Below are 72089 nucleotides of genomic sequence, written 5' to 3'. Positions count from 1 at the left end.
AACACAAATTAAAAGTAATTTCACACTACAATATACTACACAAATAGGTAAATAACTTAAGCTTAATTACGGATTTTTTACGGATTTTTTTTTATTTACGTATACATGATAACACCATGGTCTATAAATGGTTAATGGATAACATATCATATATTGCTCTGAATGATGAGCACATGAGTTGAAGAGTATGTGCTGATTTGTGTCCATGATATTTGCCTTGTGACGACGCCTCATAAGAAGAAAAAGAATTGTTGTAAAAGCTATCCAACGAAAGAGTAATTGGTAAATGAATAATATTTTCTTCTAGTATTTTTATAGTGGTAAAATAAAAACAGAAGGAATAAAATTTTGTATTTTTATATTAGAAATAAAATTTGATATTTATCCTAATAAAATTAAATAACTAATTAGCTATATTTAAATAAATAAAATAAATTAAATAAAAATATTTTTAAGAATTAACCAAATCAATTAGTCGATACAAATAATTAGTATAATTAATTTTATTTGATTTATTGAATTCAAAAAAATAAATTAGAAAATAATTGATTGAATTAATTAGTTGATATAATTAATTTATTATAATTGATTGGATTTAATGAATTAAAAAAATAAATAGAAAACATAGGAGACAATGATTTTTTTAACTAAATTAATATGTATTTATTGTATTTAATCAGTATAAGTAACAAATCATTTATGTTATTATGTACCTTATAAATTAATGAATTAAAATAATTGATATAATAAATTACAATTATTTGATTGATATAAATTATAATAAATCGTGTGATATTTAAATACCTAATCAAATCAATTAGTTGATATAATTAATTTATTGTAATAAATTGTATTCAATGAGTTATAAAAAATAAATTAAGAAACACGCTAAGAAGTATCCCACGCCCATCATGAAGTTCAAAAATTCAATTTTTATATAATAAAAATATACATTCTTATATATGTTATAAAAATATGATTTGATTCCATTAACTTGCTTATTTTTTTTAACTTGCCACCTATATTCAGCATGGAATTTTTATTTTTCTAAAATAAATTTAGAAGAGAGAATAGTACTTTTATTTTGGAGAGAAAATAAATTCATTAAAAATTGACACCTCGCTTTCATTAGTTGATAATGCATTAAATATTAATTTTATATAATCATACATTATTCATTAAATGTTAATTGTAATATAAATATAATAAAGATATTTTTCTAAAATAAATTTAGAAGAGAGAATAGTGCTTTCATTTTAGAAGAAAAATGAATTTATGAAAAATTGACATATCACTTCAATTAATTAGAAAAAAAATACAATTTTAGTATATTAAGTAGAAGTATATTATTATTATTATTATTATTATTATTATTATTATTATTATTATTATTATTATTATTATTATTATTATTATTATTATTATTAAAAATATTTTCGATTGATAATTGATAAGTAGTTTAATAATGTATTAGATATAGATTTTATGTAATTATAATAAAGATATTTTCCTAAATTAGTATAATTATGCATTATTCATTAAATGCATTCATTTTGGAGGAAAAATGAATTCATGAGAAATTCATATCTCACTCTCATTAGTTGAGAAAAAACCTAATTTTAATATATTAAGTAGATTATATAAATAGAAATACTTGCTACGTATATATAAAAGAGGAGATATATAATTATATATAATATAATTACTATATATGTAACAGATATAAATTGTTATAATCATAGAGACTTACTATAATTATATTAAATTTAATTATGAATGTAAATAAATAAAAGTGATAATAATTAATATTTTTTTTCTTTTCTATATTTAATATTTACCGTAAATATAAAAAATATTGAGAAAAAAAGTAGATACTGACTTTATTTTATTTTATTTTACGTCATGGCTTTACTAAAATTAATGGAAGAAAAAAAATCTTTGTTTATATATCAATCTCAATCACAATAAATAAGATGAATCGATTGAGTAACTAACAAATTTAACGGGTAAATGTTATTTTCCATTTATGGAAAAAAGGAGGTAATATGCATGCGTATATTAATATAGAAAGAATATATACTCACAACTTTAAAATCTTCAAGAATATTCGATTGTATTATCCTTCAAACTAAAAAATTTATCCTTTATTTTCATTAAATATTTATATTAATTCAATTAGATGAGTGTTTTAATTAAAAAAAAGATTATTATTATTATTATTATTATTATTATTATTATTATTATTGAATAATAACGATAATTATCGTTATTAATATTAAATTGGTTATATATATATATATTTTGTTACTTCTACAATCGTGCAATAATATTTCTTTTTATTTGTTAACTAATTAAACTTAGTTATTTATATTAAATATATTTAATGATTACTAAAAATTAATCATATAATTATTATTATTAATAACCAATTTATATTTTTCTAAAATATTATTTTCTATTTTTATTATTATTATTATTATATAGGTCACCATTAAGATAATAACTTGTCACTAATAAAATTTTAGGATAATGAATAAAAAATAGAATTATATCAATATAATTAAAATAGTTAAAAATATTTCTGATTGATAATTAGGTTAATAATGCATTAATTATTGATTTTATATAATTATAGTAGAGATATTTTTCTAAATTAGTATAATTATGAATTATTCATTAAATACTAAGTATAATATTGTTATATAATTGTAATTAAGATAATTTTTTGAAATAAATTTAAAAGAGATTAGTATAATTAATTATAATAAAGAGATTATCTTAAATTAGTATAATTATGTATCATTGATTAAATATTAATTATAATACAATTATATCAATTAAAGATAATTTTTAAAAATAAATTTGAAAGAGAGAAATAGTGCAATCATTTTGGAGAGAAAATGGATTCACGAGAAAATGACACCTCACCATCATAAGTTGGGAAAAAATTCAGTTTTAGTATATTAAGTAGATAGATTGGTATAAATTATAATAAATTATATAATATTTAAAAAGAAAATAAAATGAATAAGAAGAAAATAAAAATAAATAGAATAGATAGAAGACTACAATAAAATAAATTGAATGTGAGAGTTTTTTTTTTTGTATATTTCATATCACATCCGTTTCAATAATAATAATAAATAAAAATACGTCAACTTGATATCTAAGAAAAAATGATGAGATAAAATCATAATACAGTTCTAAAGTAAAAGTTTAAATTAGAACATAATAATATCGTTACACAACACATATTGAAAGTAATTTCACACTACAATATACTACAAACAGGTAAATGACTTAAATTTAAATACGAAACATTTTTTATTTATGCATACATGATAACACCATGGTCTATAAATACTTCATAGATAACATATCTTATATAGCTCCGAATGATGAGCACGAAAGTTGGAGAGTGTGGTAGTTTGTGTCCACGATAGTTGCCTTCTTGCAACGACGCCTCATAGGAAGAAAAATAATTGTTGTAAAAGCTATCAAATGAAAGATTTATTGGTAAACGAATGATATTTTCTTCTAGTATACATGGTCTTTTATAGTGGTAAAATAAAGATGGAAGGAATTAAATTTTATATTTTTATATTAGGAATAAAATTTGATATTTATTCTAATAAAGTTATTATTATTATCAATATAAATGGGTTAACAACTTGCCACTAATAAAATATATGTTCTCAAATTTAGATTCATGTATCATAGGAAAACACTATATATAGACTTTAGTAAAACAAAAATAAATATGTAAATTACCTATTATTAAGGTAATTTTTTAATAATGCATTAAATTTTGATTTGATACAATTATAATGAAGATATATTTCTAAATTAGTATAATTATATATTATTCATTAAATATTAATTACAATATAATTATATTAAAGATATTTTTTATAAAATAATTTAAAAAAATTATTTGATATACGTGAATCGGGTAACAACGATTTTTTATTATTATTATTACTATTATTGATATTATTATTATCATTAAAATTATTAAAAGTATTTTTAATTGATAATTGATAAGTAGTTTAATAGTGCATTTAGTATTAATTATAATGAAGATATGTTGTTAAATTAGTATAATTATATATTATTCATTTAGTATTAATTATAATATAATTACAATAAAATAATTTAGAATAGAAAAAAAAATTTATTCATTTTGGAGGGAAAACGGAGGTATGAGAGATCGACACGTTACCTTTAGTAGCCGGGAAAAAACCCAGTTTTAGTATATTAAGTAGATAATGCTCTTATGCTATAATAAGGGAGAAAATGCTTTTACGGAAGGAAAACGTAACCATTAAACTGTGAGTTAATTTTGCTTCAAATTGAATGGTTTATTTGCTCCGGCGTTTATTGTAAGGAATTACTTTAGTTAACAAAATAAATATATATTGTGATGATTTGATGATAGATCATTAAATCACCATAAAATTTTTAATTATATTTATTATATGACTCTGATAAAAAAAAAATCTGAAGGCAAATTAAATTCTAAATATTAAATAATCACAATAATTTTGGCCACATTAAATAATTATACTTTTCTCCACAATTTTTCACATAAAAAGTACCTGAGACGCAATAAAAAATAATCTAAAATAGACCAAAATTATTTTATTTTGTAAACGTTGTCTTATACATTTCGTAATTATTACCAAACATTTCGTAATTATTACTAAAATAATTGTGTAATTATATATATTATATACATCAAATTATGAATTTTTTTTTTTTTTATCAAAGTTAGAGAGACTCAAACTTGCAACCTCTTAAATGAGTATGGAAAAATTTTGCCATTTGATTTATAACTCATTGACATTAAATTATGAATGTTAAGTTAAACCAAATAAATTTAAATTATTGTCTCTCTAATATTATGGTTTTTTCATCATAACACAGTTGAAAGTTGATTACTATCACAATCACAATTAAAAACCATAATACATGCTGATAATGAGGTGGACAAAAAAGAAAGATTATGTAACAAGTAAATCTGTAAATGTGGGGGAGAGGGAGGATTTTGAATGGACAAGTCCTTCTTAACCATATTCAATTCTTTGCCCATATTATTGATGAGAATGAAGTGGAGAGTATGTAGTATATGTATAATGATTGACCTTTTCTTTAATTAGCACGAGGTTGTTAGCATATTATTTTCATGATGGCCACACATTAAAACGGTTGCTTGCCACATAACATGCCCAGCAATTGTGTGTCATAATCAGAAATGTTGCTGTCTCAAGTTTGGCGACACTTTGCATTGGTTCCTCAAGAAACTACCATACGCTTGAAGAATAGGCGTTCATCAGAATAAAAAGTAGTAATTAATAAACAGCTGAGCAATATAGAACTAGATCAATTAAAATCTGTGAACCCCAAATATTTTTAAAATGGGTAAAGTATATTTTTTTTTTTTGAAATTTATCAAAAATTCTAAATTTTATTTTGTTTTAATTTTACCTTTAAAGTTTAAGATTTACATTAAATATATTCGTGACAGCTAAATTTTAAAAAAAATTTAAGATTAATCTAATAATAATGTATGACAACTATTTACCTAGGTTAAAGTAAGGTTGTTTTTGTGAAACTGTTGTTAAATTGATTCTAAATTTTTTGAAAAATTAGCTACTAATGATCGATATATTTAATACAAATAGAAAACTTTTAGGATAAAATTAAAATAAAATAAAATTTAAAAATATTTTTAAAATTTTTAACAAATTTCAAACACAAAAAATATATTTTACCTCCTTTAAAATTGATGATGCAGTTATATATAATTACATATAAATAAATATATATATATATATATATATATATATATATATATATTTATTGATATTTCTTTTTAGTGTTTTTCTTTTTTTGGAATAAAAATTAATATGATATATGCTTCTGAATTCATATCTTTATTATAATTCTTATTTTTTTTGTTGGATATTTTGTACTTTTAAATTTCCTTTATTTTAAAAATTAAAATAAAAAATTTAACTTCGTTCTTATTAATTAATTCTATAGTTTTAATAATTGTTTCTGGTAATATTTATTTAATTACATAATTTTGTTATTTTCATGCTAAGAGTGTAAATGATATTTAACTGATATTTAATTAGATAATCATATTTTTAATTACATAATTATATTATTTTCTGTTAACATTTGTGCTCTAATCCTATTTTATTTATTTTTTTTATTTTTATCAAATTTGATATTGTATGCTATTGTATACAATATTTATTATTTTGGTTTTTTTTGTTTTTTTTTTCACCCATTTTTTCAGTTTTACAAGCCAAGAACTAATTCGATACAAATTGAAATTCCATTTAAAAGTTTGTCACAATCTATAAGTTAATACATAAATAAGGCGGAATTATATTCGTACTATACAACATAATTTTGCATATCAGAATTATTGTTCCACTCCGCTCATTGTGGAATTGAAGACAATTTTAGCACTATACAAGGAAATGCGGGGCATGATTTATGAACAATGAAATTAAATGACTTTATGATGCTTTCCAAATTCAGGATATCTTCAAATATATCTGATTTTATGTTTAATTTAATTGTATGGTGGAAATTTACTTTATTTGTTTTCAAAAGCTACTTGATAGTAGTCTTTTATTTTTTGGATGTGTGTACATTTTCCTTTCTATTCTTCCAAAATGCGGCTTCCAATCTTCAGAAGATTTCAATTCATACAACAAAATGGTGGGTCTATGTGACATGCATAACAAACAGCTGAGATACTATTAACCTTTCCTTTTAAGATTTATATGACATGATCAGATGCTTCCTACTATTATTAGGGTTGATGTGAACGTGCCAAGGTTTCAAAGCTTTAATGATTGATGATGATGATCATATACATATGCCGGATATATATATATGAGTACAGTAAATTATTTATATACTTTGTGCATTATCTCTTTCTACTTCAAACTCCTCATCATGGCCATATGTTACATACATGTGCTATATATAGCTTATCTTCTATAACCACTCATATCATTATTTTTTGTATTATATACTATGTAATAATTTTAATATGTTAATATAATAACTTAAATTCAAAAATAAATAAATAAAACAACAAGCAAGATAGTGCAATATATATAATATAAATGAGAATTCTTTTGTGTTAAAATGATAATTTAAAAATATTTAATGAAACTTTTCTTTATAGCTTAAAAATGAATAGCTTTTTCTCCTTTTGCCTATGAGATAGAGACATAAATAGAAACCAGCAATGTCTAACATGGAGCAACGTATATTATTCGATCTATGTGGAAAGCAAAAGTCCAAGAGAGATCATCAATAATATACATACATATACGTGCTTTCTGATTTCTTGGTCCCTTTGTATTTGTTGTATTGCTAATGGTTTGATGTAGAAAAGTATGTGCTATTTCCACAACTACATACATATAGTTATAAGATGGTGCCATTAATTTTGGCCACTGTATGTGTAAAAGTAACTATAGTGGGGTATGATTTTTCCCTCCATCAATTGCAGACCATGCCTTTTATATGTGAATATGCACAGTAGTGCGTTTCTGAAAATTTATTTCTTTTGCTCTATCATGAATTGGGTTATTTAAATTAGATGACTTGAAGTTGTCCAATAAGTCAAACTAAGAATAATAAAAGTGTGAATCTTACCCCCCCCCCCCTCTTTCTCTCTAAAGTTTACATACTATTTGTACAAATCACTAATCAAAATTGTCCAATATAAATAAATTACTTTTAAAATTATTGTAGACATAACATTTAATTTCTATTGGGGCACGTCATACCCATTGTGGATTTTTCTGTTTTTTTTTTTTTGGAACCAACCAAGGCATGACATTCGGTATATTAGACAATAATCAAAACACACTAGGAAAGTTGAGTGTCATCAATTGTTAATCATGGCCTAACCTAGCTATAGTATATTAAATTACTGATCATAGCTAACATAGCCACTATGTTAAGTATTTTGGTAGGATATTTTATAAGGATTTTTAGTTTGAAACTTGTTATACAATAAAGATTTTAAAATATTAAAAATTTTAATCATTTACTAAAAAAAATTATTTCTCATCACTATATCTCCTAATTTAATTGACCAATGATTAATTTGTCACGGATCTGAACTCCTTTTAAAAGTTTTTCATTAACTAATGAATTGCTGCATATATAATGCAAGATTTTAAATTCCGACACTTACTCAAGCAGACGTATGAATTAATCACTTGACCTATCTAAGTAGGTTAAAAAAATATATTTAATACTTTGACACCTGTTTGTCGTTAAATAGAACTTGTTAACTAAATTACTTATTTGGTTAATAATTGATCACATATATGTAACATATATACGTTTAATACATTTTCAGCTTGATACGGTCCTTGTTGCAATTTGCATAATGATATACTTATGTTGAATGCCTCATTGACCTGGCATTCCACTTCACTAAGACACTGATAAGGATGTGAGTAGTAGAAGACAATATAAACTTACATAGATATAAGATTATAAAATAGGAATATATGAAAAAGAAAGACACATTTTGGAAAGCCTATTTGTGATTTAGTATAAATATAATATCTCAGACACGTCAATTTTGTTAACTACACTTGACATCACATTCTAAAAGTAATAGTTATTAATTTATCAATCGATGAACTTAGTGGTGCATGCGGTGTTCATCAAGACAAAGGGATTGGATAATGAAGCAGGTAAGGTGCTTCCATTAGACTATAATTGGGTTTATTAATGGTGGGGAATGGGGATATCACTTGCAAGCACAATGACTAATAATGGATTAAAAGAATATGAATACAAATTTAAAATTAGTTTAATTAAGAAGTGGGAAATAATTTACATTTTTGTGGAAACACCTTTAATTTACTAAATAAAAAGTTAAAACATCATTTGAGATGTTTTATTACTCCCATCAAAGTCAAGGGACAAACATCAAGAGATTTGAGTCCACATTATTTCGAAATAAAGTCCAATAGGCTTTTCAAAATTTGAGATTTGAGTAATCATGCTCCTCTTTCGTTACTTTTGAGGGCCAATTAAATCCACCTAGTTATTATAATACTAAATTATTAACGTCGTGTGCCTCTTTGCTGTCATCAATTCTACAGCATTTTGTGTGTCGCCCCTGTTGTCGTTAATTTTGTAGCATTGCGCAACTCTCCTATTAGGGGGTGAGCATGGACAGTGAGTATTCGATTATTTATTTGAATTCGAATCGAACTAATTAAATTGATTTTAGAATTAACAGATAATTAGATTCAATTCGAACCAAACTAATAACTCTCTTTATTTAGTAATTGGTTTGGGTAACGATTTTAGGAATGCGGAATTCGAATCAACTCGTGGACCAGACCATATATTAATTAAATAAAAAATAAAAATTTTAAAAATATATATGCCTTTTAATGATTTTGAGTTTTTTTCTATTGCACTTTTGTATTTAGCTTTTAATGTATTTGGTGTTTAATATGTTTGAATTTTAATATGTTTAATTTTTAATGTGTTTGATGTTTAATATATTTGGATTTTGATGTCTTTAGTGTTTAATATGTTTAGTTTTTAATGTGTTTAGTTTTTTAATGTATTTAGTATTTAACATATTTGGATTATTTCTATTGATTTTATATGTGTATTGTACTTACATAATTTTTAAGATAAAAATTTTGTTTTTTTTCATGAATTTCTGTTTTATCGAGTATCTAATTATTCGAACCGAACCAATTTATTCTTAATCGGTTTGTTTTGGTTTAGGTACATACAGAAAAAAAACATAAATTCAAACCAAACCAAACTAATTACAATTCAATTGATTCGATTCTAATTTTATTCTAAACTTAGAAGTAACCCGACCCGTACTCACCCCTATCTACTATTATCCGTCCTTCCGACTGTAAACTTCGCGGCAACAACCACGGTAGCCTTGCGTATTAGATTTTGGATGATATTTTTTTATATTTTAGATATTTCTTTTATGAAATTTTAGATTTTTTTATTTTTTATTTTATAATTATAATCATTCACTTAATTAAACCCAAAATATGACGTGAGGAACATCTAAAATAGCATCCGTGAAAATTTAATTGATAAAAAACTATTAACAAAGCATCAACAATATAAGAAATCAATAGAATTAAATAAGGACAAAATAAACTCGCAAATAAGTAAAAATAAATAAAGAAAAAATTGACCAAAGTACACCCGAATTTTCACACTTCTTAATTTTTTAAATGAGTCATTTGCACATAAATATAAAATTTTGTTGTCAATTCTATTCTTCCGTGGCTTGAGTAATTTTTTCGGTGATGGTGGAGGCCAGCTGGCACGGTATTGTGTGATGTGGCTAATTTGGAGTGACACAGTGAAAAATAAAATTACGGATCCAGAAGATTTTGATAGTGGAGCAAAATTTATATAACATGACAATAATTTTTATAATAAAAATAATATATGTACAAAAAAAATAAATATTAAATTTTTTATTAACCGTTATATATTTGTGTATAAATATTATTATTTAATTTATTTTTAATGTGTATTTATATTTTAATATGTATTTTATATGGATAGTTATTTTTTATATACATATAGCATGATTATTGTTATGATTACATTTTATTGTTGTAAAGTACGATTAGCCTTCAAAATATCTAATATACCAATTAAAATACTAAAATAGTAATTTAAATAATAATATATAATTTATAATTCTATTATTTTAGGTTTTATATTTTTAAAAAATTAAATAATTTTTTCTTAGCACTACTATCAAAATTTCTCTTTTTCTATATATATTACTAAACAATTATTTAGAAATTCACTTTTCAACACAATTTAGAAGCAGACTCTTATTGATTTTATAGTTAGAAAAGTTATTTCAATTAATACAATTGCTACGCAAAAATTAAAGCTAATTTCAAAAGAAGATAAAAAATACTCTTTTGAATTGATTTCTAAAAAATAACACTAATTTCGTTTAAATCTAAGAATTGATCATTCTATTGAATATCTAATATGAAATTCTTAAATTGACGGTTAAGTACCAAAATTTGAGTAAAAAATTATTGTGGGATCAAATTTAATAATCTAATGGGACAAATAAATATTATTATCATATATTACTAAAAAAATTCTAAATTATAGTGGGGGCACTTGCCCCCACAATGCTACACTTGGAACCATCCCTGATTACATTATTAAATTTATTGAAATAAATATAAGAAAATGGCACAATGGAACCACTGTTCATCATCTTCCTTCTCCAATTCCTTCGAACCCTAACACAGAGTGGAAAAAAAAACCAACCAAAGTTGCAATCAAACTCATAAGCCAATATCTCTCAATCCTGCTCCTACAACCCAATCAATGCCAAGGATAGGTCTTGGGTAATTAGATCCGAGGGGTGCCTCATCAATCGGTAACTTGAGCCAACTGGTTCGAGATTACCGATCGAAAACCCACCATCAAGAGTTCTCTTGAGACAAAGCATTTAGAAGCCCAAAGAGGCTTTGGTCATCGATGGCGAGGAACTCAAAATCATTAACTATGTGCTTGTGGTACGAACGTATCAAGGAGTGGTTCGGATAATTAGATCCGAGGGGTGCCTTATCACCCGGTAACTCGAGTCAACTGGCTCGAGATTACCAATCGAACGCCCACTATCAAGAGTTGCCTTGAGAACGGAACATTTAGAGTTGTCATCCCGAAAGCGCTTTGGTATAAAACAAGGATTAAAGATCAACATAAAAGAAGGATCTCATAATACTATCTAAGCCTTAACTCTCAGAAACCCTCCATTCCTAGGAATACAAGACTCATCAAAGATAAAGAGAATTCAAAATGATCACATGAGTTGTTAAACCCCACTACCTAGAAAGGCATGAACTTCAAGAAGGGGTTAACCTTACTCCATCTAATGCAATTCTTTTCTTTTTCATTTTCATTTGCTTGAGGACAAGCAAAGTATTAAATTTGATATTGTGATGCATTCACTTTTTTTGTGTTTTTTCTTCATAATTTTATTTAATTTACTAAGAATTCTTTTTGAATGATCGATGGTTTCATGGTTGAAATAAACATTACTTTGATTTAGTTAAATTTATTGATTACAAGAAACTTTGGAAGGAAAACAGCAAGAAACAGAGAAGAAAAGAGGATAGAAAGCATCAAATAGAATGCTCTCTGGAGTCTGGACTGAACAGAAAGCTTTCCGAATTAAACAGAAAGTCCACTAGACACAAAGTATTGGAAAGCAACCTTCATGTACTATTCATCGATTCGTGCCTATACTAAGTTCAAATTTCGTAAACCGAATAAAAGGACTGCATGGATCAATTTAAGAATTTATATATTTTTCTTATCTTTAAATAAGATTTGGAATAATAGGATTAAATTAAGAAGTTTAAAACTATTCATCCATCTGCGCCTGTCTTTATACAATTTGACACAAAATTATCTATTTTTAAAAACGGAATTAAAGTGTATTGATATTTTAGTAAATTTTAACTGTTGATCTTAATTATATATATTATATATATTTTTTATGTAACACCCTAATTACCCTAAGCTTTACCTCGCGCCGTAAAGCAAAGGTTAATCAAAGGTTACGACAAGTCTAAAGCTCATACGTATTTATATATAGAAATAAATAATAATTCTAGAAGCTGATGAAAAAATAAGCTCAAAAACAGAGTTCAAAAAGCGCAAAACATTCACACGATGCTACACTAATCGAGGCACAAGATATACGTACAGATATCAAGGCATATATAAAGATATATCAAAGTATAATAGTCATAAGGATCTAGCTGCCGCCCGCGAAATTTAAGCCAGCTAGTTATATACATACATACAGAGTTTTGAAAGTAAAACAGCTTATACAATATCTCTCTCAAAGTAAGCCTCTGAGGCATAGATAACTACAAAAGTGAGAGATCTACACAAAATAAACCAAAAGACTTCCAAAACATAGCAAGGATCCTTCGCTTTGTCACTGTCAAGAAACTCACCGAGGTGAGTTACGACCTGCATCTGAAAAACAACAATAGAATATGGTATGAGAACCAAAGGTTCTCATTATGTTAACAGTGCCAGTGATGTAAGATATAAGACTCTGGGACGCCAGAGGCAATCCTAGAACTTCATATCCACCACAAGATTCAAGCTTAAAATATAATTAAACTTTAAAACATTAACTTTAAAAACCACAATGAAAAGGATAATCTAACTTAGTGGATTTCTAATCTAACAATTCTCCACTGTCCCATAGCCTTCGCCAGCCTAATCGCCATGCGATCCATCGCCACCTCCTTCCGAACCTTCTCAATCCCAGCAGAATACATAGATAATAACAATGCAAGTAAAGCACAAGTATAAGCATATATATCAAGTAATTCAATAAGCATTTAGGCATGTTAAACACTTAGGCAAACAATACAAATCGACAAAGCAAACAAACAGATATAATATGCACATGATGAATGCTTGTCCTATTTGGCTATGATATCACATTGTCGGTTCAACTGCCAACCTGACACATCTCCATGGAGATGTCGCCTTTCGGTCACGAATAAAATGGTACCCCCTAGGGATATAGTGTCTGCGCACACTTTTATGATTCTGAAAGAATGCGAGCGGGATACTCTGCCACAGACCTCACATCTCAACGTAAGCGGGACTAACCACCGTCTTTACGCCGCCGCCGCGACCTCGACAGGCGGGATTAACCAAACCGTCCCTGCCAAGTGCATAGCGTCTCAACAAATCTCAGTTTAAAAATATTTCATCAGTGGTTTTCAAAAATTATTTATTTCAGTACTCAGTAGTTCACCACTTCCACAATTCGTACTATCAATCATCAATACAATGCTTCACCATTTCACTCAACCGAATCCGTCTTCAGTACTCTAGAAATCTAAGTCTCCATTTTCTAAATTCTTACAGAAATTCTCTGAAATAATTCACTAACTTATCTTTAGTATTATTAGATCCTAAGGATTAGATTGTACTCTTAAAACAGCATGGAAGGAAGTTTAAAAAGTTAAAGAACCATTGGAAACGAAGAAAAAGCATTTTTCCGAAAAACAGGGTCTATGCGTATACATGCATGCAACTTTTCCATTTCGCGTACGCATGCAAGCGTTCGCATATGCATACACCTCCAGGTTTTACCATTTTCGCGTACGCATACACATGTATGTGTACGCATGAGTGCCAAACAGAATGGCACGTATGTGTATGGGGTGTTTCGCATACGCATACACTCCCAGACTTAGAAAATTTTAAAAAGTTGCAGAAATCAGTTTTAAACCCTAAACTTTAAACGTTCATAACTTTCTCTACAAAAATTTATTTTCATCAAACTTTATATCAATTTAAATATCTTTTAATGAACTTTAATTTAAAATAAATTTCAACAAATTTTGAAAACGTAGGCTCAAGTTATGATCCGTCAAAATTTACTAAAAATTGGTTTTCACCAAATTTCACAACTAAACCAAACCAAAACTCTTACCAAATTTTTACTCACATTACATACTCTTCAACCCCAATAATCAGTTATATCACACTAAAACCATTTTTTTCAACCAACACACTCATCAATCATCATTCTATTCTTATCAATTATCCTAATCAACCTCATTCAATCTTATTACCAACCTTCAATACTATTTATTAACATCCACAACATAATTTATCAAAATAATCAAAATAATCAAATCATCATACATCATCATTCAATCAAATTCAACAACCAATTCAATCCCAACCTATCCTATGGGTCACTAGCCTAAGTGTCCAAAAATATTATATATTACATAGAGAAAACCGAAACCATACCTTAGCCGATTCTCAATATGTACAAAATCACTAATTGATCACACCAAGCTTAAACCAAGCCACCAATTTAACTCCAAATGCTCCCAAATATCCAATGAACATCCAACAAGCTCCAATATTCAAACTAACATAATACATTTCATAGAAATCAAAACTTAATACTCATAATATATCAATTTACAAGAGTTCTTAAAAAATCTTACCTTATGAACTAAAATTTGGGATAGAACCCAACAATCCCTCACTAATGGTTAATACCTAAACAACCAAAACACAAATTTCACTCAAAACCAAAACCCACAAATTCGAAATTTTTAGGACAGCAGAAAAGAGAAAAAATTTCGAAATCTTACCTACAAATGTTAGATGAGAGTAACGGACTCGGCAAGAGTTTCGCATAGCCGCTGACGGTACGCGAATCAGAGCACCGTAGCTCGAGATATGATGGATTGAAGAAGAGAGTGAATAATACCACTTCTTCCTCCTCTCTCTCACTTCTGCAGCTGCACTTAGTGTGTTTAGGTTGTGTTTGAGGCTGAATGGCTTTCATTTAAGCTTATATATATGTTGGGCTTGGTCCAACTCGTTAGTATTTTTGACAAATTTGACTCAATTTTAGGCCAAACCTTTAAAATTAGTGCCCGATTTTTAATTCTAAATGTTTCCTACTGTTTTTATTATTCTCGTTCAATACCGGACATACTTAAATCGGTACAGCCAATTAATTTACTAGTTTGCGTTTTTACGCAGTTTTTTGCAGAAAATTACGTTTTTCAATTCAAAAAAATCTACTGAGTCTAAATATCATATTTAAAATTTTTAATTAATATTCTAAATTTTTAAATCCTAATTTGAGTAATTTTAAATATTTAATTAAACAATTAATTAATTACAATTCTTATATTTTATAATTAAAATCAACTATTAAAAATTATTAAAACATCATTATATCAATATACTTAAACATTTTTATACGAACATTACTTTATCTTCTTCCAAAGCACGGAATAAAGAAACAAATTTATGCATGGCTTATTGGCACCTGCCACCTTATCATATCGTCATGACTCATGAGAGCGCAATCAAGTAATGAAATAAAATTTTAATCTATCTATCTAGAAGTATTTTAATTTCTCAAAATTTCTTGACTTCTTGAGATTAGAGAATTTGAAATTAAGGAATGCCTGGTAGCTTTTCGGGTAGAGACAAGAGGCATTTTCTTAGTGAGATGAATGATTGCTAATTTTGTCCAATCAATGGGGAAAAAGAAAGTCAGAAAAGATTATTCAAAGATCTCATTTTTCTTTTTTTGTATCTAATGATACATAGTAAATCAGAATTATCAATTGTGTATCCCATGACCTCATCTAAATTGAGTATACCAAAACACAAATAATGTTTGCATAACTTTTTAATTTATGCATTTTTTATATTTTTTATAGTATATGTAGAAGATAATTTTTTATTTTTATAGTTAATATTATCTTTTAATATCAAAAGTAAACGATATAAAAAATAAAAAAAATAGTATATATAATATTAAAATTTAATTTTAATACACTGTCAGTATAAAATAATTTTATACGTACATCTAATTATACAATATTATATTAGTAAAAATAACTAATTTTTATATTAATTATGTAAATAATCATCCAAAAAAAGATGTAATTACATAATTGTGTAATATATTTTATACTGCTAATATCAAAATTAAATTCATAATATTATTCATCCTCGTTATAAATAAAAAGTTAAAAACTGTTATAAGTATATTTATTATGAATATGTCCTAAACTGTAACTATAATTTAAATTTTAAGTAGACAATTATAAATATAATCTAGTTGAATTAACTAAGAGTTGGGTACTTACTACTTAGTTATAAATAGTAGTCCCTTGTTATATTTTGTGTACAACATCGATCATTAATAAAATCATATTTTATTTTTTCTATTCTCTTTTATTTTCCTTCTCTTTTCAAACTCTAATTTTTATTTTTATAACATGTTATTAGCACAAAATTCTACTATAAGACTAAGTAATTATCTTCTTCTTGTTATCCACTTTATTCTTCTCATTTTTTTTAAATCACAATGACCTCACAACATATTAAATTCCTCTTCCTTATTCTCAAACTTCATTGTTAATTTTTTTTTATACTTTCACGTTTTTTTTTTATATACCACACATAAACTATTTTATATCTATAACATTGCATCAATTTTTTTTTTTTATTATGCCTGACATGCTTTGCTTTACTATATGCATATCATGTACGCATTTATTATATGAAGTATATCCTGTAACATTAATTTATGTATTTTTATAGTAATTTTTACGAAAAAGCCGTATGCTTTCCTTCCTAATCCATGACATATACGCCATTTTTTTTTTTCTTTTTTGTTTTCTTCGATTGCCTTTGAAAATTTTTCCGATCTTTTTTTATTTTTTTTCTTTTAGTTTGTTTCTTGTCTTTCCTCCCTATTTTTTCTTTTATTTGTTACATTATTATTATTATTTGGATTTTTTTATAATATTTTATTTAATATTAATATCATTTTTCAAAGTAAATGATAATTTTTTTATTTCTAAAAAAATTAACCGAGTTTTTCCCCATAACAATATATGTCTATGAATAAATGTGCTCTTGATCATTGCTTGTAAGTTGTGCTGTATTTGGGGGAGGGGGGGGAGGAGAGGGATTGTTTGTGTACGTGGTGTTTGATTTAAGTTATTTTATTAATTTCTTTGAAGTAAATAAGTTGGTAAAATAAAAAAAAGTAAAAGTTTAATCATTTTTAAATTAAGGTACTAAGATTCTTACATGATAAAAAATACAAATTTAACGGCGATTAACTCATTATTTTATCACTTACAATTCTCTTCACTTTAGAGAATTTTTTCAAATTCAAGACTGCATATCATGATTTGATGTTGGCTGAAATAAATAAATAAATAATAATGGAAATAAAGTTTTAAAATTTCATCATGTCAGTTGCATATTCTGAATGGCAATACATATATAGAGTACAGTACCATTCTGGCTTCAAAGTAAAGGGACGAAATTAAAAGGGGAAGCATCTCAATCACTTCATTTAATTTTATCTGTTGGCAATGCAAATTAAGTTTCCGCTAAATTTATGAAAACTAAGCTTCTCCACTCGTTTTAACCGAAAGTGGATCTTTTGGGATCAAACCATAAGATTTATTGCTATGAAAAGAAGTAAAAGAAAACAAGATTACTATTTTTAAGTGCATTCTTGAACAAGGTAAAATAATCACTATTGATGAAAGAGATTTCTAACCTTTTTGGGTCAAAATATTCATAATCGTTACTAAAGTTCACTAATAAAATTCCGACTTTTGCTAGAAACGTCATCAATGAGAGTATTATTAAAAGTATAGATTAGATATTAGTTACATTGATAAACAATTATGAGTTGAATTTTAAAGTGGTTTCTGAACCTACAATTGAGATTTTAATTTGTCTCTAACTTAAAATTATCCTAAATTTGTGTTTGAACTTAACAATGGTCGTCCCTAAGATATTTTATATCAACAAATTGACACTACAAAAAAAAAGGCCTATGGCACGGTATAGCTAGTAAAAAGGGTGACCATAGATCTATGGTCACGGTTTTTTACCGTGGCCTATTCTCTCGTGGCCATAGGTCTATGGTCACGGTTTTTTGATCTATAGTCACGGTTTCAATTTTTAAAATCTGACACTTTAGGCCACGTTTTTTTACCGTGACCATAGGTTAATCTATGGTCACGGTAAAAAACTGTGACCATAGCCTTATCTATGGTCACGGTTTAGCCTTTATGGTCACTCCTCCTTAAAACCGTGACCATAGATAAGGCTATGGTCACGGTTTTCACCATGGCCATAGCCTCCATGGTCACCCCTCTTTAAAACCGTGACCATAGCCCTATCTATGGTCACGGTTTTTCTCCGTGGCCATAGACTCTATGGTCACCCCACCTAAAACCGTGACCATAGCCTATCTATGGTCACCCCTCCTTAAAACCGTGACCATAGCCTATCTATGGTCACCCCTCCTTAAAACCGTGACCATAGCCCTATCTATAGTCACGCTTTTTCACGGTGGCCATAGAGTCTATGGTCACCCTCCTTAAAACTATGACCATAGCCTATCTATGGTCACGGTTTTTCACCGTGGCCATAGCCTCTATGGTCACCCCTCCTTAAAACCATGACCATAGCCCTATCTATGGTCACGGTTTTTCACGGTGGCCATAGAGTCTATGGTCACCCTCGTTAAAACTGTGACCATAGCCCTATCTATCTATGGTCACAGTTTTTCACCGTGGCCATAGCCTCTATGGTCACGGTTTTTTAAAACGGTGACTATAGCCTGTTGTTGTTTATGAGATTCAATTTTTTTAAATTATAATCACATCCCAAAATGATAATAATCACAAAATAAATCTAAAATTAAGAAATTCAAGAAATCTAAATCATAAAAGTTTCATTATAAGATAGATATGTTTAATCTTTAGTCTAAACAACACAAATCCAAATAGAGTTAAATTTTTCCAATTACATGTAATACCTCAAAAAGTACATAACACATCAAAATATTACATTTACATAACTAAGGTCATTGTAAGACCCATCCTATGTGATATTTGTATGGGACATATTTTCTTCATCACATCATGTCTTCCTGCACGTACGTAAAAGAAATAAACATGTTAGATATCTTGCAAAAATGGTTTTGATAATGCAATACATATGCAGCAAAAGAAGGGAAACATTCATCCACAACAAGACTCAAGAATTTTTTACAACCATCATTCACTTCAAACAGCAGCTATTGCAAGAATGTAGCAGTAGTGATAGCTTAGACTCATAAATTCATCAAAGTTATCACTACTGCACAAATAATTCAGAATTTAAACATTCCAGCAGCAGCCAACACAAGAATAAGGCAGCAATAATACTATGCAGCAGCATCATATAAACCAGTTTAGCACAAAAGTAAAACAATGAAATAGCAACATAGGATCAATAACAGTTTAAACCTAATCAACAGCACGAAGCAAACTAATTTAGCACAGGGCAGATCAATGAAGCAGCAGCAGGAAACTAAATTAGAACAGGGCAAGTCATTACCAGCACAGGAAAACCAATTTCAGATAGAATAAATATCAGAGTTCAAACCTAAATCCACTACAAAATCAATTGAAACGTTGTCGTTTTTTTTCCGACCCTCAAATACAATTGAAATGTCATTTTTCACTCCATCCATTGTTACCTCATCGCTCCCAAAATCGACCCCTCTCTCTTCAATAAGAGTATCGGATCTCGCCGCCAAACATACTCCCATCCCGTCGTCCCAAGTCCTTTCCCACCGGCTGATGATGCTATGTTGCTGGCTTCTTCCATGCTACGACTAAGCTACCTTCTCTCTCTTTCGATGACCTTGAAAATGCCGAGAACTGTGTGATCATCGATTATCTGAAATAGTTTATCAGAGAAGATAAAAAATTCAACAGTTCGCTCCACGTTCACCTTCACTTTCAGCTTCAGAAAGAAAATGACGACATTTACAAGTTCGGCGCGGTCTCTGTTCAGCCACGTCATCGATCCGTCGCCAGAAAATACCTTAGGGACGACTGTTGTTAAGTTTAGAGACAAATTTGGGACAATTTTAAGTTTAAGGATGAGTTCGAGACTCGATCACAAGTTTAGGGACCACTTTGAGATTTAACTCTAATAATATTCTTTTTAGTACGTATTTGTTGATTTAATTTACCTACCACCACCCGTGAAATTTGATAAAGTTGTTATTTTTCCAGTAATGATAACTATGACTACTATATATAGTCCATAATTTTACTGGATAAACAATTAGAGTACGAGACAACTTAAGTCAACTTTTTAAATTTTAAAAAATGCACGCCGCTGCCGCGTTCTCCCCCTGAAAAGAAACACCTCGAACCTAGAAAAGAAACATCCAGTAACCCAAAAAAATCATCTATTTACTCAGAAAGAAACATCTGAAATTCTACAAAAGAAATATCCATTTAATTGAAAAGAAATATCTGAAAAAATAGTTAAAAAAAATAAAAGACACGCATCCCTCCAAAAAGAAACATCCTAAAATCTAGGAAAGAAACATATAGTAATCCACATAAAAAAACCATAATCGTGAGCGCGGTGAATCGCGAGGGGGAGAGCACTGCGAATCGCAATGGAAGGCGTTGCGATAAGGAAGGACGTTGCGGTGGTCCTGAGCACGACGAATCACGAGGGGGAGGCCATTGCGGTGATTGGCGGCATTGCAAAGCGTGAGAGAGGGCGCTGTGGTGGTCCTAAGCACGACGAATCGCGAGAGAGGATGCTGCAGTAATGGGTGGTGCTGTAAATCACGATAGAGGATATTGTGGTGGGAGAGGAAGACAACAGTGCGAACAACGTGAGTAAGAGTGATAGAGGAAGAAGAAGGTGTGCAGTTATTTTTTCAATTTTATGGTTTAAGTTTAAGAGAAATTTTTCGTATTATTGGATTTTTTATTACGGTTCACATTGTAATTGACTGGTACCCTAGTTAGTTGATTTTAAAAATGTTTGTTTAGTTTATGATGTTAATTACGAACCAAACTATTGGATTTTGATGATGAAAGAATATTTCTGTAATTCTGTGTTCTGGTAAGTGTTAACCCAATTAACCTCATGTGATAAAGATGCGACAGTGGTTGGTGGGTGGTGACATCGAAAACTGCGTAGAGACGGTGGGTTTGTGAAGAAAGAAATTTGACTGTTTGTAAATGAATGGAAAGGGATTAGATATTTTATAAATTGTTTTTATTGTGTATTATAAATGTGATTAGGATAAATGTAAAAAGAATCTTTTTTAAATTTTAAATTTTAACTTTTAAATTTTTATTTATTTATAAAATTTAAATTATAATAAAGTTGGCTTATGTTAACTTGAAAGGGAGTTATTTTCCTGTACTTTTCCTTATTAATTACTTTTTTTTATTAAAACGGAGCTATTTATTAATTACTCTATATGTTACAGATTCGGCTAAATTTTTTTATTGTAAAAAAAAGCCCGATTCAGCTTTAATACTGGGCTTATTATTGGGCTTTCCTATATTATTCTTGTTTGTATTATTGGTAGACACCATAACTTATGCATGAAAGACCAAAAACATACTAAGCCCTATTTAGAATTAAGACGACAATCAAGCTCCAAAAGAAAAATTGAAACGACAATCCTCACAGTATATAAACAAAATAATCTGTAATCGTTAATTTGAGTCGCCAAAAAAAATATTAGGCCATTACTCTGGTGATGAAGAATATATTCTTCATCAGCTGATGAAATTACGTAGAAGGCACTATTAAGTCGCGTGTCCCTTATTTCCTGAAAGAAGAGACAGCTTCTGAGGTGCTGCAGGAGATTGTATCATGTCATGTCTCTTTTCTGTGGGATTAGATAAGTTAATGACATTTTTTTTAAGTTAAAGACATTGTTATTATTTTAGTTAATCCGTTGAGTCTTTTTGGTTGATTGGCCACTTTTTTTTGTTGTGATTGGGCATTATGGCTAATATATGTAAATCACCAAAAAAAATAGGATCTTGGTGTCACAAATTTAAGATTGAAACCCATTATGACAAAAAAAAAAAAAGATGAAACCCACATTCTTTGACCAACTGAAATCATGAAAATAATAACAATGATAATAAAATAAAAGAGCATCCTTACTATGATGGTTTTGAATTAAAAAAATTGAAATAAATAAATTAGTAAAAACAAAAAATATAAATTAAATGATAAAAACTAATTTTAAAGTTTTATAATTCTATCATTTATATATTATTAATTATTTATATTATTTTATTTTTCAACTTGTGTTGGTCTATTATTGTTATTATTCTTCAATATCTATCTATCATTTATGATGTTTTTATTAAAATAAATATTCTAAAAAAATTTAATTAGTTAAATTTTTGGTATAATAAGAATTTGATTGGTATTTAAAAATCATCATTATTATTTTATATTTTTATTAAATATAGAGGAGTGCATAATAATATTTTGTAATTAAAATTAATATTTTAATATAAATTTTTTAATATTATAAATTTATATTTTGCTTTTTCTCAAAAATTTTCATTAAATCTCTTCTTCATCTGCCCTGAAAAAAAAAATATAATTATCTGCAAACAACAAATAAAAAATTGTGGGTGCAATTTTAATGCCAAAAATTTTTCTCTCTCTCTTAGAGCTATATCCAGTAAGACGGTAAAAATCTCAACTACTATGATATCTTTTCTCAGGCCCCTTTGAGGCACAATCTTTCTTGAGAGATTTTCATTAATCTTTATCTTATAAATCACTTTCCTTACACATTCCAACATTAGGTAAGAGCTCAAACTCAAAAGCACTAAGAGTAGCTTCAATAGAATCCCACCTCATCCTATCATAAGCTTTATTCATATTGATTTTGATGGCCAAATCATGCAATCCATCTCTTCTTTTTTTTTTTTTTTATTCAGACTATTGAACATCTCTTGAACAATAATAATGTTGTGAATTAGCCTACCTCTAACAAAAGCACTCTGTATAAGAGATATTATCTTATCCAAAATATTTTTTAATCTCAAAACCATATGACCCTTGAAATGGTTTTATATATGAAATTGTAACACCTTATAAGTCTAAGCTTGTTAAGAGTTTCTGGTTGCCTAACTTTAGAAATTAGAACAATGGTAGTCTCACTTATGTTTTCATCTATACTACCATGAATGAAAAAATTCGTAACAATAAAACATGCATCTTGTCCTATTGTCTCCCAATGCTTTTATTCCTAAACACCGCTTCTTTAATTTCTTGATCAATAGTTTCCTCCTTAAGACCTTCATTCATATCCTGGATAACTCTCTTTGGAATCATCCTAATGCATTCATCCATCCTCAGATTACTTGTTGCCTTAAAAAGCTCCGCAAAATGATTCTCTGCCAACCTCATGGCTTCTTTTTCGCCGCTAATCCATTCTCCCTTATTACTTATTAATCTCTCTGTTGAATATCTTATAAAAAATAGCGCAAAAAAAATAAAAGATAAAGGAGAGAGAGCAACTGGGCTCATCATTAGGATGAGAAGATTCTCCATTTTGTCTTTTAATTATTCTAGAAAAAAAGATGAGACAAGGAGTTGTGGATAGGACATAAACAAGTTGTATGATTAATGGATAAGAATAGTTATAGCATAGGAGTGAACTATTTTAAATAAAAGACAACTACATAAAGAAAGAGAGGAAGGAAGGAAGAAGAGGAGACTCTATAATTTTCTATCTTGTATTTCAAATTTTGTTCTTTCTATTTTTTGTAATTCAATAAAGAAGTCAGTAAGAGGATGAAATTCTACTGAATTCATCTAAAAACTCAACTTCTTGACTAGTATTAAAGGTGTAAAATCAGAATTTCAAATACCAATCTTTACAACTAGTATTAGAGCTCAATTCAGGGAGCTCTGTGGATGGTGTCTACAACACGTGTCACTACTATCATGGAAACCAGAATGGAGGCAATGGAGAGGCAGATTGCAGAACTCAAAGTAGAATTCAAGGCAGAACTAATTGAATCCAACCAGGAAATGATGGGACAAATCCAAGAGATGTTCCGCCATCACATGCTGCCCATACACATAAACTAAAATTGTCCTCCAACCTTAAACCAGGGGCTAATTGAGCATCAAAATCAGAAACAAAATACAGCAAATGAAGGAACCCGAAGTGTACAATAAGTGCATAGAGGAGAATGTGATTTTCACACCCATCGATATGAGCCAAACTGAAAAATTGACGTTCTAAATATTTTCGGTGATGATATGTGCGGGTGGTTAATAAAGATTGAGTGGTATTTTCGTGTCATTTAAGTGGCTACTGCGGAAAAGCTTAATATCGTTGTAATGGCACCAGAAGGAAAAGCCTTAACTTGGTTTGAATGGTGGGAGGAACAAACACCCTTTCATTCATGGATGCGATTTAAACATGACCTCCTAAAGCGATTCCAACAAGGTATGACAGAAAAACAAAATGAAACTGTGGCAGAATACCATCGGGAGTTCGAGATAGCAGCACGAACCCAATGGAATTCGGGAATAGATACATTGATGTGTATCTTCATGAATGGGCTGAAAAAGGAGATACGAGCAGAAATGTCAATGTCTAATTTCAAATGCTTGCAAGAAATGATGACTCCAACACTCTCAATCGAGAATAGGAATATGGCTTGGCATGATTATGGAGTGAACCCAGGCAAAAGAAGGATAGATTCGAATTTTCAAAGGTAATTGTCCTTCAATCAAAGCTCAAACTGGGTTAGGCAAAGCCCGGGAGGATTTCGAGGGGGGTGGATCAAGACCATATTCTGGATTCCAAGTCAATAAAGTCCAAATAGCAAGCAATAGAGCCCCGACAACCTACCAAACTACAGAAATCAGCCATCACGGGTCAGTGGGTAATAAGCCTATTGGAGTAAGAAAGCTCTCAAATGAAGAATGGTCCGAGAGACAAAGGAATGGGATGTGCTTTTGCTGTGGGAAAAGATAGGGACCCACACATGTGTGTTAATTTCAAAATTTTTAAATAATTCTTATGAGAGATGAAGAGGAAGAGGAGAAGATCGAAGGTGACCTTGCACCCGTGTTAGAGGAATTACAGCTATCATGGCTTGACTGCTTACAAAACATTTAAAGTTTGTGGGAGAGTTAAAGGACAGCAAGTGGTGATTTTGGTAGATTCAGGTGCCACTACAAATTTCATATCAAAAAAGAAAAAAAAAAGAAAAAGAAAATCTGAAGCTGCCAATTCAAAAGATTCAGAAATTCCATGTGAAAGTTGAAAATGGTGCCATTGAGGAAGGTGACAAAATCTGTGAAAAATTGGAGCTGGAAGTCCAAGAAATTCACATTGTCCAGCTTTTTTTGTATTGGAATTGGGCAAAATTGAAGTAGTGTTGGGTGTAGGATGGATTGTTAGTCTTGGAAAATTTGTAGGAGACTACAATGAGATGACGTTGAGTTGGAAACTAGAAGACAAAGGAGTTTTGCCTGTAAGGAGATCCTACTCTTAGTAGAAACAAAACATCATGAAAGGGAGTGTTACATGCCTTAAAAATAATGAAGAGGGATATTGGGTGACTCCATTGCAAACTTTAAATACTAAAATTGAAGTGGCAGAATTATCAAAAGGTATGCAATGTCTTTTGGATAATTATGAAAACTTTTTCAAGTTCCTCAACGTCTTCCACTAAAAAGTGAACAAGATCACGTCATTGTGTTAAAAGAAGGAGCTGCGATCCCTCATATTGCCCTTACAGGTACCCTCATTATCAAAAGGATAAAATCCAGAAAATTATTGAGATATTACAGTTTGAAATTATTCAGCTCAGTACTAGCCCTTTTTCTAGCTTAGTGATCTTGGTTAAGAAAAAGGATGGGGGAGGGAGATTTTGTGTAGATTATCGAGCCTTAAACAAGGTCATGATTCCAAATAAATTCCCTATTCCAGTTATTGATGAGTTGCTAGATGAAATTGGAGGAGCTCGTCACTTCTCTAAATTGGATTTAAAATCTGGCTACCAACAAATCAGAATGAAGGCTGAAGATGTTCCTAAAATAACATTTAAAACTCACCAAAGCCACTACGAGTTCCTAGTGATTCCCTTTGGCCATACAAATGTCTCATCTACCTTTCAAGCACTAATGAATAAGGTGCTACCGCCGTGTTTGAGGAAGTTTGTCTTAGTGTTCTTTGATGATATTCTAATTTATAGCTCTGACCATTGATGACGCATCATCTTAACTAATTTTTAGACTTTTTTTTCATTAATTTTATTAATTTTTGAATCAATTCTTTATATTTTTAGTGATGTTTTGATAACTAATTGATCTTGCCTGGGAAATGGGTCGGCTTCAACTCCTCGAGATTAGCCGAGCTATATGCTGCAAGGTTGGGCGTCCGCTCCTCAGAGTCCGAGTTTATTATGTTCGTTGTAGATGTGAGGGTGCGAGCAATACAAAGGGAGTGGAGTGTACCTGCAAAGGCACTCCAATGCTTAAGTCAGTTATGGTGTCAAGTTCAGGAAAAATATATCCAAAAAAGACATTTTACCTTCCTTTTATAGAAATATGTTTGTCCGTTACATTGTAGGTGATAAAATCGGTTTCGTAACCGATTTTATCTTTCCGTTTGGGACGTCGTTTATGATAATATTAACGCCACCGAGTTATAGCTCATAAGGGCCGAGCAATAACGGCAAAATGGCGAGTTATGGTGATGGTCAGTAACGGTTATGAGGCCGAGTTATAGCTCGTATTAATGGTGACCATATCACAGCCCCCAAGCTTAGCCTGAGGAAAGTTTTTTAATGAAGCAGGTTGAGCTTTTGTAATGAGTTATAACTCGGTTAAGTGGGTTACTGAGTGAGCCCCCAGTTCAACGTACTTCATTAAAGTAACTTCCCGTTTGCGCCACGTGGAAAATTGTGCGTGCTTTTTGTTCAGGAGAGAGAAGGAGTGGGTGCTTCATTAATGTTTTGATGGTTTCCAATGCTCCTTTCGTCGTTTGATGTGACTGAGGGAGTTTTGATATTTGGAACGTTTTTTGGTTGTGATTAATTGTTTTTGCTGATTGGAATTTTGGGCGTTTTTGGTTTTCTGCTTCTTGTCTGGAGAATGAGCAAGAGAGGTATGGTCACATTTGTGTTCTTCTAATTCGTTTCTTCTCTCAACTCTTTGTATTTCTTGGTTGCATGTTTGTTTACTGTTTCTAATGGGGTTTGAGAAGGAGAAGAAAGGTGAAATAGACTGGTCTTATGACTGGGTAGGGGATGACGTGAGGTCTCGGGTGTCATTGTTCTGTGATGAAGCTGCTGTTAAGGAAGTAGATGCTAGTAGGGTGGTGAGGCGGAACTCTGGGGTTGGGGTTGAGTTACTGCCCTGTAGTGTTAATGATAGGGTTTATCACCGGGGCAGAGGCTTTGAATTTTTCTATATGCACAGCTGCGTTCTTGAGGAGTTGAGAGTTAGATTACCTTTCACTGATTTTGAATGTCAGGTCTTGAGGCAGTTAAACTGTGCTCCGTCGCAGCTTCATCCCAATGGGTGGGCGTTTCTCCGTTCGTTTGAAATTTTAATGGAGTTTCTGGAAGTGGTGCCGTCTGTTGACCTTTTCTTTTCTTTATTTCAAGCCAAAGGGGTGTGGAAAGGTGGTTGGATAAACTTCAATAGCACCCCTGGTTTTGGCATTTTCAAATTGTACAAATCCTCTTTTAAAGATTTTAAAGAGATGTATTTAAAGGTTAGGGCTTTGGAAAAAGATTTTCCGTTTTTCGTGGATGAAAACCTGGCTGAGAAGTTCCCGTTGTATTGGTGCTCGGAACCTCAGAATATACTCGGTCCTGAGGTTATCTCCCCGAGGAATGTTGGTGTGATTGAGTTTCTTGTTGAAAATATCGGTCGGGGAGACTTAATTTCAATGTATGAGCTTCTGAAGTGGGAGGAGGATAAAGATGCTGTGGTAGCCTATTTGGGTGAGTCATAGGGTTTTTATAAGGTGTTTATTGCTTCTTGTCGTATGTCTGATGTGTTTGTTGTTTTCACAGGTGGTAAATATCCTGGTGTTTCAGCTGTGTCTTTGAGGACGCGCTTCAAGAATAAGAATCTGGAGAAGGAGGTATCGTCGTCTAATGCTGAGAAAGTTGCTGGTGTCGGCGAGGTTACACAGCCTCGTCAAGGTCGGAGGAAGGTGATTGCGAAAAAGAGAAAGAAGTCCGACCTTGTTGATTTGTCGGATGATTCTGACGATAAGGAGATAGGGGTTCCTCTTGAAAAGATACAGGCTTTTATGGGCAATCAAAAAAGGCTTCATGAAATTTCGGAACAAAGTGAGGCATTTTCGGTGTGGGGAAAGGAGTATCCCTATATGGCTGTGGTGGACGAGTATTGCCAGTCGTCGGCTGACGTTACTCTTGCAAAGGAAGTCGGGGACATGGCTATTGGGCAGTATATGCAGGTAATGATTTTACTGGTTTTTCCTTGCTCTTCCTCTGGGAGTCTTATGAATTTTGGTATTATTTCTTTCTTTAGGTTGTTGGTCTTCGTCTTGCAAGTCTTGGGCGTAGCCAAGGGTTGAAAAATAAGAGGGTTGCTGCAGAGAAAGGAGAGGTTTCTGTTTTGAAGGAGGAGTTGGTGAAGAGTAAGAGTGTTGCTGCTGAGCTTCAAGCCCGTTTGACTGAGACCGAGAAGTTGTTGAAGGAGACTAAAGAAAGTTACTCTATTGATGTGGAAGATTTGAAGAAAAAGGAAAGTGATCTAGTGAACATACAAACTCGTTTGATTGAGGTTACTGCTCAATTTAAGGAGATGGAGAAGAAAAAGGCGGATGAGATATTAGATTCTTTTGTTGAAGGTTTTGAAAGGGCGAGGTTGCAGGTTAAGTTTTTGGTTCCAGATGCCGATCTTTCTGGTATGGATCCTGGAAAGATAGTTCGAGATGGTCAACTGATCGAAGATGATGGCGATGCAAAAGATGAAGCCGATAATGTTTAATGTGTTCTGTTAGAAACGTGTTTGAATTTATTTTGCATATGTGATAGTTAGTTTGTTTTGTTTGAACTTTGTTGAATTTGACTTGTTTGAATTTTGAATGTGATGCTTTTTATAAAAGCTGTTTGTTATTTGCCGGAAAGTGTTCCGAGCTTATTGCTATTTTTGTTGGTGTGGTTATCTGATGATGGCAGGTTGTAGCTTAGACATGTATTGGGATTTGTCTGAGCTGTATTTGATAGAGTTATATTTGATCGACAATATTAGTCGTATAGTTATTTGATAAAGATAATATTTGTCTCCTATATATTCGGAGTTTTTATGAACCTTTTGAATACAAAGGTGCAGGTAGGCTAGCCTCGTTAAAACCTCTCCAAGCAAAACCCTTTGGGATAAAATCTTGGTAGTAGGAAAAAGAGTACAAGCCTGTCCCTGTCTTTTAACTATAAAATTTCTTTAAGGAAGACACATTCCATGTACTAGGCATGAGTTTACCATCTAATGATTCTAGCTTGTACGCTCCTTGACCGAGTACGTTTGATACTCGGTATGGACCGTCCCAATTGGCTGCGAGCTTTCCATGTGTTGGTGGTTTCCGAGCAGTTTCGGTCTTGCGGAGGACTAAGTCTCCTTTGACGAATGATCTGCTTTTGACCGACTTGTTGTACTGTCGAGCAATTGCTTGCTGCACCGCGCGTTGCTTCAAGGCAGCGATGTCTCTGATTTCTTCGATGATGTCTAGCTCGGATCTCCGAGCTTCGTCTTGGTTGTCGATGTAAGTTCGGATTGAGTTCTGGGAGATCTCCAGGGGGATCATGGCTTCCGATCCATATACCAGTCTGAATGGCGTTTCTTTTGTTGATGTTTGTGGGGTGGTGTTGTATCCCCAAAGGACTTCAGGTATTAGTTCGGCCCAGAGTCCTTTGGCGTCATCTAGTTTCTTTTTTAGTGCATGCAGGATGACCTTATTTGCAGCCTCAGCTAGTCCGTTCGTTTGAGGGTGTTCAACGGAGGCGAAGTGTTGGTTTATTTTGAGATTCTGCAAGAAAGATTGAAACTTTTGGTTGGCAAACTGGCGACCGTTGTCAGTTGTGATATGTTGAGGTATGCCAAAACGGCAAATAATATTTTTCCAAACGAAAGAAATCATTTGTTGAGATGTTATTCTTGCTAAAGGTTGGGCTTCCACCCATTTGGAGAAATAATCAATGCCGACAATAAGAAATTTTACCTGGCCCGGTGCCGTAGGAAACGGCCCGAGTATATCCAAACCCCATTGGTTAAATGGCTAGCTGATTTTTGAATGATGCATTTGCTCGGCAGGTATGTGTATCAGTGGTGCGTGTCTTTGGCAATTCTGGCATGTCCTGATTTTTTGTTGGCTGTCCTGTTTCAACGTCGGCCAGAAGAATCCAGCTTGGAGGATCTTTGATGCTAGGCTCCGAGCTCTTGTATGTGTGCCACAGATTCCTTCATGTGCTTCTGCTAATGCTATGTCAGCTTCTGGCTTGTTGAGGCATTTTAGTAGGGGGCGAGTATATCCCCGTCGATATAATGTTCCGTTGAGTATTGTGAAGGAAGATGCTTGCCGTCGGAACTTTTTATCGTTCTCGACCTCTTCTGGTATATTACCTGTTTGTAAATAGTGTATAAAGTCGTCCCTCCAATCTTTTACCTGTGTAACACTTAATACATTTGTCAGAGTAACAGTGGGTGATGCTATTGTGAATTGTTGCAGTGTGGATAACTCGGATTGTGTGCTGCCGAGCTTCGATAAGATATCTGCCCTTTGATTTTGTTCTCGTGGTATATGTTCTATTTCAAATTTGACAAATTTTTTTAATAATTTTTTTACTAATAGCAGGTATTTAGAGAGTAGAGGATCTTTTACCTGAAAAAGGTCGTTTACCTGCTGTACTACTAACAAAGAATCACAATATACCTTGATCGTCGAGATTTGGAGATCTAAACAGAGTCGGAGTCCAGCGAGCAGTGCTTCATACTCGGATTGGTTATTGCTGGCTTTGAAAGCTAAGTGTATTGAGTGTTCAAGTATGAATCCATCCTCGGCTTCCAGACGAATTCCTGCTCCACAGCCCCCATTATTGGAAGATCCGTCCACATATAAGATCCATTGTTTTGCATGATCTTCCTCGGATGGTGTAGTAAACTCGGCGATGAAATCTGCTAGAAATTGTGACTTGATCGGTCCTCTAGATTGGTATCTGATATCGAACTCAGACAGTTCGACTGCCCATTTTCTGAGTCGTCCTGCGATTTCTGGTTTGTGTAACACTTGTCTTAGTGGGTGATCTGTTCTGACGTAGATAACGTGGCTCTGGAAGTAAGGTCGGAGACGTCATGCCGAGAATATTAGTGCCAGTGCGAGCTTCTCAATCCTTGGGTAATTGAGCTCGGCATGTTGGAGAGTTTTACTGACGAAGTATATCGGATGTTGCACTTTGTTTCTCTCTGATACAAGGGCCGAGCTTATCGCCCAATCAGTGACTGACAGATATAGAAATAAGTCTTCCCCTTGTAGGGGTTTTTGTAAAATTGGCGGTTGTGAGAGAGTTGTTTTTAATTTGGAAAAAGCTTTCTCACAATCGTCGTTCCATTCAAATCTGTTTTTCTTTTTAATTGTTTGGAAAAAAGGAATAGAAGTTGAAGCTAAACAGGGAACAAATCTGGAAAGTGCGGCAAGGCGTCCTGTGAGACGCTGAACTTCTTTTACTGTTTTGGGGCTGGCCATGTCCAACACTGCTCGGCATTTGTCTGGGTTTGCCTTTATTCCCCTGCACGTTAGTAAAAAACCTAAAAACTTACCCCCTTGAACGGCGAAGGCACATTTCTCGGGGTTGAGGCGCATGTTGTACTGGCGGATCTGGCCGAATATTTCTGTAAGGTCGCTGATGTGATTATGTCCGATTTTTGTTTTGGCGACCATATCATCGACATAAACTTCGATGTTTCTGCCGATTTGTTTGGCGAACACTTTATCCATAAGGCGTTGGTAAGTTGCACCTGCGTTCTTTAATCCAAATGGCATAACTTTATAACAATAGTTACCGAAATCAGTGATAAAAGCTGTTTTATCTTGATTGGAGGGGTGCATGAGTATTTGATTATACCCTGAATACGCATCCATAAAACTTAAAGTAGCGTAGCCTGATGCATTGTCTACTAAAGAGTCTATGGATGGTAGGGGGTAAGAATCCTTTGGGCATGCTTTGTTTAAATCGGTGAAATCGACGCACATGCGCCACTTACCGTTTTGTTTCCTTACCATTACCACATTGGCTAGCCATGTAGTGAATCTGATCTCTTTGATAAATTCAGCGTTGATGAGTTTTTGTGTTTCTTCTAGTGATGCTCTCCTCTTTTCTTCGCCGAGTTTTCATTTCTTCTGCTGTACTGGTCGGATTGCCGAGTTTATTGCTAGTTTATGACTGATAATTTGTGGATCAATGCCGGGCATGTCTGCAGGTTTCCAGGCAAAAAGCTCGGCGTTTTCTTGTAGAAAGGTTTTTATGGCCTGTAACTCAGCTGGGTTGATTGATGTACCTACATATGTAAATTTGTTAGGGTCATTATTAAAATACACTTTTTGTAGGTCATCGGATGGTTTTGGCCGCTCGAGAAAATCGGCTCTTGGGTCGAGGTCAGCTACTGTGTCTTCATTTTGTTTGAGTTCGACATTGTTGACTTGTTGTGTTGAGCGGTTTTGGAACTTCATGCTGGTGTTATAACACTGTCGGGCCTCTTTATGATCTCCATGGATTGTTGCAACCTGATCATCCTGCAGTGGAAACTTTACACAGAGATGGACGGTAGAGACAATGGCGCCGAACTTATTTAAAAAAGGTCGGCCAAGGATAAGGTTATATGGACTGAAACAGTCAACTACTAGATATTGAATATCATTAGTTTTTGAAAGAGGATGCTCACCCAGTGTGGTTTGTAACCACACTGATCCGAGTATTGGAACGCGTTCTCCCAAGAAGCCGACTAAGTCTCCTCCTGTGGACTGTAGCATGTTGTCGCTGAGCTTCATCTTTTGAAATGTGGAATAAAACAGAACATCGGCACTGCTCCCGGGATCCAAGAGTACTTTTTTCACTAATAGATCCCCTAGCTGGAGGGTGATTACCACAGGGTCGTCCAAATTTTGTATGTTGGAGTTAAAGTCGGCCTGTGTGAAGGTGACCTCTGGTTGTGGGTTATTGATTGCTACATCTTGCTTTGGTCCTTCTACCGAGCATATTGCTCTGAATGACCTTTTCCTTGCCGAGTTTGAGTATCCCCCACTTGCGTATCCTCCTGAAATACAATTGATTATACCTCGTGGTCTTTCATATTGGTTTGAAGATGCCTTCTCTTTTCCACGGTGTTGTTCAGAGAGGTCGTTTGTTGTGGAACTGGGGCCACGCTTTTGGATGTGACCACCAATGTATTTGTCTAGGTGGCCTTGTCTTGCTAGTCGTTCTAAGAGATCTTTGGCAACCACACAATCATCGGTATTGTGGCCGTGTTTTTGGTGAAAAGCGCAGTACTTTGATTTGTCTACATGCTTTGCATCCTGGTATGTGCCGGCCTTTCTTGGTGGCTTGATTAATTTGGAGTTTAAGATCTCCTTGATTATGTCCTCCCTCTTAGTGTTAAACTGCGTATAAGAATCAAATCGAGGTGTTAGTTTAAAACTTTTCTTAATGGTTGAGCTCTTATCTTCTTCGCAGAAGTGTGACTTGTCAGATTTCCGAGCTTGTCTGAGCTCCTCGATGTCAATTTGTCCTTTTGCTTTCTCTCGAAATTCTGCTAGAGTCTTCGGTTTTGCCACTGCGATCGTCTCCTGGAATTTCCCGGGTCGGAGGCCGCTTTTAATTGCATGCAGATGGACCTCGGGGTGGAGATCTGGTATGCTGATTGCGACCTTGGTAAAGTGAGTCATATAGTCCTTTAGGCTTTCGTTTGGTCCTTGCTTGATGGTGTTCAGGTAATCGGAATCGTGCAAGTATATTGCAGATCCGGCAAAATGTTCTTCAAATAACTTCGCCAGCTGATGAAAGCGTGAAATGGAACCTGCAGGCAAAGCACACAACCAATCAAGTGCAGGACCGTCTAAATAATTCGGAAAACAACGACATAAAACTGTATCTGATGCACCATTGACGATCATTATTGATCGGAATTTCTTTATGAACTTCCTCAGATCTCCGAGTCCATCATAAGGCGTGAGGGTCAACGGCAGAGTGAACCTCTTCGGCAGTTCGAAGTTCATTACTTCTTCAGTAAAGGGGCCTACAAGGTCCTCGGATTCTTCTTTCTCGTCTTCGGGCTGCTGCTCTTCATGTTGAGCGGTTTCCGAAACATGAGTCGGTTGGGATTGATGTTCCTCATCCTCCGCCTGTTGGCGATGAGCATCATTGTGTTCAATCCGAGCATGATTTAGTTCAGCAATTTGAGCAGACATTATTTGGTTCTCGTCAGCCATCCGCTGATTAGCTTGTTGTAGCTCAGCTACCATTCGCATGAGTTCGGACAGTGACGGAGGCGGTACGTCAGCCATGGATGCAGATGGAAGTGATGGGACCAAAAGAAAAAATATGATTTCCTCGGCCCCACGGTGGGCGCCAATTGATCTTTCCTGGGAAATGGGTCGGCTTCAACTCATCGAGATTAGCCGAGCTATATGCTGCAAGGTTGGGCGTTCGCTCCTCAGAGTCTGAGTTCCTTATGTTCGTTGTAGATGTGAGGTGCGAGCAATACAAAGGGAATGGAGTGTACCTGCAAAGGCACTCCAATGCTTAAGTCAGTTATGGTGTCAAGTTCAGGAAAAATATATCCAAAAAAGACATTTTACCTTCCTTTTATAGAAATATGTTCGTCCGTTACATTGTAGGTGATAAAATCGGTTTCGTAACTGATTTTATCTTTCCGTTTGGGACGTCGGTTATGATAATATTAACGCCACCGAGTTATGATGATGGTCAGTAACGGTTATGAGGCCGAGTTATAGCTCGTATTAATGGTGACCATATCACTAATCATATATTTAGAGTTGTGTTAGAATAGTTATATTTTCATATTAAAATTACGCAAAACAGGATGAAAATCAACAAAAAAGCAAAACTTGGTGGCATTAGGCTCAAAGAAGACAAGCTCAGCATCTAGGACACCAAGCTGGGCACCCAATTCTAGAGCCCGGCTCCAAGGATTAGTGCCCAGCTCCAAGAGTTGAAGCCTAGCGCTTTCATCCACTAGGAGGAAGAATAAAGGGCCAGTGCCCAACTCCAATAGAAGGCGCCCAGCTTCACCAATTTTCTATGTACTTGGAGCCCAACTCCAAGACCCGGAGCCCGGCTCCAAATGCATTTTTCACTCCTAGGAATCCAAATTTACTTCAAGCCTAATGCTCCTCACCAAGCCCAGTGCCAATGTATAACCAACTCCCAAGAAACTTCAATTCAATTGAAGATTTAAGATTTAAATAATTAGTTAGCAACAACCTCTTTTAGAAAGATAAGATTTGATTGTTAAGATTAGATTAGATTTGAATTTGAATATATCTTTTTCTTTAAAAGATAACATTAGATTAATTTTTGAATTTCAATTAATTAGGAAGTTAGATATAAATAAGTGAATAATAATGCAAATGAGTTATAACTCAAATATCATAATCTCTCCAAATTCACCTAAGAGGTCGCGGGTTCGAGTCTCCCTATCTTTGGTAAAAAAAATTAAATAAATAAGTGAATAATGTTCACAGAGGAGGGACAACACACACGGATAATACACCATCCACCTCTCTCAAGTTTAGTTGTTTTCTTCCCTACCATGAGCAACTAAACCTCTCTTATTAAAGGTTAGGGACTATTTATTTTTATGGATTAATAATGCAAGTGTTTTCTTTATTTTGATTCATGCTTCTCTACTTTTTCAAGATTGAATTTCATTCTTCATCAATAATGATCAGAAGTATTGAGAAATATTCTAATTTTGTTTTGAATTCCGTTATTACTTTGAGAGATTTAATATTGAAATTAGCTTGAAACTCAACTCATAATCTTTAATTATTTTAGAACTCGTTCTTGAATACGTGACATCTAATTCATCTAGGGATAGTATTTGAATATTGTGTGGCTTAAAATCAAAACCATTAGTAACCTCTTCTCTTGATTAGTCGACCAAGACATTGATGATTAATTAAGTTAAGAGAAATTAAATTGCCAAGACATTGGAATTTAATTATAAATGATTTGCTATGAAAAATTTTTGCATGAATCAAAGTGAGAAAATACAAGTATTGTTCTTCCTAAAAGGATTTAGAATCCCCAAAACTTTTAACATTCTCTATTTTGATTTCTTTCTAATTTTTTAAGCTTTCTCTTGTCTCTCAACTCTCTACTATTCTTGCTTCTAATTCAAGATCCACAATCCTCTTACCAAGATTTGATTGATCTAATTAGAGATTAAATTAGGCGTTGCTTGCATCAATCTGTTAATCTTCGTAGGAACGATATCCACTCACTTTTGTATCACTTGATACGATTTGGTACACTTACCAATAGTACGAGCCTATCAATTTTGGCTCATCAACCATGAAGCCCACTTGCAATATCTGAAGCTGGTTTTCGAGGTTCTCAAGAGTAACAAGCTATTCTTGAACAAAAAGAAGTGTTATTTTGAACGATCACAAGTGTAGTACTTAGGGCATATCATCTCAACATCAAAGGTAGTTGTAGATCCTAAGAAGATCGCAGACATGCAAGATTGGCCTAAGCCGTCAGATTTGAAAGGCCTAAGAGGATTCTTCAGATTAACCGAATACTATAGGCAATTTGTTAAAAATTATGGTAAGATTGCTTGGCCATTAACTCAACTCCTCAAGAAAGATAGCTTCAAGTGGGTGGAGAAGGCTCAAATTGCCTTTGAAGAATTAAAAGAGGCAATGACTACTCTGCCAATGCTAGCACCACCTTCTTTCCAAAAGATTTTTATCAAAGAAAATGATACTTCTGACAAAGGAGTAGAATTTGTCTTAATGCAAGAAGGTAGACCGGTGGCTTGTGTGAGGAAAAAAATTTTAGAAAGAGCACAAGACAAGTCTGTCTGCGAAAGAGAACTCATGGCAATAGTGTTGACAGTTCAACGGTGGAGACACTATCTTTGGGGCAACATTTTATAGTGCATACTGATAAAAGAAATTATTAAATATCTGCTGGATCAACGAATGGTAGGGGAAGACCAACAAAAATGGATGACAAAATTGTTGGGATATGACTTTAAGATCAAGTATAAAGCTGGCGCTGAAAATAGGGTAGCCAATGCATTGTTGAGAAAACTCAATTTCTCATCCCTCACCATCACAGTAACAGCAGTAGAATAGGATGAATTGGAAGATGAAGTGCAAGCTGTTGACAAACTCCAAGGCATTATTCAAGAACTTTTGTAATGAAAAGACACTCAGTCGGGGTTCAAACTTAAACATGGAAAGCTGTATTACAATGGCAGATTGGTGATTCCAAGAAACTCCAAGAGGATTCTACAAATTTTGAAAGAATTTCCTAATACAAAGGTGGATGGACATTTTGAATACTTTTGGACCTACACGAGAATTTTCGAAGTGATGTATTAGGAAAGAATGGAAAGACAAATTCAGCAATACATCAAAGAATGTGTGGTGTGCCAACGAAATAAGCATCAGATGTTGTTGCCTGCTGGCCTTTTACAATCATTGCCAATTCCTACAAATGTTTGGTTTGATGTATCTATGGACTTCATTGGGGGATTACCTAAGACTCTGGAAATGGACACTATCTTGCTGGTTGTGGATAGAATGACTAAATATGCTCATTTTTTTGCTCTAGCACTCTTACACACACAAGGAAGTAGCTGATTTGTTTGTCAAAGAAGTAGTGCGACTTCATAGTTTCCCAAACTCAATTGTTTCAGATTGAGATAAATTATTCATGAGCAATTTTTGGGGTGAGTTGTTCAAGGAAGCTAGAACTACTCTCAAGAAGAGTTCAGCTTATCATCCATAAACGGATGGCCAAAGTGAAGTTGTCAATAAATGTTTGGAAAAAACTACTTAAGGTGTCTTATAAGTTTCAAGCCAAGACAATAGCCTAAATGGCTAGCTTGGGCAGAATATTGGTATAACACCAACTATCATAGCTCTCTTCAAATGTCCCCTTTTAAAGCCTTCTATGGTAGAGAACCTCATGTGCTCTTGAGAGGTAGAGCAGAAATAGTGGTAGAAAAAGTTATGGTCCTCCTAGAAGAAAGAAATCGAAAGATTGATGAGCTCAAATTTCAACTTGAAAAAGCCCAAAACAAAATGAAAACATATACTGGTCAGAAAAGGCGGGATGTGACCTATAAGAAAGGGGAGAAGGTGTATATTAAGTTGCAGCCATATAAGATGCAAGCACTTGCCAAAAGGATCAATCAAAAGCTTAGTTCAAGATATTATGGGCCATTTGAGATATTAGAAAGAGAGGGACAAGTTTCATATCGGTTGAACTATCAGAAACAACTAGAATTCATCCTATTTTTCATGTTTCTCTATTGAAAAAGTGTATTAGCTCGAATATCCAGCCACAACCACTTCAAGAAGCTATTTCGAAAGAATGCGAGCTTTAAGCTCAACCAGAAGAAGTCCTCCAAGTTTGCACCGATGCAGCAGGATAGCTCATAGTATTGATCAAATGACAAGATTTACCAGAATTTGAAAATTCATGGGAGTTGGGCACTGAAATTCAGAAGGTATTTCCTTCTTTCCACCTTGAGGACAAGGTGGCTTTTTAAAGGAAGGGTTTTGTTGAATATCCTAGAAAAAATAGTGCAAAAAGAAATAAAAGATAAAGGAAAGAGAGCAAATAAGCTCATCATTAGGGATGGAAAGACTCTCCCTTTGCCTTTTAATCATTCCAGAAAAAAGATGAGATAAAGAGTTGTGGGTAGGGCATAAACAAGCTATATGATTAATGAATAAAAATGATTACAGCATGGGAGTGAATTATTTAGCATGGGAGTGAACTATTTTAATTAGAAGACAACACTATTGATGACTGCTCATCGTTAGTAGTTTTTAGAATTCTTTTTCATTTGTTTTCTAGTGAAATTTTGTAATTAATCAAGTATTTGGAGTTATGTTAATGTTATTGTATTTTCAGAAATTGTTGTCTCAATAATCAAGAATTAAGGACCTTTTAACAAGAAAATACAAAGTCAGTTTAAAGACGGTCCAATCGGGGCATCAATCCGAACGCCCAGCCTTCAAGCATGGACGCCCGGCAGCCGAGCATGCAAGCTCGGCGGCTACAACAAAAGCCCGGCGTGCCTCCTTATTTTGGCACGCACGCCCGGTGGCCCTCCTCCAATTTGATGCACGTCTAGCGGCCATGAAGCCCTGGAGGCTTATTTGGGCTTACGCCCAAATTTGAAGATAGAAACCTAGTGTACATAAACCTCAACTCCCAGAATGCAATATTATTAAGGCCCAATCTCAATTATACAAATCATAAGAAGCCTTAATCTCATCCAAAGATTTAAGATTCAAGAGATTAGTCATCATTAATGCCTTCTAGAAATATAAAGATTTGGTTGTTAGGATTTATTTTTAGATTAGATTTGAATTATTGTTTTTATTTGAATTTGAAATAGGTAGTTAGCTATCTTATCCTTTGAAAGATAAGATTAGATTGAGTTTTTCAATTTGAATTCTAGATAGAACTTAGAATATAATAAGTGAACAAGGTTCACAAGAGAGATCATCATCCATCAGGGGATTACACACCTCTCTCATCATTAAGATTAGTTTTTTTCTATCATGAGTAACTAAACCTCCCCTGTTGAAGGTTAGGAGCTCTTTTTATCATGAGTAACTAAATCTCCCCTGTTGAAGGTTAGGAGCTCTGTTTGGTTTTAGAATTAATAATATAAGTATTTTCTTTATTTTAATTCATGCTTCTTTACTTTTTTAAGATTGAGTTTTGTTCTTCATCAATAAGGGTTAGAACTATTGCAAAATATTCTAAATCTGTCTTAGATTCTAATTTTATATTTGGGAAAATTAAAATTAGAATTAGCTTAAAACTCATCTCACAATCTTCAATTATATAGATCTAGTTTGAAATAAATGACATATAATTTGGCTAGTGATAGTTCTTGAAGGTTGTGTGGCTTAAAATTGAAACCGTTCTTCACCTCTTCTCTTGATTAGTTGACCAAGGAATTGGTGATTAATTGGGTTTAGAGAAATTAAATCACCAAGGGATTGGATTTGGTTATACATGATTTACTGTGAAAAGATTTTTTCATAAATTAAATAAAAAAGCATAAGTATTGTTCTTCCAAGAATCAAACATCTCTGAAGCCTTCAAAATTCTCATCTACTAATTTTCTTCCAACTTCGAATCATTTTCTCATTCTCTTCTTCTTTGTTTCTTCTCTTCTTCAAGATCCACAATTCATAATCTAAGGTTTGATCGATCTAATTGGAGATTTGATTAGACGCTGCTTGCCTCGATCCGTTAATCCTCGTGGGAACGATACCACTCACCATGGTATTATTTGAACGATCTATTGTACTTGCGAGTATCCGTGAGTTCTAATTTTCGCTCATCAACTACATAAAGAAAGAGAGGAAGGGAGAAGAGGAAACCAGCATTTGCTCAGTATCCGTCAGCATTTTCGCTCACCAGAAAATTGAGGCCAAAGGGCTCTTATGCCCAGAACCTAGGAGTGTGATAGAACTCTACAATTTCCTATTTTGTATTTCAAATTCTGTTCTTTCTATTTTCTGTAATAAAGAAGTTACTAAGAGAATGAAATTTCACTAAATTTATCTCAAAACTCAACTTCTTGACTAGCATTAAAGGTGTGAAATCAGAATTTCAAATACCAATTTTTATACTCTCTATTCTATTTCTATCTCTTCTCAAAATGGTTGAAACACGAAAAAAGACTGTATTTTTGTCCCCCATCTTCAACCACTTGACCTTGGCCTTCTAACCTTAATATTTCTCTTCATGTCTCCATAACTGTTTTATTTTACTTTGCACCTCTTTAATTTTCTCCTATTGTCTATTTGAAATGTTAGAGGACTATAAATTATGTAATTTTAGTTTTAGTTTATCAATCTCTTTCTCAGCCCTTTTGAAAGTATTTTTGCTCCATTTTTTAACTCTCTTTTACAACTTTTCATTCTTCTTGTAATATTAGCCCAATTTTTGCCATCATTCCTGTCCTCTATATTCCATCTTTTCTTGATAATATTTTTCATATTCTTGATTATTAGCCCAAAATGCCTCAAAATTAAAGTACTGATTCCTTATCTCCTCTAATTTTAAACAAAGAACAATAGAAGAATGGTCAAAATTTACAGTAGGTAAAGCAATTAATAATGCATGTTGAAATCTTCTTCTCCATTCTCAATTAACCATCTTCCTATCTATTCTCTCTTTAATCACAACGCCATTTCTTAGATTACTAAACCATGTGACTTTAGCCGCTTTTAGATCTATATCCATAAGTGCACTATTGTCCACAAAAATTCTAAAATCCTAAATTTGCCTTCTAAGTCTCATTTGCAAGCCTATCTTTTCTTCTTGGTCTAGAATTTCATTAAAGTCTCTTATGATTAATCTCGGTTCACTTTTATTTGTTATTTCCGCTGTTATTTCTCTTCACTGCTTCTTTCTTTTTCTAGGATCCGGATGTCCATACATAAACGTAGTTTTCCTTCCTCACTATTTTTATATTTAATATTTGCTTTAATAAAATTAGAACACCAAGCACAAACCTTAACATTAACATTAGCATTTTAAAATAAACCAAGGCCCAGGACAAGTTCCGGAATTTCATACAAAACATATTATCAAAGTGTAATGTTCTTCTAATCCTATCTATACTACTTTCTTTAGCCTTAGTCTCAAGAAGAAATAAAATGGACAGCTTTATTGTTTTACATAGATGTTGTATTTCTGCAACTATCACGGGTGCCACCAACCCGCGACAGTTCCAACTAATCATAGTCATGGCTGAGGGTGGGGCATGATTCAACCCACCTCCTCAACCATGAGATCATTTACCTAAATCGTCTGTCTCTTGTTTGAGTTTATCATTTTCTTATCTTTCTCTTTGTTGTGAATTGTCTCTTCTAGCATGAGCAGATCATTTTCTCTCTTTTTTTTAAATACAGAAGCTACTGTTAATATTTTGAATCAACTCTATCTCTCACTGCTTTGTTTTCTCTTTCTCTGGATTACTATCTTCATATTCTTCATCTTCTTCTTCCACCGCCAGCTCCTCAAATAAAAGTCCCCATCTTTAGTGTTTTGTTTAAAAATCCTATTGAATTTTTTTACATAATCATCTTCCTTATGTTTTTCCTACTTCTCCAAATAACCTCTCTGCCAGTAGCCAATTTCTTTTTCACGTCCTGTGCAAGCCCTCCTTCTTTTGAATACTCTTCAACTATCCTTTTTTTTTTTGCTACCCCATTTCTCTCTTAAAATGTTCTTGATTGATCTATTATTGCTTTTTTTTTTGTCAAGGATTGATCTATTATTGCTTGGGTTCATTACTGATTGCTTAACTTGGGCCTCATCATATTTGTGTCTATTGCTCATTTTTTATCTGCTAGTTTCTCTCTAATCTACTGATTGGACTCTATGTTCTCACTTGTCCTGCTTGCTTTAGCATCAAGCTGGCCCATATTCATGTTAGAAGGATTAGTTCTTTTTTCAGCCCCAAAATGTAGTTTTTCTCCCTCCCTTTCACTTGGACCTTCTATATTGTGGCCTATTTTTATAATTTGCTTCTCTTTAAATGATTTTAAAATTCCTTCCAAGAATGCAATCAGATCTAAATCTTCGCTATCCTGATTTTTGTTGGTTATCCCCTGATTTTTGGGGATATTTCCCACCTATTTTGCCGCTTTTTCTTTTTCATGTGAGAAAGAGGGGAGTGTATCTCACAATAAGAGATGAGTTTTACGCTGGTATGGTTTAAATAATTCGGACCCTCCGATTTGTTTCATTTTTTAAACCAACAATCAGAAATTGGAAGGTTCGATTTGTGATTTCAAAAATAAAAAAAATTTTAATGTTGAAATCGGACCGTCCGATTTTTATTTTAAAAAATAAAAAAAATAAAAAAAATAAAAAATACAAAACGGACCCTCCGATTTGTAATATATTTTTTTCTTCAAATAAATCGGACCCTCCGATTTGTAGTTTATTTTTTCTTCAAACAAATCGGACCGTCCGATTTGAATAAAACACCATAGAAAAAAAAACACCAAATCTTCTAATAACAATGTATTACACATATATTTAAACAATATAAAAAAAATTAGCCCTATTCTGCAGTCTTCAAAATTTGCAATTCTCTATTTTTTTGTTTACCTATAGTTTCTTCCCCTAATTTCTGGTTAAGTCTTTCTATTTTTCTGTTCAGCTACAGTTTTTTCCCTTAATTAGAATGATAACAATGTCATTAACTTCATTTAATCACACAAAGAAAAGACAGGACATTATGCAAGTGCCTGCATTGCCAAAAGTGTTGTCACTTCTTCGACGGTATGACGGACACGCGTCTAGTAATGATAGTATACACATAATTTCAACACCTTCATCAAGATAGCAAGATCCAAAAAAAATTAAATCTTGTAAACTTCGTCATTTAAATATTCTTAGCTAATGAATAAAGAGTGATAATATCACAACAAAATAAAACTTGTCCTCAAAATGCTCTCTAGACCTCGCTTCTTTCCATAGCTCTGAACTTATGCTTTGTTTGGATGTTTGATGGAAAATAAGAGGAAAGAAAATGGGAGGAAAGAAAATGAAAGGAAAAAAAATGAAAAGAAAAATAGATTTTTTTGTATGTTGTTTGGATGTAGAGAAAATAGATGGAAAGAAAAGAAGAGAAAAAATTATAATAGAATAAAATTACTTTATTATCCTTACATATATTATATATAAATTATAATTTATTAATGTATTTAAATTATTTTTTTAATAAAAAAATCTTTCAAATTATTTTTCAAAATTTTAAATATTATAAACAAAAGGTTATATATTTATTTTTCAAACAAATACATATAATAAAACACTATTTAAAAGAAAAAATTAGAGTGAGTTAAGAATTTTATTTTTTGTTATTGAAAGGGCAAATATAGAATTTAATATTGTTTTTCATTCCTTTGCAGTTTTCATCGTAGGAATGAGATGAAAAATTTTATATGGACCCCACACTTACTTTTTTGTTTTCCATCTATTTTCCACTCTAAACCAAACAAAGTAAAATGGACTTTTCTATTCATTTTCTCCCCTTTCATTTTCCTTCCTTTCAAAATCTGCTGTTCCAAACAAAGTGTTAGTTCTTATTACTTTGCTAGGAGAGTTGTCACTATCATCAGACTTAGACAGCGGTGACCTTCCTACTCTTTGTTCTATCATATTTTTTTTTATTTTTATTTTATTTTATTTTCTTATTTTTTCTCCTTCCTCTTATCTTCTTGTTTTTTTTTTCTATGCTTTATTTTCCACCCTTCCTTCATCTCCTTTTTTCCTTTTTTTTTTTCGGGTACTTATTCTTTTTTTCCTGCTTTCCGATTTTATGAGTTTGAAATCTCATTTTTCAATAATTTTGTAGTTTTTTAGTTTGATTTTTTTATTTTTAAATTTTCAATAAATTCATGTGGCGTATTTTCTCTTCTTTTGTAGTGTTTTGTCTCTCTCTCTTTTTCATTGGTGTGTAGATACTATTTAGATTTTGAAAGATACATCTAAGATAATATTTTGTTTGTTAAAATATTTTCATATCAGAAAAAGATTCAGATTTATTCAAAGAAGAAAAGAATATATCTCACCATTGAAGTACTTTATGTCGTACTTTTAAAAACAAAAGATATTAGGATTTATCTCTATTTTCATAGGCAGGATTCTATGAAATTAAATATTGGACTCATTTTCCAGTTTTAGTTCAACATAGAGAATATTTGGTTTTATTTTTTAGACTTGGATCTAATATTTTTTTATTTATATATAAGTGTCATATGACTATTTCATGAAAGAAATATTTTCTCTTATTCAAAAATAAATAAATAAATATATATATATATATATATATATATATATATATATATATATTGTTAGCTAAATATGAAAAGATTAAACAACTTAGATATTTTTAAAAAAATAATAAATTACTATTTCTATTTATTTACGAAAGTTTAGAGCACTAATAAATTTACTTATTAAAAAAAAAACTGACATTGTATACATGGAAGATAGATTTTGATTGATAAAATTATCAAAATTTTAAAAAATTATCTAAAATTTTTAACCTACCTCCAATTTTCTATATGTATCTCTCTTAATAACTTTGTAATTGTGAAGTCTTCACTAAGATGTATAAAAGATTATTTTTATAATCATTCTAAAATAAAATAATTTTAGAATAATTTTTCTAACTTGTAACAACCTGATGATTTTACCACTTGTAAATTATGAAGTCTATTTACAAAAATTTATAATTCATAAATTTAATCTATATATAATAGACATAGTATCAACCATGATTAACCCAATGAAATTATCTGTTTTTTTGTCGAAAAAGATTAAGATGTTCTTCACTAAAACAATACATTCAAGGCATTCTTATTAGTACAAGTAAAAAATCAATATATATATATATATATATATAAAATTTATTTTAATTATATGAATGATTATTATTATTGTTATTTTTATTTTTTCTATTACATTAATAAATAATATTTTAAACTAAAAGAAAAAAAATTAATTTTTTTAACTTGAATTAAAAAAATTTTTGTAAGAATAACCAAATTTTTATATATTAATTGATTATAATATTTAATAGTATAGTATTTATTATAATAATGACTTAAAATACTAATTTGAGATATATTTAGGCTCAGTAAGAGCAAGATTAATGGGTACTTATGGGAGTACGACAGATATAGACGGAATAATGAGTACGTACTTCTTTCATGTCCCTCGTTTCTATTAAAAAAAATGTTCCTCGTCTCCTTTCCATCTTTATCTCGAGTTCTCTTTAGATATTCTCCTAAAGAAGGTAGATATTCACAAATATTTATAGATATTCTTTTAATTTTAGTGCAAAGAAAACTAAAAAAAATATAACATAATCATCGTAAAATAATCAATTCAATATAATTTAACACAATTTATAAAATATTTATTCTGAATGTGGGATACCATGCAGACAAAAGTGTAACTCAAGGTGCAACACAGAAGAAATCCACGAGACGAAATTATCCTTAAAATAGAAAGTAGATGTCATGCGAATTCAGCAAAACAGTAAGCATAAGAGGCTGCAAAATTCCCGTAATGCAGGCAGATACAGAATAGTGTCTAAAATGACCAGATATCAGTTGTTGGGTTCGTAACTGGTGAGTTCAAACATGCATATCAAGGATTTTGAAGTGGCCACAATAACTCTGTGCAAAGGGCGGAGAAAGATCAAAATGTTTTTCACTAAAATAAGATTAATGGGTACTTGTGGGAGTACGACATGTATAGACGACTAATGGGTACTTGTGGGAGTACGTACTCTTTTTATGTCCTTCATTTCTATTTAAAAAAATGTTCCTCGTCTTTTTTTCATCTTAGTCTCGAATTCTCTTTAGATATCCTCTTCTCTAAAATATATATATATATATATATATATATATATATATATATTAGTGCAAAAGAACCTAAAAAAGAAAGCATAACATAATCAATATAAAATAATCAATTCAACACAATTTATAATATATTTAGAGTAATTATTCACATCAGTCTTTAGCATTTTAAAAGCAGACATTTTAGTCCTAAAAAAAATTAATACACAGATCAATCCTCAAAGTTTTACTCTGACAGACAAATCAGTCTCCAGTTCATTTTTCGACAGAGTAATTACCCAGATCAGTCCCCAAAAATTTTAAAAACGGACATTTTAGTCCCCAAAAAAATTAATGTACATATCAATTCCCAACGTTTCTCGCTGTTAGACATAACAGTCCTCCATTCAAAAATAAAATAAAATTATTATTATTATTATTATTATTATTATTATTAATTACATAATAATATTGTACTATAAATTTTTGTATTTTTTAGACAAAAATAATAATAAATTTATTCATTAGATTCTTATGTGTATATTTATATATATATTCACTCAACAACAACAATAATAATCATTTGATTAAAGAAATTTAAGGTTAAAATTATTTGATATTTTTGTATTTAATATAATCAAAACATGTCCTATATTTGATATTTTTGTATTTAATATAGTCAAAAGATGTCCTATTTTAAAAAATATATTTGTATTAAAAGAAACATGTATTTAATATAAATTTAAATTAAAATATTTTCTTTTAATACATATTTTTTAGTACAAACATATTTTTTTTAAATAGGACATCTTTTTATTATATTAAATACAAAAATATCAAATAATTTTAACCTTAAATTTTTTGTAGAATAATCTCTAATAATTTTATTGATTATTATTATTATTATTATTATTATTATTATTATTATTATTATTATTATTATTATTATTATTATTGAGTGTATGTGTGTATATATATATATATATATATATATAAGAATCTAATAAATAAATTTATTATTATTTTTGTCTAAAAAATACAAAAATTATAGTACAATATTATTGTGCAATTAATAATAATAATTATTTCATTTTATATTATTTTTAGACGGAGGACTGTTATATCTAATAGAAAGAAACGTTGGAGATTGATTTGTACATTAATTTTTTGAGACTAAAATGTCTGTTTTCAAAAATCACGCTTCCGGCTGTGCTACTTTGATAGCAAGAAGTATTACGACTACTTTACATACTAAATATTAAAAATAGGAGCCTGTGACTCGATACTGTATCGCTGATTTCTTTTTTTAAACCGGAAATAAATACTTTATCTTAATAAAAATATAAGCAGGCACAGATTCATATACAAGACTCCTTACATAATATCTCATAATATAATATACATATAAAACATACAACTCTTATCCCTCTTATAAAAAAAGACGAGGGAAGAAAATAATCTAATTAACAGAACAACATATAAACCAAACGCAATATAATTCTTCTTAATGCTTCTTCATCTGGTTCCTGAAAAGGTAAAGCTGTAAGGGGTGACAACCTAACCACACGGTCTCACCACGGAGTTTTAAAGTTGTCATAAGAAGATATTCAATAAGAAAACTGTTTTCAAGCTCAGTGATTATTAATTGCCTTATGAATCTTTTAAAAACCAATAGGAAATCGTTCAAAACCTTTTCAAAATTAACAATGTTTAATCTTTTTAGAAATCCGAAACCTTTCCTTTTTTATAAGAAAAATCTCAATCAGAAACCAACCACGCAATCAAACAATACAATCATTAATTTAGCATCAAAGTTCATTCTCAAATATAGTACACTAGAACAAACACAGGCAAAACAGACAAAGAACGCACAAGTAGGTAGCAGTTACAGCAAATAGTTCAAGTAGCAATTAAGGACAGTTTAGCAATTAGGCAAATCAAAACAAGTTCAAACCCAAACAAAGCATACAAATGCATATGATGCATGCCTGTCCTATGGCTGATGAGGCTCATCTGTCGGTTATCCAGCCAACCCGACAAGTCTGAATTGTCCTTAGACTGTCCCCCGACGTGCATCCCCAAGAGTCTATGCATAGCTTTTCTCAAATAATCAATATTGCTCAATGAGGGTAAACATTCCCGGGAATTTATATAGTGCCCGGTCACACTTACGTCGTAGGGTCAACAGAGTATCGAGTTTTCAACCTGGTACACGTGGTGGCAAGCCACGGCACTTAATCCAGGGAACCTCGTATCTCAGATATTTCAAATTCATAAGCCATATAAATAATTCAAAGATCATATCTCAACATTCTCAACATTCTCAACATCATCATCATTCATCAATCCAAATCTCATTTCCAAATTCATTCAAAAACCATATTTCAGAGAAAATTCTCAATCATCCTTCTTTCCATTCCGTTCACTAACAATTTCCAATCCAAAACATAACTCTTCCTTTGATAAATGAGATAGTTTTAAATCATATAATACTTAAAACCTTTTTAAAATAACTACTTTCAATGAAACTTCTAATTTTATAAAATTCCGGCAGCATCTTCTCTAAAACTCGGATACTGCCACCCTTTTCGGGTCCCATCCAAATATTTCTCAAACAATTTCCAAATCTCAATCACTTTCCAAAATTCAACCAATTCCAGTATCAAATATTTTCAGACCAGACCAATTCCAATAAGAAAACTCTTTTTAAAGTCAAACCAGCTCAAGTATTAAGTCATTTATAACATCAGACCGACTCAAAATCAAACCGCTTTAACTTCAAACAGAAAAAACCACTTTTCCTAATAATCAAGTAAATAACTTTTCAAATCCACTTCTTATCAACAATCGTACTTTACTCAAGCAATCAAGCGCCCAATAATCCATTCCAACAAACCATCACATCCACAAGACAAATATAATCATAGAAATATATCTTTTTGCATCAATATCTATTTATCACAACTCTGTAATGTAAAATAGATTTTAAGAAAAATTCCTACCTCAACTCGTCGAAACTCTCAAAATCAAAACGCATCAACCTCTTTTCCCACGGCCAGCGACAGCGGCAGCCGCAACCTCAGCTTTATCCACTATCCGTAGCAGCAACCGGAACTCTAAGCGCGACACGCAACAACCGGAACTCGATCCTACGTTACCAACATCTCAAAATCTTTATCAAATTTATAACAGAGTAGACATACACTAGCGGTGAAGGTTTTGGAAAAGATATGCTTACTGGAATAAAGGAGAAACATGGAGACGAAGCAACGGCAGCAGCTCCGACACTTAGAAGAACAAGACTCAGCATAAACGAACCACAGTCGGAACCCAAACTGGAGTGGGCTAGGTATGGCAACTGTAGGGATGTCCTCCAGCGGCTGCAGCAGCGGTTTTCTAGCGCCGTTCGGTGAGGCAGAACAGCGGTGGTAACTTCCACCGTCGTCATCTCCTCTCTTCCGGCGACAAGCTCCTGCGGCAAGGATGGTCGAGCTCCCTTCCAGTAACGGCAACGACGTTACTTTCTTCCTCTTTGCCTCGTTTGACGGTGACGGTGCGGCTGGGGTTCGGTGGCGGTGATTTCTTCGATGGCGGCTACGAGATGCAGCTTCTCGATCGTGTCTCTCTTCGACTCCCACAAGCGATGGCGACACGCGGTGGCCTCGACTATGGTGGCAAGGAACACGGCGGCACGAGGACGAACGACGAGGCAAGCTTGACGGCAGGACATGGCGCAGTGGCGGCGCGGGTTGGAAGCGGTCTGGCGGCACGGACAGCTCCCCCCTTTCCCGGCGTTCTCCCTCTCTCGAATCCTCCCCCTTCTCTCGCAACCCTCACTCTCTTTTCTTTCTTTTCTTCTTTCTTTCACTGAACTGTGTATGCGTGTTAGTGAATGAGTGTATTGTTTGTGTGTGTGTGCTGATTGTGTGGGTGGGGTAACCGTGAGTGAGGGGGGTGAGAGAGTGAGTGTCACATGTGAGGGATGGGGTGTTATTTAGTTAGGGTTTGGGTAGATTAGGAAATTTTAATAAAGATAGGGGTAATAATATAATTTTATAAAATAAATGAAAAGATAAAATAATAATTAAAAACCAAATTAAATGTAAAGTATCCATCTTTAAAAATATCTTTTAATTACCAATCTGTAAGTTATTTTCAATTAAATACCAATTTAATAAAAATTAGAGATAAGTAAATTAATTCTCCTTTATTTATAAAATAAGGTTAAAAATCTATATATTAAAATTAAGGCATACAAAATATTCATTATTTTTCAGTTATAAGAACTTTAAATAATAAATAAGAGTTTACTCAACTTTTATACAAAAATATCTAAAATGTAGTCTTAAATAAATATAATACATCATAAAAATTTATTAATAATTTTTAAATATTTATGGGTTTTAGATCCTACCCCACTTATAAAAATTTTTGTCCTCGAAAATTAAATCAATACACAAAATACTAAAATAGTTTTGATTACTTTACTTTTGTATATTTTAGAAAAACAGAGGTCATGGCATTTTTTATGTATATAATTTTCTAAATACCAAATAATTCGCAAAACTTAGGTGTAAGGAAAAAGTGTGGTCTAAAGCAAAAGTTACAAGATGGTTCATAACAAAGATGTCACATGGGGCTATTATTTTATCAAAACTTAAAGCACAAGAAGGTGCATGTGTTCTAGTTAGGCCTTTGCTGAAACAAAGGGGTATCTAGAAGGCAAAAGTTTGAAAACAGGCTGACGTAAACAAGATAACGTCTGCGCATAGACCTCGTACCAACTTCAAAACTTCCACTTCCTAACTCCACCAGTCACTTCACAACTCCCTGACCGACGACAAGCCTAACATCTACAAACCCTTCTGCGAGAAAGGAAATTTTCTCAACTCGTCACAACGTCGTACACTTACCACTTCACCTTCCATATCCATAAACACGTCTTAAGGAACTAACGCATCGTATTACTATACTTAAAGGTCGCACGTGACATTAAAATAATTTTCAAGTTTATTTAGAAGGACACAAAACCTTAGAAAAGAAGGACAACATCCACAAGAGTTTAAAAGAATTGTTGAGACCACAAGTAAACAAGGATGTACAAGCAATGAAGGGTACTGAAAAGAGAATCAACTGACAACTACAAGGATAACTCTTGAATCAAAGAAATTCGATAGGATCAATAAGAAAAAAAACAGCGTATTAGTTTGAAACAGTTTCAAGCTAAGTTGAAAAAAAAATATGAGATTTTACAAAAGAGAAATGATCAAAACCAATAGTAACGCATCGCAGTAGATCAACTTCAAATTATCACAGGGGTTCATAGTTCATGGAGGAACATAAGATCAACAATCGTGTTGCAAGAGTTTCAACACAGTTGAAAATATAAACAGATCAAGAGATGCATGAAGTACAGATTGTGAAGTGAAGAAATATAAATTACATCTCAAGGAAAGAAAAAGAACAAACGACGCATCAAATTACATGGCACGGTTAGAACACATAAGTCTACGCCGCCTAATTAAGAAGAGCATTAAACATTTTCAAAGATTTAAGGATCCGTATCGTGCCCAAACAATTCTCAAAGAGACAAGTGCGAGTATGTTCAAAGAGATACAAATCTCAGTAAAAGAAGAATAAGCGGCAAGGATAAGATTCACATGAATTCGGAATGCGACGTAGGATTACAACTAGGCAACAACGTACGGGCATGAGAAAACGTTTCAAAAAAAAAAAAGAGTCATTTTGCATCTTAACAAGAGATATTGAATTTAAGAACTCTAAAGAAAACAAGAAAAGGGTAATCATAAATTAGATCAAAATAAGATGAAACTAAATCAGAGAAGCATAAAATTCACAAGAATACGAAGGAATGGTTTACGTCACCAACAAGCTAGAATGGTCAAAGGTCGTGAAGTATTTAAAAAGAAAATTTCGAAATGCAAATAGGAAAGAATTTTGATTTCAAAGAACTCCAATAGAAACTATAAAAGGAAACAGGGCGATTATTTACAAAATTCAAGAGAATTAGTAAAATATTGCGTAAATGAAAACTAGATTATTGCGTCATGTTAAAGCAATTTTAAGTCGGACTAGATTATGCAAGATTTGTGAAATGAAAACTACTTAGACTAATGGTAAAATATTTCATCAAAAACCTTGAAAGACATTGTACGTAATGAAGTAAGAATTTGCATGAAAACAAGAGCGAGGTTGGTCGGGAATCAAGTTATAATCCTAGAAGTCAATTCTTGAATCTCATACCAAGGCAGTCACCAAAACAATCATCGGCAGCCAAATTACAACTTTGTTTTTAAAATATCAAATGAACTCAGAATTGCACAAACTTTATTTCTATACGACCGTCTTGGATTAAGCTTTTTACTAAACTAAAAATCATAATTTTTTACTTACTCCAATTTCAGAAATGGAAGAAAAACTGTGATTGCTCTGCAATGCTTAAAAACCAGAAAACAGCAGTAGCATATGATATTTAAAACTTAATATAAAATCCAAGTTAAATCCAACTACCTTAAAAATTAATATGATTCAACTTCACTCATCCAAGTTTCCTTTCCCGTTGATTCCAGGTCAATATCATTTTTAATGAAGGAGTTATGTAACTTAGAAGTTGAGTAATTTTATATAGAATTCTGTTTTAGAAACTATTGAACATAACATCTTCCAAGTCCCATAACTCACTTATTAAAACATATAAAACCCTGAAATTTAACTCATATATACTACATATACTCAACTTTCACCACCAATTGATTGCATCTCAATATCACTCCAGAATTAAAGATTATAAAGTTTTGAATTTACTGACTTAAAAAACAAAATCTGATTTTTACTGCATAATACATCTTATTTCAAAAATCCATATTTTTAAAACCACAACTCTAACAATTATAAAATTAAAGTAATAAAAATAAAGTTCCATTTAAAATTGGATTCATTTAGAAATTCAAACTGTAGAATTTATAGTAGAGGAAACAAGTTACTGTTGTATTAAACTTTTTGCAGAAAAATCAATTTTAAAATCCACAATTCTAAAATTCACCATAAATCATAAACTTAACAAAAATGTTTTAAATTCACCAATGTAGCTCCTTATATTTCCAAGCTTAATCTAAACTTGGTCCCATGCAATTCCGATCATCACAGAATTAGTTATAGATTTTCAAAGTTTCTACTTTGTTTAAGAGTAGTGCAGAAAATCAGATTTTATAATTCGACTTTGAAAAATCATAACTAATTTTCTAGTTAATACTTAATACGAAACCTTTAAAGTTAAATATTAATAACTATACTTGTTGTAATTCGCTTAGCTTTTAGTCACATAACATTCCAATCTCAAAAAGAAATGAATTCACTTCCCAAAAAAAATACGAAAAATTTAAATAAGGTATTGCATCAATACAACCGAAATTAAAATAAATTATGCAAAGTTTGTAAAACAAAATTTAATTGAGCTATGTGCAAAAATATTCTCTCAAGAGTCTTAAAAAATACTAGGTTCCAATTCACATAAGAATACATATGAAGATTACGATAAGGTTGGAAATAACTCAAGTTGTACTGAAAGAAGAAAATCATAGATAGAAATTATTTTTATATGTCTATAAAAAGATAGGTAAAACATTGCAGATAAACATTAATAAAAATAGATTTCTTTTTTTTTTCTTTTTTTTTTAAAAGACTCAAACAAATTCTCAGGAATACAATCAAGCAAGGTTATTAACGAACCTAAGCAATGTAAACAAGAATCATAAATCGAAACCAAGCACGAAAAGCGAACGCCGAACCACGTGACTCGCATTATCTATTACTTATCAATTCTTATTCGCCTATAATTACCTATTAACTTTCCCGTTAACACAAGTCATCAACATTAAGTTGGCCAGACTTAACATCAACATATATGCAACGGTAAGCTAACAATGTTAATTGATAGGCAATCATGTGCATAAAACTCTAATTCTCGTTATCTGAACGAGACCTATTACATGACAGACGCTCAGAGTATGCAATTGAAGCATAGTCAGTCCAATCCTCAGGCTCTACAAGAAGGACCGCTCTGATACCATAATGTAACACCCTCACTATCAGAAATCACGCTTCCGGCTGCGCTACTTTGATAGCAAGAAGTATTACGACTACTTTACATACTAAATATTAAAAATAGGAGCCTGTGACTCGATACTGTATCGCTGATTTCTTTTTTTAAACCGGAAATAAATACTTTATCTTAATAAAAATACAAGCAGGCATAGATTCATATACAAGACTCCTTACATAATATCTCATAATATAATATACATATAAAACATACAACTCTTATCCCTCTTATAAAAAAAAAGACGAGGGAAGAAAATAATCTAATTAACAGAACAACATATATATAAACCAAACGCAATATAATTCTTCTTAATGCTTCTTCATCCGGTTCCTGAAAAGGTAAAGTTGTAAGGGGGTGAGAACCTAACCACACGGTCTCACCACGGAGTTTCAAAGTTGTCATAAGAAGATATTCAATAAGAAAACTGTTTTCAAGCTCAGTGATTATTAATTGCCTTATGAATCTTTTAAAAACCAATAGGAAATCGTTCAAAACCTTTTCAAAATTAACAATGTTTAATCTTTTTAGAAATCCGAAACCTTTCCTTTTTTATAAGAAAAATCTCAATCAGAAACTAAGCACGCAATCAAACAATACAATCATTAATTCAACATCAAAGTTCATTCTCAAATATAGTACACCAGGACAAACACAGGCAAAACAGACAAAGAAAGCACAAGTAGGTAGCAGTTACAGCAAATAGTTCAAGTAGCAATTAAGGACAGTTTAGCAATTAGGCAAACCAAAACAAGTTCAAACCCAAACAAAGCATACAAATGCATATGATGCATGCCTGTCCTATGGCTGATGAGACTCATCTGTCGGTTATCCAGCCAACCCGACAAGTCTGAATTGTCCTTAGACTGTTCCCCGACGTGCATCCCCAAGAGTCTATGCATAGCTTTTCTCAAATAATCAATATTGCTCAATGGGGGTAAACATTCCCGGGAATTTATATAGTGCCCGGTCACACTTACGTCGTAGGGTCAACAGAGTATCGAGTTTTCAACCTGGTACACGTGGTGGCAAGCCACGACACTTAATCCAGGGAACCTCGTATCTCAGATATTTCAAATTCATAAGCCATATAAATAATTCAAAGATCATATCTCAACATTCTCAACATCATAATCATTCATCAATCCAAATCTCATTTCCAAATTCATTCAAAAATCATATTTTAGAGAAAATTCTCAATCATCCTTCTTTCCATTCCGTTCACTAACAATTCCCAATCCAAAACATAACTCTTCCTTTGATAAATGAGATAGTTTTAAATCATATAATACTTAAAACCTTTTTAAAATAACTACTTTCAATGAAACTTCTAATTTTATAAAATTCCGGCAACATCTCCTCTAAAACTCGGATACTGCCACCCTTTTCGGGTCCCATCCAAACATTTCTCAAACCATTTCTAAATCTCAATCACTTTCCAAAATTTAACCAATTCCAGTATCAAATATTTTCAGACCAGACCAATTCCAATAACAAAACTCTTTTTAAAGTCAAACCAGCTCAAGTATTAAGTCATTTATAACATCAGACCGACTCAAAATCAAACCACTTTAACTTCAAACCAAGAAAAACCACTTTTCCTAATAATCAAGTAAATAACTTTTCAAATCAACTTCTTATCAACAACCGTACTTTACTCAAGCAATCAAGCGCCCAATAATCCAGTCCAACAAACCATCACATCCACAAGATAAATATAATCACATAAATATATCTTTTTGTATCAATATCTATTTATCACAACTCTGTAATGTAAAATAGATTTTAAGAAAAACCCCTACCTCAACTCGTCGAAACTCTCAAAATCAAAACGCATCAACCCCTTTTCCCTCGGCCAGCGACAGCGGCAGCCGCAACCTCAGCTTTATCCACTATCCGTAGCAGCAACCGGAACTCTAAGCGCGACAGGCAACAACCGGAACTCGATCCTACGTCACCAACATCTCAAAATCTTTATCAAATTTATAACAGAGCAGACATATACTAGCGGTGAAGGTTTTGGAAAAGATATGCTTACTGGAATAAAGGAGAAACATGGAGACGAAGCAATGGTAGCAGCTCCGACACTTAGAAGAACAAGACTCAGCTTAAACGAACCACAGTCGGAACCCAAACTGGAGTGGGCTAGGGTATGGCAACTGTAGGGACGTCCTCCAGCGACTGCAGCAGCGATTTTCTAGCGCCGTTCGGTGAGGCAGAACAGCGGTGGTAACTTCCACCGTCGTCATCTCCTCTCTTCCGGCGACAAGCTCCTGCGGCAAGGATGGTCGAGCTCCCTTTCAGTAACGGCAACGACGTTACTTTCTTCCTCTTTGCCTCGTTTGACGGTGACGGCGCGGCTGGGGTTCGGTGGCGGTGATTTCTTCGATGGCGGCTACAAGGTGCAGCTTCTCGATCGTGTCTCTCTTCGACTCCCACAAGCGACGGCGACACGCGGTGGCCTCGACTATAGTGGCAAGGAACACGGCGGCACGAGGACGAACGGCGAGGCAATCTTGACGGCAGAACATGGCGCAGTGGCGGCGCGGGTTGGAAGCGGTCTGGCGGCGCGGACAGCTCCCCCCTTTCCCAGCGTTCTCCCTCTCTCGGATCCTCCTCCTTCTCTCGCAACCCTCACTCTCCTTTCTTTCTTTTCTTCTTTCTTTCACTGAACTGTGTATGTGTGTTAGTGAATGAGTGTATTGTTTGTGTGTGTGTGCTGATTGTGTGGATGGGGTAACCGTGAGTGAGGGGGGTGAGAGAGTGAGTGTCACATATGAAGGATAGTGAGTGTCACATGTGAGGGATGGGGTGTTATTTAGTTAGGGTTTGGGATAGATTAGGAAATTTTAATAAAGATAGGAGTAATAATATAATTTTATAAAATAAATGAAAAGATAAAATAATAATTAAAAATCAAATTAAATGTAAAGTATCCATCTTTAAAAATATCTTTTAATTACCAATCTGTAAGTTATTTTCAATTAAATACCAATTTAATAAAAATTAGAGATAAGTAAATTAATTCTCTTTTATTTATAAAATAAGGTTAAAAATCTATATATTAAAATTAAGGCATACAAAATATTCATTATTTTTCAGTTATAAGAACTCTAAATAATAAATAAGAGTTTACTCAACTTTTATACAAAAATATCTAAAATGTAGTCTTAAATAAATATAATACATCATAATAATTTATTAATAATTTTTAAATATTTATGGGTCTTACACAAAGAGAGAAAGATAAAAAATGCATTGCAAAAACAATTTAATCTAATCAATGAATATAAAAAATAAAAGAGAAAAATTAAGATATGTTCTTATAAAAAAAATTTCATGAAAAAGATTATAAAGAAGAACTTATTAATCAACTTCTATAAAAATATTACAAAATTTTGAATTGCTAGTAAATAAAATAATAACACTCTTAAGAATTTTCAATCAAAATACATAAAAAATAATAATATAAAATAAAATCATGAAAACAAATTAGAAAAAATGAATATTAGAAAAATAAAAAATAAAAAAATTGCAACAATTGTACTTAAAACACAAAAAAAAAAACATAAAGCACCTTCTAATTCTGTATATATAAAAAATAATAAATGAATAAAATAAAATAAAATAAATTTATTAAATTTATTCATGTTATTTTTTAATTTATTATGCACCATTCATCTTACAACTGATTAGTATAATTAATTTGGTTAATAAATTAAAAGAAACAAATATAAAAGAAAGAGATAAAAAAAATAAACAAATAAAAATGTGTAGCCATCAAAAGAAAATAAAAAAAGTCTTTTTTTAGTTGTTTTATTTATTAATTATTAATTTATTATAATTAGTTTCACAATATTTATTATACATTATTCGTCTCTTACAAATTAACTCAATCAATTAACTGATATAATTAATTATAGGTAATTAATTATAATTGATATAACTTATTTCGCTATGCTTTTTAAATAAATAATTAAAAAGATGCTTCTCAATTTTATGTTAAAGTAGAATAAAATAAAATACATAAATTAAGTAGATATAAAACTAAAAATTATAAAATTTTATTAACAATAAAATTAAATTAGTACCATAAAACTAAATTTAATGTCTATTTTAAAATAATTATTGACATTTTATTCTTCTATTATTAATAATTTAAATAAAATAATATCCTATAACTTATTTTGTTATCTATTTTAAATAATTACTAACCTTCTATTTTTTTTAATTATTTTTTTATCTTATTTATCATTCATGCTTTCAATAAATTATATTAATAAACATAAGATTTATGTCTCCAATATGAAATGGGATCAACAACAAAAACAATAACCAAAACAATGTAGAATCTAACCTATATAGAAAATAGTGTGAAAGTCAAACAACAAAAAATGGACCAAATACTAATTCATAAATTTTTATAAGACACTCACATCTGCAATATCACGTAACTCCTTTATTATATTCCTCTTAGTGAAATTTAAAAATTCATCCTCAGCAATATATTTCGATTTGCCAAAAAGTACTACAAAGTCTCTCTACAAAACATGCTACTAATAAGTCATAATGCCAAAAAGACACTGTCAATTAGCGGTGTTCATGGTGCGGTTTGGATTGGTTTTGAGTTAAAAATTCATCCGATCCAAACACTAATTTTACTTACGGTGCGGTTTGGATTGAATGATTTTTTAAAAAAAATTCGATCCGATCCGATCCAATTTCAAGCGGTTTGAATTGGATTGGATTTGCGGTTTTGTAAATTAAAAAAAATTAAATATACATAACAAGTCTAAACATCAAATTTTAAATAATCAACAATGACATAATAAGTCTCAATAATATCTCAAAAAGTTAATAATAACATAATAATAGAAATAAAATTATAGGTTAGTTTAAATAAATAAATAAATAATATTTTGAACATAAAATATTTATTAAATAATAATAATACATGAATAATATAAAAATGTAACAAATTGAACATGTTATAAGTATAATTGTAAATATAATAATAAAATAATAATATTATAGCACATTGTGCGGTTTGGATTGGATTGGATCGGTTATGAAAAGTAGATCCGAAATCCGATCCGATTCAGCGGTTTGAAAAAAATAAAATCCAATCAAATCCAAATTAATGCGGTTTTGATCGGTTTTCAGTTTGGATTGGATTAGATGAGCGGTTTAATTTAGATCGGTTTGAATTTGAACACCCCTACCGCCAATAGACAGAATCATAAAATAATTCATAATATTGATATAATACTTTTTTTTAAGCATCACAGCCTTAGAAACATCTGGATTTATCCGAAACCTAGTAGTAATACCATACATAATATTTTGCAAAATATTGGTACATACATACAATAGCCCATGCTCAAGTCAATTGTATAATTATATATGATAGAAAAATTATCGAATGAAAAATAGGTAGAATGATCTTTTTATTTAAAATACCAACTATAATCTACTGTAAATCTAATCAATTAGTATAAAAATCCTTTCAACAATATAACTAATTAACTTAAAATTTAGTTTCTTACAATATTATATAATATCACAAAATTAACTTCTATAAAACACAAAACATGATATTTATACCTGAAATTCTCTTTATATAATAATTGTCGAATAAGGCATTGCACCTAAAACACTTTTAGCAACACTTTTTTATAACTATTTAAAACTTTTAAATTAACATTATTACACTCTCTAATAGGCAATAAAAACAATTCTAACTTAATATCTTACTAAAATTACACTATCACTCTAAAAACACGTGAGAGAACTACTTTAGAGAAGACTGCCAAGTGACTCATTGAGCACCTCTTGATAATTAGTAGTTATTGGACACACAGACAGACGTTGAATACTATTGAATTCAAGACAGCTGATTATTTCTTTAAAAAAAATTAACCAAGTAGGATTTTTTTAAAAAAAAATTAAATCAAATAACGGTGTAAAAACACATGCCTTTACTTGACATATATTTGAATTTAAGCAACTTTACATGAATGAATAATTTGACCAAATAAAATTAACTGGTGATCACACTTACATAAAATTAATCAAATTATTCTTAATTTTGAATCATAGTACTTATGATTCTATTATTATTACATGTAGTATCACACTATAAAATTTAAAAACTAAAAAATCTAAATTGAATCACATCTGAGTAAATAGTAAACAAATTATAATAAAAGATATAACTATATAATAGTGATCAAATTTTCATATATCTCTAAAAATCTTTACTCTTACAAATTAAAAAACAACTATAAGTAGCTATTGCTCACCTATTACCACAAAATTCTTGATTCGATTTGCTATTTTTCCAAGAATAACAACATTAAGTCTTAGACTACAGAGAAAAATATAGATTTTATGGGGGATAAAAAAACAAATAACTTGTATAAACATATTAATTATTGAGTAAGGACATCGAAAACACACACACGTGTCATTCTCAATATGAATGACCAACAGATCAATAATTTTGTCATCCTTTATATATTGCCTTCCATCATCTATACCGATCATAACTTTAGTAATGTCTAAAAAAAGATATCAAACAGAAAATTGTGCACAAATCACTTGCTTTAGTGATATTTTTTCATATACAAAACAAAAATAAATTTATATACTATGTTATGAACTGCACATTTACAAACCAAAAAAAAAGGTGTGAAGAGGATATTTCATAATTTTTCTAAAAAGGACCAATTTAATACCACATACAATGGTATTGCATCATAGAAAGAAGATCTGACAGTAGTCCTTACTTAAAAAAATAATTTGAAGGGATGTGCTATTGTGCGGTATAATCTATAGTTATTGTCAATTTCAAAGTATACAAAAACATACACAGCTCCCTCCAATAGCAATGATCTAAACACAGATATCAAATTTCTATCTATAGAAACATGCTTAGTTGTTTCCTATTTTTTTACAAAAAAAAAAAAAAAATTATTATTTACTGTTTATACATGTTAATAATAAGAGTCCAACCAGTGGCGGATCTAGGGGGCCTAAGGTGGCCATGGTCCCCCCAAAATTTAAAAAAAAATAGTAAATAATAATAATTAATAATATTAAATTTATTTTTATATATAATATTAAAAAGTATATAAGTTACAAAATTTTATAAATTAAAATAATTAAAAACTGCACTATGTATTAGATATTTGAATTATTGTTGCTCTTGTTAACAAATAGCCCATTCTAATAATTAATAAAAATAGTTCTATTATACTAGCTCAAACCCATACTATTAATTAAAGTAACACTAGTACATTTTTCAAATATTTGTTTCAAACCATCAGAGGCATCAGCGTCACTTTTCTCTCTCTTTTAGTGATTTCCAAACTTTTGGTCTTCTACTCTTCTCATTCTAATTTTCTTTCCATACCAAAACAAGACATATGAAGAAAAACCATTGAAGAGAAGTGAACAACAAAATATTAACCATTGAATGCACAACAAAGATTCAAAGAGGTATATTTCAATTTTTTTAAGTTAATAACAATGTCAAGTATTATTTATATTATTTATTTAAAATAATTAATTTATTTTTTTTATAATGGACAGTGTTCAAAGATTGAAGTGAGGGCAAAACTTAATAGAATTATTTTTGGGTGAGACTTGGAACAAAAAAATAATCAGGTAAATCAATAACTTTATTTTTGATTATTATATATTTGTGTTTCTAAAATTATTTGTTATTACTCAATAGATTTAATATTTTTTTAAAGAAAATAATATATATGCAATTATTTTTATTTTTTTTGTTAGATAGTTCAAGTTAAGTTAAAAATGTCAAAGATGAAAATAATTCACTCATTTTTCAAGAGAAAAGAGAGAATATATGATGAATAAAATTCAGCTTCAGATTCTTTGAGTAATGTTCAAAATATTATTGAACAACCTGTGGCACAACTTGTTGAGCAAAATTAAAAAATATCAAAATCTTAAAGTATGTAGTCGAACATTGACTTTTATATAATATAATTACTTTTTTGATATATATGCTACAAATCATATTTTATTAATTTTTTATTATATTTTATATTTAATTGCCCCCTCTTATGAAATTTCTGGTTCCGCCACTGAGTCCAACTAAATAAACAAACGAAATTTTAATAAAATATTTCATACAGTAAAAATAACTAAATAAATTAAAAAATAACATGACATTCAATTAATTATAATGTTCATTTAATAAAATTATAATTTGTAGATTCTATATAGTATGATTTTACTAGTAGTTATATAAAGAAAAAAATAAACTCAATACTCAAAAGACAATAGAAAAATAACAAATTATTTGGAATAAGTTAGTATGTAAAAATTTTTTTTGCAAACAAATTAGTCTCTAATATCTTTATTAATTCTAGATAAATAATTAAAAATAATTAATTAAAAGTTCAATCTTAACATATAATTAACTAATAAATTTTTTTATAAAATATGATTTATTGCACTTCTACCTATATTTCAAAATATAAAAAGATTGAAATTTCATCATTTTTTTAGAAAGAAAAACAAAATTAATGCAATTTTAGTTTTCTGCCCCTTTTTTAAGTTTTTAGATAAGTACTTGATTAATTGTAAAAAAATTGTAAAGATAGATGAATTATATATCTTAAAATAAAAGTATATATCTTAAAATTCACTTCATGTATTCTTTATGTAAAAAATTCTTTTGTTAAAATTAAAAAATATATATCTTAAAATTCACCTCACGAAAAATAAAATTTGAAACCTGCAAAAGGACTTTTAAAAGTGTAAAATAGAATCAAACACATGCACATAATGTTATTCAATATATTTTTAGTTGTCACTTGTCAGCTACGTAACTTACTCAAATCATGTACGGGTGAAAATTAGAAACAGTATTAAATATAAAAAACAACAAGGTTTAATTATTTTGGGTTCACTCTACAAAATAAAAAAATAAACCATATTTAATCACCCAAAAAAAATTGACAAAAAAAATAATAAAACAAAATGTTGTCATTCCAATCAGCTTTTTTTTTTTTTTCAACTTGGAGTTTTATGTTCCAAATCCTTTTTTATTTATATTTTGTCTATTCTTCTTCTAACTTTGACTATGAATTATGAACATCATAAAGAATCATGGAGAACTCATTATATAGTAATTATCACATAAAAAATATAATTTATGAATTTGTACCATAAAATTTTTGTGTATAAGATTAGAGTTTCCTGCTCATTCATAAATACAATTTCAATAGAGTTAATGAATTTGAGATTTTTGAAATTTGGTGGCAACTAAAATCCAATAGCTCTGATATGAATCTTCCAATATTCTCTTATTGGTGTAATCATTTTCAAATAATTATATTGCCTAGCCATTTTTTTTTTGGTGAACAAAGATTAAAAAAACCTAAATTCTAAAATAAAAATATTCGAGTAAGACACGTATAAAAAGATTGTAGGACCATACCTCTTATAATATCTAAGAAGAGATATATTTTCAGATAAATAATTTTAAAATTAAACTACATCCAAATGTATTTAAAATCACAGATTTTTCATACCTAAAAGAAGAAAAAATCTATCTAAATGATTCATAAAAAAAATATTTGAGTTAAAAATAAAACATACATTTTGTATCATAAATATTTTTCAATTAAAACGTGCAGAGTAAAAAAGATAGAAAAATAAAATTTGAGAAAAAAGAATAAAAAAATAGTGTAAAAAAACAATAAAACCTAATCAAAATATTGAGCAAGAAAAAGAAAATCTATAAAAAAAAAACAGCAACAAAATTAAAATCAATAAAAATAAAACAAGAAAGAGTTGAAAAAAAAACGTTGAAAAAGAAAAACTCAAACGATAAAAAAAAAAAAAAAAAGAAAGAAGAGAAGAAGCATCCTGAGTTTTAATTGAATAAAGTTCCTTCCACGTCACAAGCGACCTCTCCAAAAAAACTCTCATGCATCATCAATAATCATGAAGATGATTCCACGAAAGATAACGTGGAATAGTAACTAGATTGGGAGAGAAAATTCTGCTCTGCAAATGTAGTTGCCTCTTTAGGGTCCGGTCACTTTGTGATGACCTAAAATAAAAGAAAAAAAATTAAATCGTTTGATTCATTATGTATAATTAATACATATATAATATTTTATCTACTCTTAATTCATTAGTGTAAGTATAGTCTTTCGTTTAAATATTTAAATCAACTAATACAGTAATAATTAAATACAGTATCTTTCTATAATTTTAAGTTTGTCTAATACCAAAAAATATAATATCTTGCTATAATTTCAATTAAAATTAACAGTAATAATTAAAAATAAAATTAAAAGATTATTTTAATTAAATATTTTAATAAATTAAATCATCATTAAAATAAAAAATAATAGTGTCATTTTTAGTTTGATATAAATTAGAATAATAGCAATATACAATAATAAAGTTAGACAAAATTATAACAGATCCATTATTTCATAACTAATATTATTATAAATTTTAATAAATAAGACAATAAAAATTAATCAAATTAATTTAAATTTATTGTATTTAAATAAAATAAATAATAAAATAAATATTTTATTATAAACCTTATAAATTAATGAACTAATTAACTGATATAACAAATTATAATTAATAAATTATAATTAATTGATTAATATAAATTATAATAAATTATATTAATATTTAAATATTTAGTCAAATCAACTAATTGGTATAACTAAATCAGTGTAATAAATTATATGTAATGAGCTAAAGAAATAAATCGAAAAATATTTTTTAGAACATGCTACGTCAACTCTATCATTAAGTGTAAAAATATAATTTTTATATTAAAAATGGATAAATATAATAATACAGAATCTTTTAATTAGATTTGGAAGGAAGCTACATCAAAAATATTTTTCTTTCGTGAAAACATTTTTTAAATTATCTCCGATCTTATTTGTTAAGATTAACTATAATTAAATTTTGTATCTACACTTAGCATATAATTTAACATAGAAAATACCTGTATCCTCTTTTAAATTTAGATGTAATATTTTTTTTTCATTTATAAGTGTCATTAGGCTTTTTTATGAATAATTTTTTGTTAATTTATTATTCTTTTACTTTTCTTTATTTTTAAGTATTAATTTAGTTTTTTTTATGTTTTTTTATATTTCCTTTTTATTGGTAATTAATTTTTTCGCTCAATGTAAAATAAATCTGACATATTCAATATTTATTTATTTAATTAACGTTTAGATAAAAGATAAATTTAAAATATTATTCACTTATAAAGTTTTTTGACAGAAAGAAATGTTTCTCATTCATAAGAAAGTCAATCAGCACTTACAAATATTAAAGAAACATCAATTCTACGTAGATAACAAGAAGATAGAAATCTCATGTATTGAACTAAAATTTGATAACAAGCCCAACATTCGATTATTAAAAATCTTAACAAGAAGAAACAGAGACCAAATAGAATCTCTTTTGTTTCTAAATCTACACATATGTGCTGCAAGCCAATAAGATACATCTTCTTCTTCTCCATATAGATTTAAAATATTTTCTGATTCTAAAAATTTTTCTATAAACAAAACTATTTCTTCGTAGAGTTTTTTTTCAAAATCTGAAAAAATCTGTATCATCAGAACACCACCAGCAACCATAAAAAGAACCAAAACGTCACCACAAATAAGGGGAAAAAATCACATATGGGTTATAAAACCAGAAATACAGAACTAAGTTCAGGTCCGAAGGAAGGTTATTTTAGATTTAGATATGGATCTCAAATCTAAATCCCTAAAATAAAGTCAGAAAAAAAGAAACAAACAAAGAAACAGAAAGCAAGGAGATAAGAGAGAAGAAGATAAAGAGGTGGCAGAGTAGTGTGGGCGGAGGCGGAAGAGAAAAGGAAAACAGAGGAGAAGGAAAAAGGAGGAGAAAGAAGGGAAGACAGTGGAGACGAAAAGAGAGAAAAGGTTAAAGGAGACGGAAGTATAGGAGGGCCACCGCGGCCAAAATTGAGACGGCGGCCCTCAAGAGAGCTTTGCGGTTTTACCTCAACGGGAGAAAAAGAGAGAGAGGAGCTGCTCTCATTTTGTCCAAACTCTTTCAATGTGTACTTTTATGGTAGAAACTCAGGTGTAGTCAACTTCACGTGAAGTTGATACCTAAAAGTCGTTAGATGATTTGACTGATTTGACTAAATTTTCATCTAACGGCTCTCAAATATCAACTTCACGTAAAGTCGATTTCACATGAGTTTTCACCTACTTTTATTCTTTTGTACTCATTTATAAAGTTCATACAAGCATTTAATATTTAAAGTAATATTGTAATAAAAGTATATATATCAACAAATATAAATATAGATTATTTGTTTAAATAAGTGTGGGAAGTTCAATTTTTATCTTATGTATATATCATGCAGCAATTCATTGATTAATAATAAATTTCTAAATATAATTTTGATTAATAATAAATTAATCTTTAACCTGATTATCGAAATAGAAGATACTATAAAAAATAAACAAAATAAACAAAACAAAATTTGACACACTTGACATATAACAAATATAAATTTAATTTTTACATATTGTGAGTATAAAAGAATTTTATATAAATAACAAATTGTATCATCGTATAAGTAAAAAACTAAAAATAATTAAGTTACAAATTTATTACTTAAAATACTCTTTAAATGCATAAATCTAATTGATGGTTATATAAAACTCTTTACAATATATATATATATATATATATATATATATATATATATATATATATATATATATTAAATTAAAAAATATCATAAAATATTTTATAGGGTAAAGTATAGTTTTGTTCCTAATATTTGCGATATTTTTAAAAAATATTTCTAATATTTAATCTCATTTAATTTGGTTCTAACATTTTCAATTCATTTAATTTTGTCTCTAATATTTTTTATTTATGTCAAAATTATTTTTGAAAGAAATCAATTTTGTCCCTAATATTTTAGATGGAGTTAATCTCCAGGAATAATTTTGATACAAATAAAAAATGTTAGATATAAAATTAAATATAACTAAACGTTAGGGATTATTTAAAAAATAATTATACTATATGTACACTAAAATTAGCCACCAGTATAAAATAAATATTGGAATGTAAATACATTGAAAATAAATTAAGTCACACATGTATTTATACACAAATACATTAATAACTTATTTTAGTAGCTGATTTTATTGTACAAATAATATTTTTATTTTAAAATTACAAATACTAAGTACTAAAAATATATTTTATCCTATTTTATATTTAATAACTCAATATTATTGGCTATTAGATACCATCTAAAGTTTAACTAATTATTAGATGGAAAAAACAATATTTTTATTTTTTACATGAAAAATAATTAGTAATCTTAACATATCTTTTTAATTTTTAAATATATTTTTTGTATATTTTATTTTGGTTTAATTACTCTGTTGGTCCCTATAATTTGGACGAATTTTTAATTAAGTCCCTATAATTTTTTTCCTTTTAATTGAGTCCCTAAACATTTTTTTTTGTTTTAATTGGGTCCTTACAGTGACAAAAAACGTTTGGGTTAACGGAATATTCCGTTCCGAAATTGGATATACCCAATTACAAACGTTTTTTGTAATCCTCAATGTATTTACCTATTTTATGTTGACAAAAATGCCCCTACCTTAATAAACGATTAACCCTGGCTTTTCCTCCCTTTTCACTGAGGCAAAAGAAACCCTTCCTCTTCACCCCCATCTCAGTTTCTGATTGTTGGATGACGCATTCGCATTCCACCATGGTGTGATCGAGGCTTGTTGCTTGCTTTCGTGGCCTCCTTTGTCGAAGGTGCTACTGTCGTCGTTGTTGCAAAGGTACGAGTTACAGTTTTTTACACTTTTTTCCCTTCTTCATTCTTCCAGAAGTTGGCGAATGCTACGGCGTTAAAGTCATTAGCATTGTTGGTAATGTTTGATTAGGGGATGACTAATCAGCACTTTTCGTTTTTTGTTGTGTAGCAATGGGAGAATCAGAGTTCACAATAGAGCTCCATCACGGAGGAAAATTTATTGACAGGGGAGATGGACTACAATATTTAGGTGGGTTGGTTGTGGAAGACTTGCATTTTGAACTAGATGAATGGTCTTTGCAAGAGATAGTGAGTTTTCTGAAGGGTCTAGGCTACAAGGGTTATGCGAAGCTATGGTGGAACGAACCTGGGATGGAGTTGAAGTTAGGTCTGAAAGAGTTGAAGTCAGATGGGGATGCTGTTAGAATGGCTAGGGCTTTAGTTACTGATTCTGTGAAGCATGGTATAGTGTACACTGTTGATGGTTATAGAGAAGGTAATGGGGTTGAAATCACATCAATGGATCCAGATTATGTCCCAGATGAAGGTGAGGATAGTGGACTGATAGAAGTAGAAGTCGATGCAGAGTCAGAACCCTCAACTGAGGAGGATAGGTTTGATGATAGTGCTGATGATGGTGAACATGAGGATTACTTTGGGTTCGATGTAGAGGATGGTGTTGATGATGGACAAGCAAATGCGTTTGGTGGGTTCAATGGCCCGCTAAATCAAGAAGCCACAACAGATAAGGGTGCTGAGGATAATGAAGCTCCTGGAGAGATGGATGAAGAAATTGGAGACATTTCAGATGGTTATGAAACTGAAGACATAGATAGTTACGAGGGAGATTCTGATAACATGATTAAGAAAAAAAGGTTTCCTAAGTATGATGAGGCAGAAATGTGTAGAGAGTATCAGTTTAGGGTTGGGTTGGAGTTCAAAACACTGTCCCAGTTTAAAGAGGCAATTAAGGAGCATGCCTTATTGAATGGGAGAGACGTTAGGTATAAGAAGAACGACAAGTTGAGGTGCAGAGTAGTGTGTAAGGGACAAAAAGGAAAGTGCAAGTGGATTTGCTTTGCAAGTAAGGTAGGAGGATCTGATTGTTTTAGGATAAAAACCTTGAAGGGCAAGCATACCTGTGGGAGAAGTTATACTGGTAGGCTTGCTTCTAGTGAGTGGATATCAAAAAAGATTGTGAACAACATTAGTCGTGGAGAAGATATGCGGCTGGCCACTATTATTCAAACAATTCAGGACAAGTATATGGCAAATGTTAGTGTTGGAAAGGCTTACTGGGCAAGGAGAAAGGCAAGGAAAGAAGTACATGGAAGGGCCATACTACAATATGCTAAATTGAGGGATTATTGTGCTGAGATTTTAAGGGCAAATCCGGGGTCCAAGCTTAGTATTGTTATAGATAGGCCATCTTTAACTCACCAACCGCGTTTCATGAGGATGTACATGTGCCTTGATTCAGTGAAGCAGGGCTTCTTGGCTGGTTGTAGGCCGATCATAGGAGTGGACGGGTGTCACTTGAAAGGGGACCACGGTCAGCAGCTACTAGTTGCAGTAGGGAGGGATCCTAATGACAATTATTTTCCAATTGCGGTTGCAGCAGTGGAGGCGGAAACAAAGGACAGCTGGGGATGGTTCTTTGATCTGTTGCTGAATGATATCGGTGAATCAAGAAGATGGGTATTCATGTCGGATCAACAAAAGGTAATGATAAACTGACTTATGATTGTAACTATTTCATTCTACTTGCATTGTTTTTGTTGATTGAATCATGGTATATTGTACTCTGTTGTTTTTGTTGGTTTAGGGTTTGATGCAAGTTTTTGGTGAGATGGAACCTTCTATTGAGCATAGATTATGTTTAAGGCATCTCTATGCAAACTGTAAGAAGGCATATGGTGGAGGGACAGTTCTGAGGGATCTAATCCTATCCATTGCTAAGGCTACCTATGTGGAAGAGTGGGGACGAAGAATGAATCTGCTGAAGGAGAAAAATAGGGACTGTTATGATAAACTGATGGGAGTGGACCCAAAGTTGTGGACAAAGAGCCATTCACGTTTATGGCAAAGAGTGATATGCTAATGAATAACATATCAGAGGCTTTCAATGGCAGGATTCTTGAGGCTAGAGACAAGCCCATTCTGACGATGTTTGAGTGGATCAGATGCTGCTGGATGTTAAGATTTGCAGAAAAGAAGAAGAAGGCTGAGAAGTATGAAGGATCCATTCTGCCTAAACCAAAAAAGAGGTTGGATCTCATTGCAACAAGAAGTATGGAATGGCAAGCTAGATGGGCAGGTGAGCTGAAGTTTGAGGTTCATCACAAAAATAGGATTATCATGGAAAGGTTTGTGGTGGATCTGTTAGCTGGTACTTGCAGCTGTCGATTTTGGGGTTTGAGTGGTATGCCATGCCCACATGCATGCAGTGCCATCTTTGAAAAGGGTGATAATCCTGAAGAGTATTGTAGCAATTACTATAGTCCAGCAGCATACCTTGCAACATATGGAAAATCAATTGCTCCAATTAATGGAGAGAACATGTGGCCGAAAGCGAACTATGATACCATCATACCCCCAGTTTTCAGGGTTAAACCTGGTCGGCCAAGAATGGTACGGATTAGAGAACCAGATGAAAATAGATCTCAAACGAAGTATAGAAGGACGGGTACCTCTGTGACTTGCAGCAATTGCGGCCAGTATGGACACAACAGGAGGCACTGCCCAAATCCTATTGTCTCAGGTACATCTTATTTTGTTGTTGTTTTATAATTGTTGGTTGCACCAGTAGCTTTCTGTGATGTTCTGTTAATTCGATTGAACTTGCATCAGCTCCTGAACCAGCTGCTGCTGCATCTGATGTTGCAACTGACTCAGCTGCACCTGGGAATAATGCACATGATTCTGGATCTGCTGCAAGGGGGAGAGGCAGAGGAAGGGGTGCGGGA

General features: G+C 31.3%; 3 protein-coding genes and 2 long non-coding RNA genes across 8 annotated transcripts; 1 reads left to right on the top strand and 4 right to left on the bottom strand.

Annotated features, from left to right (window-relative positions):
- Positions 1–12795: 12795 nt before the first annotated feature.
- Positions 12796–15404, bottom strand: LOC112740537 (uncharacterized). 4 transcript variants are annotated; one of them, XR_011871856.1, is made up of 4 exons: positions 15243–15404; positions 15093–15147; positions 14890–15013; positions 12796–13786 (listed from the first exon to the last, which is right to left on the bottom strand). It is a non-coding gene; the product is annotated as an uncharacterized lncRNA (long non-coding RNA). The 4 variants fall into 4 exon arrangements; XR_003171211.3 differs by having other exon boundaries at positions 12796–13367; XR_011871857.1 differs by having other exon boundaries at positions 12796–13080.
- A 14519-nt stretch (positions 15405–29923) lies between these two features.
- LOC112742976 (uncharacterized) lies at positions 29924–32632 on the bottom strand. Its single transcript, XM_025792214.1, has 3 exons — positions 32311–32632; positions 31427–31764; positions 29924–30523 (listed from the first exon to the last, which is right to left on the bottom strand). Exons 1-3 carry the CDS (start codon positions 32630–32632, stop codon positions 29924–29926), a joined length of 1260 nt encoding a protein of 419 aa, XP_025647999.1.
- Positions 32633–37246: 4614 nt separating this feature from the next.
- Positions 37247–37669, top strand: LOC140178683 (uncharacterized mitochondrial protein AtMg00860-like). The gene has a single exon (XM_072215905.1). The coding sequence runs from the start codon at positions 37247–37249 to the stop codon at positions 37667–37669; it is 423 nt and encodes a 140-aa protein (XP_072072006.1).
- Positions 37670–48443: 10774 nt separating this feature from the next.
- LOC112742974 (uncharacterized) lies at positions 48444–52074 on the bottom strand. The gene is made up of 3 exons (XM_072215904.1): positions 52008–52074; positions 50385–50978; positions 48444–50295 (listed from the first exon to the last, which is right to left on the bottom strand). The coding sequence occupies exons 1-3, from the start codon at positions 52072–52074 to the stop codon at positions 50183–50185; spliced, it is 774 nt and encodes a 257-aa protein (XP_072072005.1). The 3' UTR covers positions 48444–50182.
- Positions 52075–55363: 3289 nt separating this feature from the next.
- Positions 55364–58089, bottom strand: LOC112743766 (uncharacterized). Its single transcript, XR_003172339.3, has 3 exons — positions 57304–58089; positions 57068–57214; positions 55364–55598 (listed from the first exon to the last, which is right to left on the bottom strand). It is a non-coding gene; the product is annotated as an uncharacterized lncRNA (long non-coding RNA).
- Positions 58090–72089: the final 14000 nt, after the last annotated feature.

The sequence above is a fragment of the Arachis hypogaea genome, chromosome 14 (genome assembly GCF_003086295.3).
Source record: "Arachis hypogaea cultivar Tifrunner chromosome 14, arahy.Tifrunner.gnm2.J5K5, whole genome shotgun sequence".
NCBI lineage: Eukaryota > Viridiplantae > Streptophyta > Magnoliopsida > Fabales > Fabaceae > Arachis > Arachis hypogaea.
This window is presented reverse-complemented; position numbering and strand designations above follow the sequence as displayed.

Excerpts from the sequence above, each read along its gene's own strand:
- LOC140178683 (XM_072215905.1), top strand. The coding sequence starts at position 37,247 with ATGCAAGATTGGCCTAAGCCGTCAGATTTGAAAGGCCTAAGAGGATTC.
- LOC112742976 (XM_025792214.1), bottom strand. The coding sequence starts at position 32,632 with ATGGATGCGTATTCAGGGTATAATCAAATACTCATGCACCCCTCCAAT. Across the intron at positions 31,765-32,310 it reads TGCCTTCGCCGTTCAAGGGG|AAATCGCAGGACGACTCAGA; the intron begins GTAAGTTTTTAG and ends TACACAAACCAG. Across the intron at positions 30,524-31,426 it reads TCCAAATCTCGACGATCAAG|AATCTCAAAATAAACCAACA; the intron begins GTATATTGTGAT and ends TCTTTCTTGCAG.
- LOC112742974 (XM_072215904.1), bottom strand. The coding sequence starts at position 52,074 with ATGGAAGGTGAAGTGGTAAGTGTACGACGTTGTGACGAGTTGAGAAAA. Across the intron at positions 50,979-52,007 it reads ATTTCCTTTCTCGCAGAAGG|GGTTGCGAGAGAAGGGGGAG; the intron begins GTTTGTAGATGT and ends AAAGAGAGTGAG. Across the intron at positions 50,296-50,384 it reads CATGTTTCTCCTTTATTCCA|GATCGAGTTCCGGTTGTTGC; the intron begins GTAAGCATATCT and ends TTGGTAACGTAG.